This window comes from Equus caballus, chromosome 26 (assembly GCF_041296265.1).
Source record: "Equus caballus isolate H_3958 breed thoroughbred chromosome 26, TB-T2T, whole genome shotgun sequence".
NCBI classification, from domain to species: domain Eukaryota; kingdom Metazoa; phylum Chordata; class Mammalia; order Perissodactyla; family Equidae; genus Equus; species Equus caballus.
In genome coordinates, this window is record NC_091709.1 from 3,701,727 (window position 1) to 3,773,815 (window position 72,089).

A 72,089-nucleotide genomic window follows, 5' to 3' on the forward strand; every position below is an offset into this window, starting at 1 on the left:
AAATGCTCGACTTGCAAGAAACACCTGCCAGACACGCCAAAATCACCTGCCGGGTACGCCAGAACCACGTGGCGGACACTCCGGAATCACCTGTCGGGCATGCCGGAACCAACTCTCAGACGTGCCAGAACCTCGTGAGGACACGCCAGAACCACCTGCCAGACAGACCGGAAACACCTGCTGGACACGCCAGAACCACTCGGCAGACACTCCGGAATCACATGCCAGGCGTCCCGGAACCACATCTCAGAGGTGCCAGAACCAAATGCCGGACACTCCGGTATCACCTGCCGGGCATGCCAGAACAACCTCTCAGAGGTGCCAGAACCACATGCCGGACACTCCGGAATCACCTGTCAGGCCGGCCGCAACCACCTCTCAGACGTGCCAGAACCAGGTGCCTGAGATGCCGGAACCACTCCCCGAACAGACCGAAACCACCTGCCAGACCCGCCTGAACCCCCTGGCGAGCACGCCTGATCCACCTGCTCAACTAGCCGGAACCACCTTCCTGACACGCCAAAATCACCTGCCAGGTCTACCAGAACCACTTGGTGGACACTCCGGAATCATCTGCCGGACATGCCAGAACCAGCTCTCAGACACACCAGAACCACGTGCCAGAGACGCCGGAAGCACCAGCTGAGAATGCCTCAGCCACCTGCTCGACTCGCAAGAAACACCTGTCGGACATGCCAAAATCACCTGCCAGGTATGCCAGAAACACTTGGCGGACGCTCCGGAATCACCTGTCGGGCGTGCCGGAACCACCTCTCAGACTTGCCAGAACCATGTTCTGGAAAAGCCGGTACCACCTGCCGAGTATGCCGGAACCAGCTGATCCACTCCCCAGAACCACCTAGTGGACACGCCAAAATCAACTGCCGGCTACGTCAGAACCACTCGGCAGACACTCCGGAATCACAGGCCAGGCATTCCGGAACCACCTCTCAGAGGTGCCAGAACCAAATGCCGGACACTCCGGTATCACCTGCCGGGCATGCCAGAACCACCTCTCAGAGGTGCCAGAACCACATGCCGGACACTCTGGACTCACCTGCCGGGCATGCCGGAACCACCTCTCAGACTTGCCAGAACCATGTTCTGGACACGCGGGTACCACCTGCCGAGTATGCCGGAACCAGCTGATCCACTCCCCAGAACCACCTAGTGGACACGCCAAAATCAACTGCCGGCTACGCCGGAACCACCGGCTCGACTCGCCGGAACCACAGCAGGACATGCAAAATGACCTGCCAGCTACGCCAGAACCACTTGGCGAACACTCCGGAATCACCTGTCGGGCATGCCGGAACCGCCTCTCAGACTTGCCAGAACCATGTTCCGGACACGCCGGTACCACCTGCCGAGTATGCCGGAACCACCTGATCCACTCCCCAGAACCACCTGCTGGACACGCCAGAATCACCTGCCAGCTACGCCAGAACCACACGGCAGACACTCCGGAATCACCTGCCGGGCTGGCTGGAACCACCTGCCGGTCACGCCAACATCACCTTTCAGCTACGCCAGAACCACTTGGCGGACACTCCGGAAACACCTCTCGGGCCGGCCGGAACCACCTCTCAGACGTGCCAGAACCATGTGCCTGAGATGCCGGAACCACTCCCCGAACAGACCTAAACCACCTGCCAGACCCGCCTGAACCCCCTGGCAAGCAAGCCTGATCCACCTGCTCAACTAGCTGGAACCACCTTCCTGACACGCCAAAATCACCCGCCGGCTACGCCAAAACCATTTGGTGAGCTCTTCGGAATCACCTGCCAGGCTGGCTCCAGAACCACTTGGCAGACACTCCGGAACCACATGCCGGTCAAGCCAGAACCACCTCTCAGACATGCCGGAACCACATGCCAATGACACCGGAAGCACCTGCCGAGCACGCCAGAACCACCTGCTCGACTCGCCAAAACCAACTGCTGGACATGCCAAAATCACCTGCCGGCTATGCCACAACCATTTGTTGAACACTTCGGAATCACCTGCCGGGCTGGCTGGAACCACCTGCCGGTCACGCCAACATCACCTGCCAGCTATGCCAGAACCACTTGGCGGACACTCCGGAAACACCTGTCGGGCCGGCCGGAACCACCTCTCAGACGTGCCAGAACCATGAGCCTGAGATGCCCGAACCACTCCCCGAACAGACCGAAACCACCTGCCAGACCTGCCTGAACCCCCTGGCGAGCACGCCTGATCCACCTGCTCAACTAGCTGGAATCAACTTCCTGACACGCCAAAATCACCTGCCAGTTATACAAGAACCACTTGGTGGACACTCTGGAATCATCTGCCGGACATGCCAGAACCAGCTCTCAGACACACCAGAACCACGAGCCAGAGAAGCCGGAAGCACCAGCTGAGCATGCCTCAGCCACCTGCTCGACTCGCAAGATACACCTGTCGGACAGGCGAAAATCACCTGCCGAGTACGCCAGAAACACTTGGAGGACGCTCCGGAATCACCTGTCGGGCGTGCCGGAACCACCTCTCAGACTTGCCAGAACCATTTCTGGACACGCCGGTACCACCTGCCGAGCATGCCGGAACCAGCTGATCCACTCCCCAGAACCACCTAGTGGACACGCCAAAATCAACTGCCGGCTACGCCAGAACCACTTGGCAGACACTCCGGAATCACAGGCCAGGCATTCCGGAACCACCTCTCAGAGGTGCCAGAACCAAATGCCGGAGACTCCGGTATCACTGCCGGGCATGCCGGAACCACCTCTCAGATGTGCCAGAACCACATGCCGGACACTCCGGAATCACCTGCCGGGCATGCTGGAACCACGCACTGGACATGCCGGAACCACGTGCCGGACATGCCGGAACCACCTGCCGGACATTCCGGAACCACCGGCTCGACTCGCCGGAACCATTGCCGGACATGCAAAATCACCTGCCGGCTACGCCAGAACCACTTGGCGAACACTCCGGTATCACCTGCCGGGCATGCCGGAACCACCTCTCGGAGGTGCCAGAACCACATGCCGGACACTCCGGAATCACCAGCAGGGCATGCTGGAACCACGTGCTGGACATGCCGGAACCACCCGCCGGACATTCTGGAACCACGGGCTCGACTCGCCGGAACCATTGCCGGACATGCAAAATCACCTGCCGGCTACGCCGAACCACTTGTCGAACACTCCGGTATCACGTGCCGGGCATGCCGGAACCACCTCTCAGAGGTGCCAGAACCACATGCCAGACACTCCGGAATCACCTGCCGGGCATGCCGGAACCACCTGCTGGACATGCCGGAACCACCGGCTCGACTCGCCGGAACCCTTGCCGGACATGCAAAATCACCTGCCGGCTACGCCAGAACCACTTGGCGAACACTCCGGAATCACCTGCCGGGCATGGCGGAACCACCTCTCAGACATGCCGGAACCACATGCCAATGACACCGGAAGCACCTGCCGAGCACGCCAGAACCACCTGCTCGACTCGCCAAAACCACCTTCTGGACTGGCCAAAATCACCTGCCGGCTATGCCAGAACCACTCGGCAGACACTCCGGAATCACAGGCCAGGCATTCCGGAACCACCTCTCAGAGCTGCCAGAACCACATGCCGGACACTCCGGAATCACCTGCCGGGCATGCTGGAACCACGTGCTGGACATGCCGGAACCACCTGCCGGACATGCCGGAACCACCTGCCGGACATTCCGGATCCATCGGCTCGACTCGCCGGAACCATTGCCGGACATGCAAAATCACCTGCCGGCTATGCCAGAACCACTTGGCGAACACTCCGGTATCACCTGCCGGGCATGCCGGAACCACCTCTCAGAGGTGCCAGAACCACATGCCGGACACTCCGGAATCACCTGCCGGGCATGCCGGAACCACCTGCCGGACATGCCGGAACCACCGGATCGACTCGCCGGAACCATTGCCGGACATGCAAAATCACCTGCCGGCTACCCCAGAACCACTTGGCGAACACTCCGGTATCACCTGCCGGGCATGCCCGAACCACCTCTCAGAGGTGCCAGAACCACATGCCGGAAACTCCGGAATCACCTGCCGGGCATGCCGGAATCAACTGCCGGGCATGCCGGAACCACCTGATCCACTCCACCAGAGCCACCTGCTGGACATGCCGGAATCACCGGCCGGACATGCCGGCACCACCGGCTCGACTCGACGGAACCATTGCCGGACATGCAAAATCACCTGCCGGCTACACCAGAACCACTTGGCGAACACTCCGGAATCACCTGCCGGGCATGGCGGAACCACCTCTCAGAGGTGCCAGAACCACATGCCGGACACTCCGGAATCACCTGCCGGGCATGCCGGAACCATCGCTCAGAGGTGCCAGAACCACATGCCGGACACTCCGGAATCACATGCCAGGCATTCCGGAACCACCTCTCAGAGGTGCCAGAACCACATGCCGGACACTCCGGAATCACCTGCAGGGCATGCCGGAACCATCTCTCAGACTTGCCAGAACCATGTTCCGGACATGCCGGAACCACCTGCCGAGCTCGCCGGAACCACCTGCCGGACACGCCAAAATCACCTGCCGGCTACGCCAGAACCAATCGGCAGACACTCGGGAATCACATGCCAGGCATTCCGGAACCACCTCTCAGAGGTGCCAGAACCAAAGCCGGACACTCCGGTATCACCTGCCGGGCATGCCGGAACCACCTCTCAGAGGTGCCAGAACCACATGCCGGACACTCCGGAATCACCAGCCGGGCATGCCGGAACCACCTGCTGGACATGCCGGAACCACCGGCTCGACTCGCTGGAACCATTGCCGGACATGCAAAATCACCTGCCGGCTACGCCAGAACCACTTGGCGAACACTCCGGAATCACCTGCCGGGCATGGCGGAACCACCTCTCAGACATGCCGGAACCACACGCCAATGACACCGGAAGCACCTGCCGAGCACGCCAGAACCTCCTGCTCGACTCGCCAAAACCACCCGCTGGACACGCCAAAATCACCTGCCGGCTACGCCAGAACCACTCGGCAGACACTCCGGAATCACCTGCCGGGCTGGCTGGAACCACCTGCCGGTCACGCCAACATCACCTGCCAGCTACGCCAGAACCACTTGGCGGACGCTCCGGAAACACCTGTCGGGCCGGCCGCAACCACCTCTCAGACGTGACAAAACCATGTGCCTGAGATGCCGGAACCACACCCCAAACAGACCGAAACCCCCTGCCAGACCCGCCTGAACCACCTGCCGAGCACACCGGAACCACCTACTCGTCTCGCTTGAACCACCTACCTGACACGCTAAAATCACCTGCCGGGAATGCCACAACCACTTGGTGGACACTCCGGAATCATCTGCCGGACATGCCAGAACCAGCTCTCAGACACACCAGAACCACGTGCCAGACTCGCCGGAAGCACCTGCTGAGCATGCCTGAGGCAAATGCTCGACTTGCAAGAAACACCTGCCAGACACGCCAAAATCACCTGCCGGGTACGCCAGAACCACGTGGCGGACACTCCGGAATCACCTGTCGGGCATGCCGGAACCAACTCTCAGACGTGCCAGAACCTCGTGAGGACACGCCAGAACCACCTGCCAGACAGACCGGAAACACCTGCTGGACACGCCAGAACCACTCGGCAGACACTCCGGAATCACATGCCAGGCGTCCCGGAACCACATCTCAGAGGTGCCAGAACCAAATGCCGGACACTCCGGTATCACCTGCCGGGCATGCCAGAACCACCTCTCAGAGGTGCCAGAACCACATGCCGGACACTCTGGAATCACCTGCCGGGCATGCCGGAACCACCTCTCAGACTTGCCAGAACCATGTTCTGGACACGCGGGTACCACCTGCCGAGTATGCCGGAACCAGCTGATCCACTCCCCAGAACCACCTAGTGGACACGCCAAAATCAACTGCCGGCTACGCCGGAACCACCGGCTCGACTCGCCGGAACCACAGCAGGACATGCAAAATGACCTGCCAGCTACGCCAGAACCACTTGGCGAACACTCCGGAATCACCTGTCGGGCATGCCGGAACCGCCTCTCAGACTTGCCAGAACCATGTTCCGGACACGCCGGTACCACCTGCCGAGTATGCCGGAACCACCTGATCCACTCCCCAGAACCACCTGCTGGACACGCCAGAATCACCTGCCAGCTACGCCAGAACCACACGGCAGACACTCCGGAATCACCTGCCGTGCTGGCTGGAACCACCTGCCGGTCACGCCAACATCACCTTTCAGCTACGCCAGAACCACTTGGCGGACACTCCGGAAACACCTCTCGGGCCGGCCGGAACCACCTCTCAGACGTGCCAGAACCATGTGCCTGAGATGCCGGAACCACTCCCCGAACAGACCTAAACCACCTGCCAGACCCGCCTGAACCCCCTGGCAAGCAAGCCTGATCCACCTGCTCAACTAGCTGGAACCACCTTCCTGACACGCCAAAATCACCCGCCGGCTACGCCAAAACCATTTGGTGAGCTCTTCGGAATCACCTGCCAGGCTGGCTCCAGAACCACTTGGCAGACACTCCGGAACCACATGCCGGTCAAGCCAGAACCACCTCTCAGACATGCCGGAACCACATGCCAATGACACCGGAAGCACCTGCCGAGCACGCCAGAACCACCTGCTCGACTCGCCAAAACCAACTGCTGGACATGCCAAAATCACCTGCCGGCTACGCCACAACCATTTGTTGAACACTTCGGAATCACCTGCCGGGCTGGCTGGAACCACCTGCCGGTCACGCCAACATCACCTGCCAGCTATGCCAGAACCACTTGGCGGACACTCCGGAAACACCTGTCGGGCCGGCCGGAACCACCTCTCAGACGTGCCAGAACCATGAGCCTGAGATGCCCGAACCACTCCCCGAACAGACCGAAACCACCTGCCAGACCTGCCTGAACCCCCTGGCGAGCACGCCTGATCCACCTGCTCAACTAGCTGGAATCAACTTCCTGACACGCCAAAATCACCTGCCAGGTATACAAGAACCACTTGGTGGACACTCTGGAATCATCTGCCGGAGATGCCAGAACCAGCTCTCAGACACACCAGAACCTCGTGCCAGAGAAGCCGGAAGCACCAGCTGAGCATGCCTCAGCCACCTGCTCGACTCGCAAGATACACCTGTCGGACAGGCGAAAATCACCTGCCGAGTACGCCAGAAACACTTGGAGGACGCTCCGGAATCACCTGTCGGGCGTGCCGGAACCACCTCTCAGACTTGCCAGAACCATTTCTGGACACGCCGGTACCACCTGCCGAGCATGCCGGAACCAGCTGATCCACTCCCCAGAACCACCTAGTGGACACGCCAAAATCAACTGCCGGCTACGCCAGAACCACTTGGCAGACACTCCGGAATCACAGGCCAGGCATTCCGGAACCACCTCTCAGAGGTGCCAGAACCAAATGCCGGAGACTCCGGTATCACTGCCGGGCATGCCGGAACCACCTCTCAGATGTGCCAGAACCACATGCCGGACACTCCGGAATCACCTGCCGGGCATGCTGGAACCACGCACTGGACATGCCGGAACCACGTGCCGGACATGCCGGAACCACCTGCCGGACATTCCGGAACCACCGGCTCGACTCGCCGGAACCATTGCCGGACATGCAAAATCACCTGCCGGCTACGCCAGAACCACTTGGCGAACACTCCGGTATCACCTGCCGGGCATGCCGGAACCACCTCTCGGAGGTGCCAGAACCACATGCCGGACACTCCGGAATCACCAGCAGGGCATGCTGGAACCACGTGCTGGACATGCCAGAACCACCCGCCGGACATTCTGGAACCACGGGCTCGACTCGCCGGAACCATTGCCGGACATGCAAAATCACCTGCCGGCTACGCCGAACCACTTGTCGAACACTCCGGTATCACGTGCCGGGCATGCCGGAACCACCTCTCAGAGGTGCCAGAACCACATGCCAGACACTCCGGAATCACCTGCCGGGCATGCCGGAACCACCTGCTGGACATGCCGGAACCACCGGCTCGACTCGCCGGAACCCTTGCCGGACATGCAAAATCACCTGCCGGCTACGCCAGAACCACTTGGCGAACACTCCGGAATCACCTGCCGGGCATGGCGGAACCACCTCTCAGACATGCCGGAACCACATGCCAATGACACCGGAAGCACCTGCCGAGCACGCCAGAACCACCTGCTCGACTCGCCAAAACCACCTTCTGGACTGGCCAAAATCACCTGCCGGCTATGCCAGAACCACTCGGCAGACACTCCGGAATCACAGGCCAGGCATTCCGGAACCACCTCTCAGAGCTGCCAGAACCACATGCCGGACACTCCGGAATCACCTGCCGGGCATGCTGGAACCACGTGCTGGACATGCCGGAACCACCTGCCGGACATGCCGGAACCACCTGCCGGACATTCCGGATCCATCGGCTCGACTCGCCGGAACCATTGCCGGACATGCAAAATCACCTGCCGGCTATGCCAGAACCACTTGGCGAACACTCCGGTATCACCTGCCGGGCATGCCGGAACCACCTCTCAGAGGTGCCAGAACCACATGCCGGACACTCCGGAATCACCTGCCGGGCATGCCGGAACCACCTGCCGGACATGCCGGAACCACCGGATCGACTCGCCGGAACCATTGCCGGACATGCAAAATCACCTGCCGGCTACCCCAGAACCACTTGGCGAACACTCCGGTATCACCTGCCGGGCATGCCCGAACCACCTCTCAGAGGTGCCAGAACCACATGCCGGAAACTCCGGAATCACCTGCCGGGCATGCCGGAATCAACTGCCGGGCATGCCGGAACCACCTGATCCACTCCACCAGAGCCACCTGCTGGACATGCCGGAATCACCGGCCGGACATGCCGGCACCACCGGCTCGACTCGACGGAACCATTGCCGGACATGCAAAATCACCTGCCGGCTACACCAGAACCACTTGGCGAACACTCCGGAATCACCTGCCGGGCATGGCGGAACCACCTCTCAGAGGTGCCAGAACCACATGCCGGACACTCCGGAATCACCTGCCGGGCATGCCGGAACCATCGCTCAGAGGTGCCAGAACCACATGCCGGACACTCCGGAATCACATGCCAGGCATTCCGGAACCACCTCTCAGAGGTGCCAGAACCACATGCCGGACACTCCGGAATCACCTGCAGGGCATGCCGGAACCATCTCTCAGACTTGCCAGAACCATGTTCCGGACATGCCGGAACCACCTGCCGAGCTCGCCGGAACCACCTGCCGGACACGCCAAAATCACCTGCCGGCTACGCCAGAACCAATCGGCAGACACTCGGGAATCACATGCCAGGCATTCCGGAACCACCTCTCAGAGGTGCCAGAACCAAAGCCGGACACTCCGGTATCACCTGCCGGGCATGCCGGAACCACCTCTCAGAGGTGCCAGAACCACATGCCGGACACTCCGGAATCACCAGCCGGGCATGCCGGAACCACCTGCTGGACATGCCGGAACCACCGGCTCGACTCGCTGGAACCATTGCCGGACATGCAAAATCACCTGCCGGCTACGCCAGAACCACTTGGCGAACACTCCGGAATCACCTGCCGGGCATGGCGGAACCACCTCTCAGACATGCCGGAACCACACGCCAATGACACCGGAAGCACCTGCCGAGCACGCCAGAACCTCCTGCTCGACTCGCCAAAACCACCCGCTGGACACGCCCAAATCACCTGCCGGCTACGCCAGAACCACTCGGCAGACACTCCGGAATCACCTGCCGGGCTGGCTGGAACCACCTGCCGGTCACGCCAACATCACCTGCCAGCTACGCCAGAACCACTTGGCGGACGCTCCGGAAACACCTGTCGGGCCGGCCGCAACCACCTCTCAGACGTGACAAAACCATGTGCCTGAGATGCCGGAACCACACCCCAAACAGACCGAAACCCCCTGCCAGACCCGCCTGAACCACCTGCCGAGCACACCGGAACCACCTACTCGTCTCGCTTGAACCACCTACCTGACACGCTAAAATCACCTGCCGGGAATGCCACAACCACTTGGTGGACACTCCGGAATCATCTGCCGGACATGCCAGAACCAGCTCTCAGACACACCAGAACCACGTGCCAGACTCGCCGGAAGCACCTGCTGAGCATGCCTGAGGCAAATGCTCGACTTGCAAGAAACACCTGCCAGACACGCCAAAATCACCTGCCGGGTACGCCAGAACCACGTGGCGGACACTCCGGAATCACCTGTCGGGCATGCCGGAACCAACTCTCAGACGTGCCAGAACCTCGTGAGGACACGCCAGAACCACCTGCCAGACAGACCGGAAACACCTGCTGGACACGCCAGAACCACTCGGCAGACACTCCGGAATCACATGCCAGGCGTCCCGGAACCACATCTCAGAGGTGCCAGAACCAAATGCCGGACACTCCGGTATCACCTGCCGGGCATGCCAGAACCACCTCTCAGAGGTGCCAGAACCACATGCCGGACACTCTGGAATCACCTGCCGGGCATGCCGGAACCACCTCTCAGACTTGCCAGAACCATGTTCTGGACACGCGGGTACCACCTGCCGAGTATGCCGGAACCAGCTGATCCACTCCCCAGAACCACCTAGTGGACACGCCAAAATCAACTGCCGGCTACGCCGGAACCACCGGCTCGACTCGCCGGAACCACAGCAGGACATGCAAAATGACCTGCCAGCTACGCCAGAACCACTTGGCGAACACTCCGGAATCACCTGTCGGGCATGCCGGAACCGCCTCTCAGACTTGCCAGAACCATGTTCCGGACACGCCGGTACCACCTGCCGAGTATGCCGGAACCACCTGATCCACTCCCCAGAACCACCTGCTGGACACGCCAGAATCACCTGCCAGCTACGCCAGAACCACACGGCAGACACTCCGGAATCACCTGCCGTGCTGGCTGGAACCACCTGCCGGTCACGCCAACATCACCTTTCAGCTACGCCAGAACCACTTGGCGGACACTCCGGAAACACCTCTCGGGCCGGCCGGAACCACCTCTCAGACGTGCCAGAACCATGTGCCTGAGATGCCGGAACCACTCCCCGAACAGACCTAAACCACCTGCCAGACCCGCCTGAACCCCCTGGCAAGCAAGCCTGATCCACCTGCTCAACTAGCTGGAACCACCTTCCTGACACGCCAAAATCACCCGCCGGCTACGCCAAAACCATTTGGTGAGCTCTTCGGAATCACCTGCCAGGCTGGCTCCAGAACCACTTGGCAGACACTCCGGAACCACATGCCGGTCAAGCCAGAACCACCTCTCAGACATGCCGGAACCACATGCCAATGACACCGGAAGCACCTGCCGAGCACGCCAGAACCACCTGCTCGACTCGCCAAAACCAACTGCTGGACATGCCAAAATCACCTGCCGGCTATGCCACAACCATTTGTTGAACACTTCGGAATCACCTGCCGGGCTGGCTGGAACCACCTGCCGGTCACGCCAACATCACCTGCCAGCTATGCCAGAACCACTTGGCGGACACTCCGGAAACACCTGTCGGGCCGGCCGGAACCACCTCTCAGACGTGCCAGAACCATGAGCCTGAGATGCCCGAACCACTCCCCGAACAGACCGAAACCACCTGCCAGACCTGCCTGAACCCCCTGGCGAGCACGCCTGATCCACCTGCTCAACTAGCTGGAATCAACTTCCTGACACGCCAAAATCACCTGCCAGGTATACAAGAACCACTTGGTGGACACTCTGGAATCATCTGCCGGAGATGCCAGAACCAGCTCTCAGACACACCAGAACCTCGTGCCAGAGAAGCCGGAAGCACCAGCTGAGCATGCCTCAGCCACCTGCTCGACTCGCAAGATACACCTGTCGGACAGGCGAAAATCACCTGCCGAGTACGCCAGAAACACTTGGAGGACGCTCCGGAATCACCTGTCGGGCGTGCCGGAACCACCTCTCAGACTTGCCAGAACCATTTCTGGACACGCCGGTACCACCTGCCGAGCATGCCGGAACCAGCTGATCCACTCCCCAGAACCACCTAGTGGACACGCCAAAATCAACTGCCGGCTACGCCAGAACCACTTGGCAGACACTCCGGAATCACAGGCCAGGCATTCCGGAACCACCTCTCAGAGGTGCCAGAACCAAATGCCGGAGACTCCGGTATCACTGCCGGGCATGCCGGAACCACCTCTCAGATGTGCCAGAACCACATGCCGGACACTCCGGAATCACCTGCCGGGCATGCTGGAACCACGCACTGGACATGCCGGAACCACGTGCCGGACATGCCGGAACCACCTGCCGGACATTCCGGAACCACCGGCTCGACTCGCCGGAACCATTGCCGGACATGCAAAATCACCTGCCGGCTACGCCAGAACCACTTGGCGAACACTCCGGTATCACCTGCCGGGCATGCCGGAACCACCTCTCGGAGGTGCCAGAACCACATGCCGGACACTCCGGAATCACCAGCAGGGCATGCTGGAACCACGTGCTGGACATGCCAGAACCACCCGCCGGACATTCTGGAACCACGGGCTCGACTCGCCGGAACCATTGCCGGACATGCAAAATCACCTGCCGGCTACGCCGAACCACTTGTCGAACACTCCGGTATCACGTGCCGGGCATGCCGGAACCACCTCTCAGAGGTGCCAGAACCACATGCCAGACACTCCGGAATCACCTGCCGGGCATGCCGGAACCACCTGCTGGACATGCCGGAACCACCGGCTCGACTCGCCGGAACCCTTGCCGGACATGCAAAATCACCTGCCGGCTACGCCAGAACCACTTGGCGAACACTCCGGAATCACCTGCCGGGCATGGCGGAACCACCTCTCAGACATGCCGGAACCACATGCCAATGACACCGGAAGCACCTGCCGAGCACGCCAGAACCACCTGCTCGACTCGCCAAAACCACCTTCTGGACTGGCCAAAATCACCTGCCGGCTATGCCAGAACCACTCGGCAGACACTCCGGAATCACAGGCCAGGCATTCCGGAACCACCTCTCAGAGCTGCCAGAACCACATGCCGGACACTCCGGAATCACCTGCCGGGCATGCTGGAACCACGTGCTGGACATGCCGGAACCACCTGCCGGACATGCCGGAACCACCTGCCGGACATTCCGGATCCATCGGCTCGACTCGCCGGAACCATTGCCGGACATGCAAAATCACCTGCCGGCTATGCCAGAACCACTTGGCGAACACTCCGGTATCACCTGCCGGGCATGCCGGAACCACCTCTCAGAGGTGCCAGAACCACATGCCGGACACTCCGGAATCACCTGCCTGGCATGCCGGAACCACCTGCCGGACATGCCGGAACCACCGGATCGACTCGCCGGAACCATTGCCGGACATGCAAAATCACCTGCCGGCTACCCCAGAACCACTTGGCGAACACTCCGGTATCACCTGCCGGGCATGCCCGAACCACCTCTCAGAGGTGCCAGAACCACATGCCGGAAACTCCGGAATCACCTGCCGGGCATGCCGGAATCAACTGCCGGGCATGCCGGAACCACCTGATCCACTCCACCAGAGCCACCTGCTGGACATGCCGGAATCACCTGCCGGACATGCCGGCACCACCGGCTCGACTCGACGGAACCATTGCCGGACATGCAAAATCACCTGCCGGCTACACCAGAACCACTTGGCGAACACTCCGGAATCACCTGCCGGGCATGGCGGAACCACCTCTCAGAGGTGCCAGAACCACATGCCGGACACTCCGGAATCACCTGCCGGGCATGCCGGAACCATCGCTCAGAGGTGCCAGAACCACATGCCGGACACTCCGGAATCACATGCCAGGCATTCCGGAACCACCTCTCAGAGGTGCCAGAACCACATGCCGGACACTCCGGAATCACCTGCAGGGCATGCCGGAACCATCTCTCAGACTTGCCAGAACCATGTTCCGGACATGCCGGAACCACCTGCCGAGCTCGCCGGAACCACCTGCCGGACACGCCAAAATCACCTGCCGGCTACGCCAGAACCAATCGGCAGACACTCGGGAATCACATGCCAGGCATTCCGGAACCACCTCTCAGAGGTGCCAGAACCAAAGCCGGACACTCCGGTATCACCTGCCGGGCATGCCGGAACCACCTCTCAGAGGTGCCAGAACCACATGCCGGACACTCCGGAATCACCAGCCGGGCATGCCGGAACCACCTGCTGGACATGCCGGAACCACCGGCTCGACTCGCTGGAACCATTGCCGGACATGCAAAATCACCTGCCGGCTACGCCAGAACCACTTGGCGAACACTCCGGAATCACCTGCCGGGCATGGCGGAACCACCTCTCAGACATGCCGGAACCACACGCCAATGACACCGGAAGCACCTGCCGAGCACGCCAGAACCTCCTGCTCGACTCGCCAAAACCACCCGCTGGACACGCCAAAATCACCTGCCGGCTACGCCAGAACCACTCGGCAGACACTCCGGAATCACCTGCCGGGCTGGCTGGAACCACCTGCCGGTCACGCCAACATCACCTGCCAGCTACGCCAGAACCACTTGGCGGACGCTCCGGAAACACCTGTCGGGCCGGCCGCAACCACCTCTCAGACGTGACAAAACCATGTGCCTGAGATGCCGGAACCACACCCCAAACAGACCGAAACCACCTGCCAGACCCGCCTGAACCACCTGCCGAGCACACCGGAACCACCTACTCGTCTCGCTTGAACCACCTACCTGACACGCTAAAATCACCTGCCGGGAATGCCACAACCACTTGGTGGACACTCCGGAATCATCTGCCGGACATGCCAGAACCAGCTCTCAGACACACCAGAACCACGTGCCAGACTCGCCGGAAGCACCTGCTGAGCATGCCTGAGGCAAATGCTCGACTTGCAAGAAACACCTGCCAGACACGCCAAAATCACCTGCCGGGTACGCCAGAACCACGTGGCGGACACTCCGGAATCACCTGTCGGGCATGCCGGAACCAACTCTCAGACGTGCCAGAACCTCGTGAGGACACGCCAGAACCACCTGCCAGACAGACCGGAAACACCTGCTGGACACGCCAGAACCACTCGGCAGACACTCCGGAATCACATGCCAGGCGTCCCGGAACCACATCTCAGAGGTGCCAGAACCAAATGCCGGACACTCCGGTATCACCTGCCGGGCATGCCAGAACAACCTCTCAGAGGTGCCAGAACCACATGCCGGACACTCCGGAATCACCTGTCAGGCCGGCCGCAACCACCTCTCAGACGTGCCAGAACCAGGTGCCTGAGATGCCGGAACCACTCCCCGAACAGACCGAAACCACCTGCCAGACCCGCCTGAACCCCCTGGCGAGCACGCCTGATCCACCTGCTCAACTAGCCGGAACCACCTTCCTGACACGCCAAAATCACCTGCCAGGTCTACCAGAACCACTTGGTGGACACTCCGGAATCATCTGCCGGACATGCCAGAACCAGCTCTCAGACACACCAGAACCACGTGCCAGAGACGCCGGAAGCACCAGCTGAGAATGCCTCAGCCACCTGCTCGACTCGCAAGAAACACCTGTCGGACATGCCAAAATCACCTGCCAGGTATGCCAGAAACACTTGGCGGACGCTCCGGAATCACCTGTCGGGCGTGCCGGAACCACCTCTCAGACTTGCCAGAACCATGTTCTGGAAAAGCCGGTACCACCTGCCGAGTATGCCGGAACCAGCTGATCCACTCCCCAGAACCACCTAGTGGACACGCCAAAATCAACTGCCGGCTACGTCAGAACCACTCGGCAGACACTCCGGAATCACAGGCCAGGCATTCCGGAACCACCTCTCAGAGGTGCCAGAACCAAATGCCGGACACTCCGGTATCACCTGCCGGGCATGCCAGAACCACCTCTCAGAGGTGCCAGAACCACATGCCGGACACTCTGGAATCACCTGCCGGGCATGCCGGAACCACCTCTCAGACTTGCCAGAACCATGTTCTGGACACGCGGGTACCACCTGCCGAGTATGCCGGAACCAGCTGATCCACTCCCCAGAACCACCTAGTGGACACGCCAAAATCAACTGCCGGCTACGCCGGAACCACCGGCTCGACTCGCCGGAACCACAGCAGGACATGCAAAATGACCTGCCAGCTACGCCAGAACCACTTGGCGAACACTCCGGAATCACCTGTCGGGCATGCCGGAACCGCCTCTCAGACTTGCCAGAACCATGTTCCGGACACGCCGGTACCACCTGCCGAGTATGCCGGAACCACCTGATCCACTCCCCAGAACCACCTGCTGGACACGCCAGAATCACCTGCCAGCTACGCCAGAACCACACGGCAGACACTCCGGAATCACCTGCCGGGCTGGCTGGAACCACCTGCCGGTCACGCCAACATCACCTTTCAGCTACGCCAGAACCACTTGGCGGACACTCCGGAAACACCTCTCGGGCCGGCCGGAACCACCTCTCAGACGTGCCAGAACCATGTGCCTGAGATGCCGGAACCACTCCCCGAACAGACCTAAACCACCTGCCAGACCCGCCTGAACCCCCTGGCAAGCAAGCCTGATCCACCTGCTCAACTAGCTGGAACCACCTTCCTGACACGCCAAAATCACCCGCCGGCTACGCCAAAACCATTTGGTGAGCTCTTCGGAATCACCTGCCAGGCTGGCTCCAGAACCACTTGGCAGACACTCCGGAACCACATGCCGGTCAAGCCAGAACCACCTCTCAGACATGCCGGAACCACATGCCAATGACACCGGAAGCACCTGCCGAGCACGCCAGAACCACCTGCTCGACTCGCCAAAACCAACTGCTGGACATGCCAAAATCACCTGCCGGCTATGCCACAACCATTTGTTGAACACTTCGGAATCACCTGCCGGGCTGGCTGGAACCACCTGCCGGTCACGCCAACATCACCTGCCAGCTATGCCAGAACCACTTGGCGGACACTCCGGAAACACCTGTCGGGCCGGCCGGAACCACCTCTCAGACGTGCCAGAACCATGAGCCTGAGATGCCCGAACCACTCCCCGAACAGACCGAAACCACCTGCCAGACCTGCCTGAACCCCCTGGCGAGCACGCCTGATCCACCTGCTCAACTAGCTGGAATCAACTTCCTGACACGCCAAAATCACCTGCCAGTTATACAAGAACCACTTGGTGGACACTCTGGAATCATCTGCCGGACATGCCAGAACCAGCTCTCAGACACACCAGAACCACGAGCCAGAGAAGCCGGAAGCACCAGCTGAGCATGCCTCAGCCACCTGCTCGACTCGCAAGATACACCTGTCGGACAGGCGAAAATCACCTGCCGAGTACGCCAGAAACACTTGGAGGACGCTCCGGAATCACCTGTCGGGCGTGCCGGAACCACCTCTCAGACTTGCCAGAACCATTTCTGGACACGCCGGTACCACCTGCCGAGCATGCCGGAACCAGCTGATCCACTCCCCAGAACCACCTAGTGGACACGCCAAAATCAACTGCCGGCTACGCCAGAACCACTTGGCAGACACTCCGGAATCACAGGCCAGGCATTCCGGAACCACCTCTCAGAGGTGCCAGAACCAAATGCCGGAGACTCCGGTATCACTGCCGGGCATGCCGGAACCACCTCTCAGATGTGCCAGAACCACATGCCGGACACTCCGGAATCACCTGCCGGGCATGCTGGAACCACGCACTGGACATGCCGGAACCACGTGCCGGACATGCCGGAACCACCTGCCGGACATTCCGGAACCACCGGCTCGACTCGCCGGAACCATTGCCGGACATGCAAAATCACCTGCCGGCTACGCCAGAACCACTTGGCGAACACTCCGGTATCACCTGCCGGGCATGCCGGAACCACCTCTCGGAGGTGCCAGAACCACATGCCGGACACTCCGGAATCACCAGCAGGGCATGCTGGAACCACGTGCTGGACATGCCGGAACCACCCGCCGGACATTCTGGAACCACGGGCTCGACTCGCCGGAACCATTGCCGGACATGCAAAATCACCTGCCGGCTACGCCGAACCACTTGTCGAACACTCCGGTATCACGTGCCGGGCATGACGGAACCACCTCTCAGAGGTGCCAGAACCACATGCCAGACACTCCGGAATCACCTGCCGGGCATGCCGGAACCACCTGCTGGACATGCCGGAACCACCGGCTCGACTCGCCGGAACCCTTGCCGGACATGCAAAATCACCTGCCGGCTACGCCAGAACCACTTGGCGAACACTCCGGAATCACCTGCCGGGCATGGCGGAACCACCTCTCAGACATGCCGGAACCACATGCCAATGACACCGGAAGCACCTGCCGAGCACGCCAGAACCACCTGCTCGACTCGCCAAAACCACCTTCTGGACTGGCCAAAATCACCTGCCGGCTATGCCAGAACCACTCGGCAGACACTCCGGAATCACAGGCCAGGCATTCCGGAACCACCTCTCAGAGCTGCCAGAACCACATGCCGGACACTCCGGAATCACCTGCCGGGCATGCTGGAACCACGTGCTGGACATGCCGGAACCACCTGCCGGACATGCCGGAACCACCTGCCGGACATTCCGGATCCATCGGCTCGACTCGCCGGAACCATTGCCGGACATGCAAAATCACCTGCCGGCTATGCCAGAACCACTTGGCGAACACTCCGGTATCACCTGCCGGGCATGCCGGAACCACCTCTCAGAGGTGCCAGAACCACATGCCGGACACTCCGGAATCACCTGCCGGGCATGCCGGAACCACCTGCCGGACATGCCGGAACCACCGGATCGACTCGCCGGAACCATTGCCGGACATGCAAAATCACCTGCCGGCTACCCCAGAACCACTTGGCGAACACTCCGGTATCACCTGCCGGGCATGCCCGAACCACCTCTCAGAGGTGCCAGAACCACATGCCGGAAACTCCGGAATCACCTGCCGGGCATGCCGGAATCAACTGCCGGGCATGCCGGAACCACCTGATCCACTCCACCAGAGCCACCTGCTGGACATGCCGGAATCACCGGCCGGACATGCCGGCACCACCGGCTCGACTCGACGGAACCATTGCCGGACATGCAAAATCACCTGCCGGCTACACCAGAACCACTTGGCGAACACTCCGGAATCACCTGCCGGGCATGGCGGAACCACCTCTCAGAGGTGCCAGAACCACATGCCGGACACTCCGGAATCACCTGCCGGGCATGCCGGAACCATCGCTCAGAGGTGCCAGAACCACATGCCGGACACTCCGGAATCACATGCCAGGCATTCCGGAACCACCTCTCAGAGGTGCCAGAACCACATGCCGGACACTCCGGAATCACCTGCAGGGCATGCCGGAACCATCTCTCAGACTTGCCAGAACCATGTTCCGGACATGCCGGAACCACCTGCCGAGCTCGCCGGAACCACCTGCCGGACACGCCAAAATCACCTGCCGGCTACGCCAGAACCAATCGGCAGACACTCGGGAATCACATGCCAGGCATTCCGGAACCACCTCTCAGAGGTGCCAGAACCAAAGCCGGACACTCCGGTATCACCTGCCGGGCATGCCGGAACCACCTCTCAGAGGTGCCAGAACCACATGCCGGACACTCCGGAATCACCAGCCGGGCATGCCGGAACCACCTGCTGGACATGCCGGAACCACCGGCTCGACTCGCTGGAACCATTGCCGGACATGCAAAATCACCTGCCGGCTACGCCAGAACCACTTGGCGAACACTCCGGAATCACCTGCCGGGCATGGCGGAACCACCTCTCAGACATGCCGGAACCACACGCCAATGACACCAGAAGCACCTGCCGAGCACGCCAGAACCTCCTGCTCGACTCGCCAAAACCACCCGCTGGACACGCCAAAATCACCTGCCGGCTACGCCAGAACCACTCGGCAGACACTCCGGAATCACCTGCCGGGCTGGCTGGAACCACCTGCCGGTCACGCCAACATCACCTGCCAGCTACGCCAGAACCACTTGGCGGACGCTCCGGAAACACCTGTCGGGCCGGCCGCAACCACCTCTCAGACGTGACAAAACCATGTGCCTGAGATGCCGGAACCACACCCCAAACAGACCGAAACCCCCTGCCAGACCCGCCTGAACCACCTGCCGAGCACACCGGAACCACCTACTCGTCTCGCTTGAACCACCTACCTGACACGCTAAAATCACCTGCCGGGAATGCCACAACCACTTGGTGGACACTCCGGAATCATCTGCCGGACATGCCAGAACCAGCTCTCAGACACACCAGAACCACGTGCCAGACTCGCCGGAAGCACCTGCTGAGCATGCCTGAGGCAAATGCTCGACTTGCAAGAAACACCTGCCAGACACGCCAAAATCACCTGCCGGGTACGCCAGAACCACGTGGCGGACACTCCGGAATCACCTGTCGGGCATGCCGGAACCAACTCTCAGACGTGCCAGAACCTCGTGAGGACACGCCAGAACCACCTGCCAGACAGACCGGAAACACCTGCTGGACACGCCAGAACCACTCGGCAGACACTCCGGAATCACATGCCAGGCGTCCCGGAACCACATCTCAGAGGTGCCAGAACCAAATGCCGGACACTCCGGTATCACCTGCCGGGCATGCCAGAACCACCTCTCAGAGGTGCCAGAACCACATGCCGGACACTCTGGAATCACCTGCCGGGCATGCCGGAACCACCTCTCAGACTTGCCAGAACCATGTTCTGGACACGCGGGTACCACCTGCCGAGTATGCCGGAACCAGCTGATCCACTCCCCAGAACCACCTAGTGGACACGCCAAAATCAACTGCCGGCTACGCCGGAACCACCGGCTCGACTCGCCGGAACCACAGCAGGACATGCAAAATGACCTGCCAGCTACGCCAGAACCACTTGGCGAACACTCCGGAATCACCTGTCGGGCATGCCGGAACCGCCTCTCAGACTTGCCAGAACCATGTTCCGGACACGCCGGTACCACCTGCCGAGTATGCCGGAACCACCTGATCCACTCCCCAGAACCACCTGCTGGACACGCCAGAATCACCTGCCAGCTACGCCAGAACCACACGGCAGACACTCCGGAATCACCTGCCGTGCTGGCTGGAACCACCTGCCGGTCACGCCAACATCACCTTTCAGCTACGCCAGAACCACTTGGCGGACACTCCGGAAACACCTCTCGGGCCGGCCGGAACCACCTCTCAGACGTGCCAGAACCATGTGCCTGAGATGCCGGAACCACTCCCCGAACAGACCTAAACCACCTGCCAGACCCGCCTGAACCCCCTGGCAAGCAAGCCTGATCCACCTGCTCAACTAGCTGGAACCACCTTCCTGACACGCCAAAATCACCCGCCGGCTACGCCAAAACCATTTGGTGAGCTCTTCGGAATCACCTGCCAGGCTGGCTCCAGAACCACTTGGCAGACACTCCGGAACCACATGCCGGTCAAGCCAGAACCACCTCTCAGACATGCCGGAACCACATGCCAATGACACCGGAAGCACCTGCCGAGCACGCCAGAACCACCTGCTCGACTCGCCAAAACCAACTGCTGGACATGCCAAAATCACCTGCCGGCTATGCCACAACCATTTGTTGAACACTTCGGAATCACCTGCCGGGCTGGCTGGAACCACCTGCCGGTCACGCCAACATCACCTGCCAGCTATGCCAGAACCACTTGGCGGACACTCCGGAAACACCTGTCGGGCCGGCCGGAACCACCTCTCAGACGTGCCAGAACCATGAGCCTGAGATGCCCGAACCACTCCCCGAACAGACCGAAACCACCTGCCAGACCTGCCTGAACCCCCTGGCGAGCACGCCTGATCCACCTGCTCAACTAGCTGGAATCAACTTCCTGACACGCCAAAATCACCTGCCAGGTATACAAGAACCACTTGGTGGACACTCTGGAATCATCTGCCGGAGATGCCAGAACCAGCTCTCAGACACACCAGAACCTCGTGCCAGAGAAGCCGGAAGCACCAGCTGAGCATGCCTCAGCCACCTGCTCGACTCGCAAGATACACCTGTCGGACAGGCGAAAATCACCTGCCGAGTACGCCAGAAACACTTGGAGGACGCTCCGGAATCACCTGTCGGGCGTGCCGGAACCACCTCTCAGACTTGCCAGAACCATTTCTGGACACGCCGGTACCACCTGCCGAGCATGCCGGAACCAGCTGATCCACTCCCCAGAACCACCTAGTGGACACGCCAAAATCAACTGCCGGCTACGCCAGAACCACTTGGCAGACACTCCGGAATCACAGGCCAGGCATTCCGGAACCACCTCTCAGAGGTGCCAGAACCAAATGCCGGAGACTCCGGTATCACTGCCGGGCATGCCGGAACCACCTCTCAGATGTGCCAGAACCACATGCCGGACACTCCGGAATCACCTGCCGGGCATGCTGGAACCACGCACTGGACATGCCGGAACCACGTGCCGGACATGCCGGAACCACCTGCCGGACATTCCGGAACCACCGGCTCGACTCGCCGGAACCATTGCCGGACATGCAAAATCACCTGCCGGCTACGCCAGAACCACTTGGCGAACACTCCGGTATCACCTGCCGGGCATGCCGGAACCACCTCTCGGAGGTGCCAGAACCACATGCCGGACACTCCGGAATCACCAGCAGGGCATGCTGGAACCACGTGCTGGACATGCCAGAACCACCCGCCGGACATTCTGGAACCACGGGCTCGACTCGCCGGAACCATTGCCGGACATGCAAAATCACCTGCCGGCTACGCCGAACCACTTGTCGAACACTCCGGTATCACGTGCCGGGCATGCCGGAACCACCTCTCAGAGGTGCCAGAACCACATGCCAGACACTCCGGAATCACCTGCCGGGCATGCCGGAACCACCTGCTGGACATGCCGGAACCACCGGCTCGACTCGCCGGAACCCTTGCCGGACATGCAAAATCACCTGCCGGCTACGCCAGAACCACTTGGCGAACACTCCGGAATCACCTGCCGGGCATGGCGGAACCACCTCTCAGACATGCCGGAACCACATGCCAATGACACCGGAAGCACCTGCCGAGCACGCCAGAACCACCTGCTCGACTCGCCAAAACCACCTTCTGGACTGGCCAAAATCACCTGCCGGCTATGCCAGAACCACTCGGCAGACACTCCGGAATCACAGGCCAGGCATTCCGGAACCACCTCTCAGAGCTGCCAGAACCACATGCCGGACACTCCGGAATCACCTGCCGGGCATGCTGGAACCACGTGCTGGACATGCCGGAACCACCTGCCGGACATGCCGGAACCACCTGCCGGACATTCCGGATCCATCGGCTCGACTCGCCGGAACCATTGCCGGACATGCAAAATCACCTGCCGGCTATGCCAGAACCACTTGGCGAACACTCCGGTATCACCTGCCGGGCATGCCGGAACCACCTCTCAGAGGTGCCAGAACCACATGCCGGACACTCCGGAATCACCTGCCGGGCATGCCGGAACCACCTGCCGGACATGCCGGAACCACCGGATCGACTCGCCGGAACCATTGCCGGACATGCAAAATCACCTGCCGGCTACCCCAGAACCACTTGGCGAACACTCCGGTATCACCTGCCGGGCATGCCCGAACCACCTCTCAGAGGTGCCAGAACCACATGCCGGAAACTCCGGAATCACCTGCCGGGCATGCCGGAATCAACTGCCGGGCATGCCGGAACCACCTGATCCACTCCACCAGAGCCACCTGCTGGACATGCCGGAATCACCTGCCGGACATGCCGGCACCACCGGCTCGACTCGACGGAACCATTGCCGGACATGCAAAATCACCTGCCGGCTACACCAGAACCACTTGGCGAACACTCCGGAATCACCTGCCGGGCAAGGCGGAACCACCTCTCAGAGGTGCCAGAACCACATGCCGGACACTCCGGAATCACCTGCCGGGCATGCCGGAACCATCGCTCAGAGGTGCCAGAACCACATGCCGGACACTCCGGAATCACATGCCAGGCATTCCGGAACCACCTCTCAGAGGTGCCAGAACCACATGCCGGACACTCCGGAATCACCTGCAGGGCATGCCGGAACCATCTCTCAGACTTGCCAGAACCATGTTCCGGACATGCCGGAACCACCTGCCGAGCTCGCCGGAACCACCTGCCGGACACGCCAAAATCACCTGCCGGCTACGCCAGAACCAATCGGCAGACACTCGGGAATCACATGCCAGGCATTCCGGAACCACCTCTCAGAGGTGCCAGAACCAAAGCCGGACACTCCGGTATCACCTGCCGGGCATGCCGGAACCACCTCTCAGAGGTGCCAGAACCACATGCCGGACACTCCGGAATCACCAGCCGGGCATGCCGGAACCACCTGCTGGACATGCCGGAACCACCGGCTCGACTCGCTGGAACCATTGCCGGACATGCAAAATCACCTGCCGGCTACGCCAGAACCACTTGGGGAACACTCCGGAATCACCTGCCGGGCATGGCGGAACCACCTCTCAGACATGCCGGAACCACACGCCAATGACACCGGAAGCACCTGCCGAGCACGCCAGAACCTCCTGCTCGACTCGCCAAAACCACCCGCTGGACACGCCAAAATCACCTGCCGGCTACGCCAGAACCACTCGGCAGACACTCCGGAATCACCTGCCGGGCTGGCTGGAACCACCTGCCGGTCACGCCAACATCACCTGCCAGCTACGCCAGAACCACTTGGCGGACGCTCCGGAAACACCTGTCGGGCCGGCCGCAACCACCTCTCAGACGTGACAAAACCATGTGCCTGAGATGCCGGAACCACACCCCAAACAGACCGAAACCCCCTGCCAGACCCGCCTGAACCACCTGCCGAGCACACCGGAACCACCTACTCGTCTCGCTTGAACCACCTACCTGACACGCTAAAATCACCTGCCGGGAATGCCACAACCACTTGGTGGACACTCCGGAATCATCTGCCGGACATGCCAGAACCAGCTCTCAGACACACCAGAACCACGTGCCAGACTCGCCGGAAGCACCTGCTGAGCATGCCTGAGGCAAATGCTCGACTTGCAAGAAACACCTGCCAGACACGCCAAAATCACCTGCCGGGTACGCCAGAACCACGTGGCGGACACTCCGGAATCACCTGTCGGGCATGCCGGAACCAACTCTCAGACGTGCCAGAACCTCGTGAGGACACGCCAGAACCACCTGCCAGACAGACCGGAAACACCTGCTGGACACGCCAGAACCACTCGGCAGACACTCCGTAATCACATGCCAGGCGTCCCGGAACCACATCTCAGAGGTGCCAGAACCAAATGCCGGACACTCCGGTATCACCTGCCGGGCATGCCAGAACAACCTCTCAGAGGTGCCAGAACCACATGCCGGACACTCCGGAATCACCTGTCAGGCCGGCCGCAACCACCTCTCAGACGTGCCAGAACCAGGTGCCTGAGATGCCGGAACCACTCCCCGAACAGACCGAAACCACCTGCCAGACCCGCCTGAACCCCCTGGCGAGCACGCCTGATCCACCTGCTCAACTAGCCGGAACCACCTTCCTGACACGCCAAAATCACCTGCCAGGTCTACCAGAACCAATTGGCGGACACTCCGGAAACACCTGTCGGGCCGGTCGGAACCAACTCTCAGACGTGCCAAAACCTCGTGCCGGACACGCCAGAACCACCTGCCGGACAGACCGGAAACACCTGCCGGACACGCCGGAACCACCGGCTTGACTCGCCGGAACCACCGCCGGACATGCAAAATGACCTGCCGGCTACGCCAGAACCACTTGGCGAACACTCCGGAATCACCTGTCGGGCATGCCGGAACCGCCTCTCAGACTTGCCAGAACCATGTTCCGGACATGCCGGTACCACCTGCCGAGTATGCCGGGACCACCTGATCCACTCCCCAGAACCACCTGCTGGACACGCCAGAATCACCTTCCGGCTACGCCACAACCATTTGGTGAACACTTCGGAATCACCTGCCGGGCTGGCTGGAACCACCTGCCGGTCACGCCAACATCACCTGCCAGCTATGCCAGAACCACTTGGCGGACACCATGGAAACACCTGTCGGGCCGTCGGAACCACCTATCAGACGTGCCAGAACCATGTGCCTGAGATGCCGGATCCACACCCCGAACTGACCGAAACCACCTGCCAGACACGCCTGAATCACCCGCCAAGCATGCCGGAACCAACTACTCGACTCGCTGGAACCACCGACCTGACACGGTAAAATCACCTGCCGGGTATGCCACAACCACTTGGTGGACACTCCGGAATCATCTGCCGGACATGCCAGAACCAGCTCTCAGACACACCAGAGCCACGTGCCAGACACGCCGGAAGCACCTGCTGAGCATGCCTGAGCCAACTGCTCGACTTGCAAGAAACACCTGCCAGACACGCCAAAATCACCTGCCGGGTACGCCAGAACCACGTGGCGGACACTCCGGAATCACCTGTCGGGCATGCCGGAACCAACTCTCAGACGTGCCAGAACCCCGTGCCGGTCACGCCAGAAGCACCTGCCGGACACGCCGGAACCAACGGCTCGACTCGCCGGAACCACCGCCGGACATGCAAAATGACCTGCCAGCTACGCCAGAACCACTTGGCGAACACTCCGGAATCACCTGTCGGGAATGCCGGAACCGCCTCTCAGACTTGCCAGAACCATGTTCCGGACACGCCGGTAACACCTGCCGAGTATGCCGGAACCACCTGATCCACTCCCCAGAACCACCTGCTGGACACGCCAGAATCACCTGCCGACTACGCCAGAACCACTCGGCAGACACTCCGGAACCACCTGCCGGGAATGCCGGAACCACATCTCAGAGGTGCCAGGACCACATGCCGGACACTCCGGAATCACCTGCGGGGCATGCCAGAACTACCTCTCAGAGGTGCCAGAACCACATGCCGGACACTCCCGAATCACCTGCCGGGCATGCCGGAACCATTTCTCAGACGTGCCAGAACCATGTTCCGGACACGCTGCTACCACCTGCCGAGCTCGCCGGAACCACCTGCTGGACACGCCAAAATCACCTGCCAGCTACGCCAGAACCACACGGCAAACACTCCGGAAGCACCTGCCGGGCTGGCTGGATCCACCTGCCGGTCACGCCAACATCACCTTTCAGCTACGCCAGAACCACTTGGCGGACACTCCGGAAACACCTCTCCGGCCGGCCGGAACCACCTCTCAGACGTGCCAGAACCATGAGCCTGAGATGCCGGAACCACTCCCCGAACAGACCGAAACCACCTGCCAGACCCGCCTGAACCCACTGGCGAGCACGCCTGATCCACCTGCTCAACTAGACGGAACCACCTTCCTGACACGCCAAAATAACCTACCGGCTACGCCACAACCATTTGGTGAACTCTTCGGAATCACCTGCCGGGCTGGCTCCAGAACCACTCGGCAGACTCTACGGAACCACCTGCCGGGCATGCCGGAACCACCTCTCAGACATGCCGGAACCGCATGCCAATGACACCGGAAGCACCTGCCAAGCACGCCAGAACCACCTGCTCGACTCGCCAAAACCACCTGCTGGACACGCCAAAATCACCTGCCGGCTACGCCACAACCATTTGTTGAACACTTCGGAATCACCTGCCGGGCTGGCTGGAACCACCTGCCGGTCACGCCAATATCACCTGCCAGCTATGCCAGAAGCACTTGGTGGACACCATGGAAACACCTGTCGGGCCGGCCAGAACCACCTGTCAGACGTTCCAGAACCATGAGCCTGAGATGCCGGAACCACTCGCCGACCAGACCGAAACCACCTGCCAGACCCGCGTGAAGCCCCTGGCGAGCACGCCTGATCCACCTGCTCAACTAGCTGGAACCAACTTCCTGACGCGCCAAAATCACCTGCCAGGTATACAAGAACCACCTCTCGGAGGTGCCAGAACCACATGCCGGACACTCCGGAATCACCAGCAGGGCATGCTGGAACCACGTGCTGGACATGCCGGAACCACCCGCCGGACATTCTGGAACCACGGGCTCGACTCGCCGGAACCATTGCCGGACATGCAAAATCACCTGCCGGCTACGCCGAACCACTTGTCGAACACTCCGGTATCACGTGCCGGGCATGCCGGAACCACCTCTCAGAGGTGCCAGAACCACATGCTAGACACTCCGGAATCACCTGCCGGGCATGCCGGAACCACCTGCTGGACATGCCGGAACCACCGGCTCGACTCGCCGGAACCCTTGCCGGACATGCAAAATCACCTGCCGGCTACGCCAGAACCACTTGGCGAACACTCTGGAATCACCTGCCGGGCATGGCGGAACCACCTCTCAGACATGCCGGAACCACATGCCAATGACACCGGAAGCACCTGCCGAGCACGCCAGAACCACCTGCTCGACTCGCCAAAACCACCTTCTGGACTCACCAAAATCACCTGCCGGCTATGCCAGAACCACTCGGCAGACACTCCGGAATCACAGGCCAGGCATTCCGGAACCACCTCTCAGAGCTGCCAGAACCACATGCCGGACACTCCGGAATCACCTGCCGGGCATGCTGGAACCACGTGCTGGACATGCCGGAACCACCTGCCGGACATGCCGGAACCACCTGCCGGACATTCCGGATCCATCGGCTCGACTCGCCGGAACCATTGCCGGACATGCAAAATCACCTGCCGGCTATGCCAGAACCACTTGGCGAACACTCCGGTATCACCTGCCGGGCATGCCGGAACCACCTCTCAGAGGTGCCAGAACCACATGCCGGACACTCCGGAATCACCTGCCGGGCATGCCGGAACCACCTGCCGGACATGCCGGAACCACCGGATCGACTCGCCGGAACCATTGCCGGACATGCAAAATCACCTGCCGGCTACCCCAGAACCACTTGGCGAACACTCCGGTATCACCTGCCGGGCATGCCCGAACCACCTCTCAGAGGTGCCAGAACCACATGCCGGAAACTCCGGAATCACCTGCCGGGCATGCCGGAATCAACTGCCGGGCATGCCGGAACCACCTGATCCACTCCACCAGAGCCACCTGCTGGACATGCCGGAATCACCTGCAGGACATGCCGGCACCACCGGTTCGACTCGACGGAACCATTGCCGGACATGCAAAATCACCTGCCGGCTACACCAGAACCACTTGGCGAACACTCCGGAATCACCTGCCGGGCATGGCGGAACCACCTCTCAGAGGTGCCAGAACCACATGCCGGACACTCCGGAATCACCTGCCGGGCATGCCGGAACCATCGCTCAGAGGTGCCAGAACCACATGCCGGACACTCCGGAATCACATGCCAGGCATTCCGGAACCACCTCTCAGAGGTGCCAGAACCACATGCCGGACACTCCGGAATCACCTGCAGGGCATGCCGGAACCATCTCTCAGACTTGCCAGAACCATGTTCCGGACATGCCGGAACCACCTGCCGAGCTCGCCGGAACCACCTGCTGGACACGCCAAAATCACCTGCCGGCTACGCCAGAACCAATCGGCAGACACTCGGGAATCACATGCCAGGCATTCCGGAACCACCTCTCAGAGGTGCCAGAACCAAAGCCGGACACTCCGGTATCACCTGCCGGGCATGCCGGAACCACCTCTCAGAGGTGCCAGAACCACATGCCGGACACTCCGGAATCACCAGCCGGGCATGCCGGAACCACCTGCTGGACATGCCGGAACCACCGGCTCGACTCGCTGGAACCATTGCCGGACATGCAAAATCACCTGCCGGCTACGCCAGAACCACTTGGCAGACACTCCGGAATCACCTGCCGGGCTGGCTGGAACCACCTGCCGGTCACGCCAACATCACCTGCCAGCTACGCCAGAACCACTTGGCGGACGCTCCGGAAACACCTGTCGGGCCGGCCGCAACCACCTCTCAGACGTGACAAAACCATGTGCCTGAGATGCCGGAACCACACCCCGAACAGACCGAAACCACCTGCCAGACCCGCCTGAACCACCTGCCGAGCACACCGGAACCACCTACTCGTCTTGCTTGAACCACCTACCTGACACGCTAAAATCACCTGCCGGGAATGCCACAACCACTTGGTGGACACTCCGGAATCATCTGCCGGACATGCCAGAACCAGCTCTCAGACACACCAGAACCACGTGCCAGACTCGCCGGAAGCACCTGCTGAGCATGCCTGAGCCAAATGCTCGACTTGCAAGAAACACCTGCCAGACATGCCAAAATCACCTGCCGGGTACGCCAGAACCACGTGGCGGACACTCCGGAATCACCTGTCGGGCATGCCGGAACCAACTCTCAGACGTGCCAGAACCTCGTGAGGACACGCCAGAACCACCTGCCAGACAGACCGGAAACACCTGCTGGACACGCCAGAACCACTCAGCAGACACTCCGGAATCACATGCCAGGCGTCCCGGAACCACATCTCAGAGGTGCCAGAACCAAATGCCGGACACTCCGGTATCACCTGCCGGGCATGCCAGAACAACCTCTCAGAGGTGCCAGAACCACATGCCGGACACTCCGGAATCACCTGTCAGGCCGGCCGCAACCACCTCTCAGACGTGCCAGAACCAGGTGCCTGAGATGCCGGAACCACTCCCCGAACAGACCGAAACCACCTGCCAGACCCGCCTGAACCCCCTGGCGAGCACGCCTGATCCACCTGCTCAACTAGCCGGAACCACCTTCCTGACACGCCAAAATCACCTGCCAGGTCTACCAGAACCACTTGGTGGACACTCCGGAATCATCTGCCGGACATGCCAGAACCAGCTCTCAGACACACCAGAACCACGTGCCAGAGACGCCGGAAGCACCAGCTGAGAATGCCTCAGCCACCTGCTCGACTCGCAAGAAACACCTGTCGGACATGCCAAAATCACCTGCCAGGTATGCCAGAAACACTTGGCGGACGCTCCGGAATCACCTGTCGGGCGTGCCGGAACCACCTCTCAGACTTGCCAGAACCATGTTCTGGAAAAGCCGGTACCACCTGCCGAGTATGCCGGAACCAGCTGATCCACTCCCCAGAACCACCTAGTGGACACGCCAAAATCAACTGCCGGCTACGCCAGAACCACTCGGCAGACACTCCGGAATCACAGGCCAGGCATTCCGGAACCACCTCTCAGAGGTGCCAGAACCAAATGCCGGACACTCCGGTATCACCTGCCGGGCATGCCAGAACCACCTCTCAGAGGTGCCAGAACCACATGCCGGACACTCTGGAATCACCTGCCGGGCATGCGGGAACCACCTCTCAGACTTGCCAGAACCATGTTCTGGACACGCGGGTACCACCTGCCGAGTATGCCGGAACCAGCTGATCCACTCCCCAGAACCACCTAGTGGACACGCCAAAATCAACTGCCGGCTACGCCGGAACCACCGGCTCGACTCGCCGGAACCACAGCAGGACATGCAAAATGACCTGCCAGCTACGCCAGAACCACTTGGCGAACACTCCGGAATCACCTGTCGGGCATGCCGGAACCGCCTCTCAGACTTGCCAGAACCATGTTCCGGACACGCCGGTACCACCTGCCGAGTATGCCGGAACCACCTGATCCACTCCCCAGAACCACCTGCTGGACACGCCAGAATCACCTGCCAGCTACGCCAGAACCACACGGCAGACACTCCGGAATCACCTGCCGGGCTGGCTGGAACCACCTGCCGGTCACTCCAACATCACCTTTCAGCTACGCCAGAACCACTTGGCGGACACTCCGGAAACACCTCTCGGGCCGGCCGGAACCACCTCTCAGACGTGCCAGAACCATGTGCCTGAGATGCCGGAACCACTCCCCGAACAGACCTAAACCACCTGCCAGACCCGCCTGAACCCCCTGGCAAGCAAGCCTGATCCACCTGCTCAACTAGCTGGAACCACCTTCCTGACACGCCAAAATCACCCGCCGGCTACGCCAAAACCATTTGGTGAGCTCTTCGGAATCACCTGCCAGGCTGGCTCCAGAACCACTTGGCAGACACTCCGGAACCACATACCGGTCAAGCCAGAACCACCTCTCAGACATGCCGGAACCACATGCCAATGACACCGGAAGCACCTGCCGAGCACGCCAGAACCACCTGCTCGACTCGCCAAAACCAACTGCTGGACATGCCAAAATCACCTGCCGGCTACGCCACAACCATTTGTTGAACACTTCGGAATCACCTGCCGGGCTGGCTGGAACCACCTGCCGGTCACGCCAACATCACCTGCCAGCTATGCCAGAACCACTTGGCGGACACTCCGGAAACACCTGTCGGGCCGGCCGGAACCACCTCTCAGACGTGCCAGAACCATGAGCCTGAGATGCCCGAACCACTCCCCGAACAGACCGAAACCACCTGCCAGACCTGCCTGAACCCCCTGGCGAGCACGCCTGATCCACCTGCTCAACTAGCTGGAATCAACTTCCTGACACGCCAAAATCACCTGCCAGTTATACAAGAACCACTTGGTGGACACTCTGGAATCATCTGCCGGACATGCCAGAACCAGCTATCAGACACACCAGAACCACGAGCCAGAGAAGCCGGAAGCACCAGCTGAGCATGCCTCAGCCACCTGCTCGACTCGCAAGATACACCTGTCGGACAGGCGAAAATCACCTGCCGAGTACGCCAGAAACACTTGGAGGACGCTCCGGAATCACCTGTCGGGCGTGCCGGAACCACCTCTCAGACTTGCCAGAACCATTTCTGGACACGCCGGTACCACCTGCCGAGCATGCCGGAACCAGCTGATCCACTCCCCAGAACCACCTAGTGGACACGCCAAAATCAACTGCCGGCTACGCCAGAACCACTTGGCAGACACTCCGGAATCACAGGCCAGGCATTCCGGAACCACCTCTCAGAGGTGCCAGAACCAAATGCCGGAGACTCCGGTATCACTGCCGGGCATGCCGGAACCACCTCTCAGATGTGCCAGAACCACATGCCGGACACTCCGGAATCACCTGCCGGGCATGCTGGAACCACGCACTGGACATGCCGGAACCACGTGCCGGACATGCCGGAACCACCTGCCGGACATTCCGGAACCACCGGCTCGACTCGCCGGAACCATTGCCGGACATGTAAAATCACCTGCCGGCTATGCCAGAACCACTTGGCGAACACTCCAGTATCACCTGCCGGGCATGCCGGAACCACCTCTCGGAGGTGCCAGAACCACATGCCGGACACTCCGGAATCACCAGCAGGGCATGCTGGAACCACGTGCTGGACATGCCGGAACCACCCGCCGGACATTCTGGAACCACGGGCTCGACTCGCCGGAACCATTGCCGGACATGCAAAATCACCTGCCGGCTACGCCGAACCACTTGTCGAACACTCCGGTATCACGTGCCGGGCATGCCGGAACCACCTCTCAGAGGTGCCAGAACCACATGCCAGACACTCCGGAATCACCTGCCGGGCATGCCGGAACCACCTGCTGGACATGCCGGAACCACCGGCTCGACTCGCCGGAACCCTTGCCGGACATGCAAAATCACCTGCCGGCTACGCCAGAACCACTTGGCGAACACTCCGGAATCACCTGCCGGGCATGGCGGAATCACCTCTCAGACATGCCGGAACCACATGCCAATGACACCGGAAGCACCTGCCGAGCACGCCAGAAGCACCTGCTCGACTCGCCAAAACCACCTTCTGGACTGGCCAAAATCACCTGCCGGCTATGCCAGAACCACTCGGCAGACACTCCGGAATCACAGGCCAGGCATTCCGGAACCACCTCTCAGAGCTGCCAGAACCACATGCCGGACACTCCGGAATCACCTGCCGGGCATGCTGGAACCACGTGCTGGACATGCCGGAACCACCTGCCGGACATGCCGGAACCACCTGCCGGACATTCCGGATCCATCGGCTCGACTCGCCGGAACCATTGCCGGACATGCAAAACCACCTGCCGGCTATGCCAGAACCACTTGGCGAACACTCCGGTATCACCTGCCCTGCATGCCGGAACCACCTCTCAGAGGTGCCAGAACCACATGCCGGACACTCCGGAATCACCTGCCGGGCATGCCGGAACCACCTGCTGGACATGCCGGAACCACCGGATCGACTCGCCGGAACCATTGCCGGACATGCAAAATCACCTGCCGTCTACCCCAGAACCACTTGGCGAACACTCCGGTATCACCTGCCGGGCATGCCCGAACCACCTCTCAGAGGTGCCAGAACCACATGCCGGAAACTCCGGAATCACCTGCCGGGCATGCCGGAATCAACTGCCGGGCATGCCGGAACCACCTGATCCACTCCACCAGAGCCACCTGCTGGACATGCCGGAATCACCTGCCGGACATGCCGGCACCACCGGCTCGACTCGCCGGAACCATTGCCGGACATGCAAAATCACCTGCCGGCTACACCAGAACCACTTGGCGAACACTCCGGAATCACCTGCCGGGCATGGCGGAACCACCTCTCAGAGGTGCCAGAACCACATGCCGGACACTCCGGAATCACCTGCCGGGCATGCCGGAACCATCGCTCAGAGGTGCCAGAACCACATGCCGGACACTCCGGAATCACATGCCAGGCATTCCGGAACCACCTCTCAGAGGTGCCAGAACCACATGCCGGACACTCCGGAATCACCTGCAGGGCATGCCGGAACCACCTCTCAGACTTGCCAGAACCATTTCTGGACACGCCGGTACCACCTGCCGAGCATGCCGGAACCAGCTGATCCACTCCCCAGAACCACCTAGTGGACACGCCAAAATCAACTGCCGGCTACGCCAGAACTACTTGGCAGACACTCCGGAATCACAGGCCAGGCATTCCGGAACCACCTCTCAGAGGTGCCAGAACCAAATGCCGGAGACTCCGGTATCACTGCCGGGCATGCCGGAACCACCTCTCAGATGTGCCAGAACCACATGCCGGACACTCCGGAATCACCTGCCGGGCATGCTGGAACCACGCACTGGACATGCCGGAACCACGTGCCGGACATGCCGGAACCACCTGCCGGACATTCCGGAACCACCGGCTCGACTCGCCGGAACCATTGCCGGACATGCAAAATCACCTGCCGGCTACGCCAGAACCACTTGGCGAACACTCCGGTATCACCTGCCGGGCATGCCGGAACCACCTCTCGGAGGTGCCAGAACCACATGCCGGACACTCCGGAATCACCAGCAGGGCATGCTGGAACCACGTGCTGGACATGCCAGAACCACCCGCCGGACATTCTGGAACCACGGGCTCGACTCGCCGGAACCATTGCCGGACATGCAAAATCACCTGCCGGCTACGCCGAACCACTTGTCGAACACTCCGGTATCACGTGCCGGGCATGCCGGAACCACCTCTCAGAGGTGCCAGAACCACATGCCAGACACTCCGGAATCACCTGCCGGGCATGCCGGAACCACCTGCTGGACATGCCGGAACCACCGGCTCGACTCGCCGGAACCCTTGCCGGACATGCAAAATCACCTGCCGGCTACGCCAGAACCACTTGGCGAACACTCCGGAATCACCTGCCGGGCATGGCGGAACCACCTCTCAGACATGCCGGAACCACATGCCAATGACACCGGAAGCACCTGCCGAGCACGCCAGAACCACCTGCTCGACTCGCCAAAACCACCTTCTGGACTGGCCAAAATCACCTGCCGGCTATGCCAGAACCACTCGGCAGACACTCCGGAATCACAGGCCAGGCATTCCGGAACCACCTCTCAGAGCTGCCAGAACCACATGCCGGACACTCCGGAATCACCTGCCGGGCATGCTGGAACCACGTGCTGGACATGCCGGAACCACCTGCCGGACATGCCGGAACCACCTGCCGGACATTCCGGATCCATCGGCTCGACTCGCCGGAACCATTGCCGGACATGCAAAATCACCTGCCGGCTATGCCAGAACCACTTGGCGAACACTCCGGTATCACCTGCCGGGCATGCCGGAACCACCTCTCAGAGGTGCCAGAACCACATGCCGGACACTCCGGAATCACCTGCCGGGCATGCCGGAACCACCTGCCGGACATGCCGGAACCACCGGATCGACTCGCCGGAACCATTGCCGGACATGCAAAATCACCTGCCGGCTACCCCAGAACCACTTGGCGAACACTCCGGTATCACCTGCCGGGCATGCCCGAACCACCTCTCAGAGGTGCCAGAACCACATGCCGGAAACTCCGGAATCACCTGCCAGGCATGCCGGAATCAACTGCCGGGCATGCCGGAACCACCTGATCCACTCCACCAGAGCCACCTGCTGGACATGCCGGAATCACCTGCCGGACATGCGGGCACCACCGGCTCGACTCGACGGAACCATTGCCGGACATGCAAAATCACCTGCCGGCTACACCAGAACCACTTGGCGAACACTCCGGAATCACCTGCCGGGCATGGCGGAACCACCTCTCAGAGGTGCCAGAACCACATGCCGGACACTCCGGAATCACCTGCCGGGCATGCCGGAACCATCGCTCAGAGGTGCCAGAACCACATGCCGGACACTCCGGAATCACATGCCAGGCATTCCGGAACCACCTCTCAGAGGTGCCAGAACCACATGCCGGACACTCCGGAATCACCTGCAGGGCATGCCGGAACCATCTCTCAGACTTGCCAGAACCATGTTCCGGACATGCCGGAACCACCTGCCGAGCTCGCCGGAACCACCTGCTGGACACGCCAAAATCACCTGCCGGCTACGCCAGAACCAATCGGCAGACACTCGGGAATCACATGCCAGGCATTCCGGAACCACCTCTCAGAGGTGCCAGAACCAAAGCCGGACACTCCGGTATCACCTGCCGGGCATGCCGGAACCACCTCTCAGAGGTGCCAGAACCACATGCCGGACACTCCGGAATCACCAGCCGGGCATGCCGGAACCACCTGCTGGACATGCCGGAACCACCGGCTCGACTCGCTGGAACCATTGCCGGACATGCAAAATCACCTGCCGGCTACGCCAGAACCACTTGGCGAACACTCCGGAATCACCTGCCGGGCATGGCGGAACCACCTCTCAGACATGCCGGAACCACATGCCAATGACACCGGAAGCACCTGCCGAGCACGCCAGAACCTCCTGCTCGACTCGCCAAAACCACCCGCTGGACACGCCAAAATCACCTGCCGGCTACGCCAGAACCACTCGGCAGACACTCCGGAATCACCTGCCGGGCTGGCTGGAACCACCTGCCGGTCACGCCAACATCACCTGCCAGCTACGCCAGAACCACTTGGCGGACGCTCCGGAAACACCTGTCGGGCCGGCCGCAACCACCTCTCAGACGTGACAAAACCATGTGCCTGAGATGCCGGAACCACACCCCGAACAGACCGAAACCCCCTGCCAGACCCGCCTGAACCACCTGCCGAGCACACCGGAACCACCTACTCGTCTCGCTTGAACCACCTACCTGACACGCTAAAATCACCTGCCGGGAATGCCACAACCACTTGGTGGACACTCCGGAATCATCTGCCGGACATGCCAGAACCAGCTCTCAGACACACCAGAACCACGTGCCAGACTCGCCGGAAGCACCTGCTGAGCATGCCTGAGGCAAATGCTCGACTTGCAAGAAACACCTGCCAGACACGCCAAAATCACCTGCCGGGTACGCCAGAACCACGTGGCGGACACTCCGGAATCACCTGTCGGGCATGCCGGAACCAACTCTCAGACGTGCCAGAACCTCGTGTGGACACGCCAGAACCACCTGCCAGACAGACCGGAAACACCTGCTGGACACGCCAGAACCACTCGGCAGACACTCCGTAATCACATGCCAGGCGTCCCGGAACCACATCTCAGAGGTGCCAGAACCAAATGCCGGACACTCCGGTATCACCTGCCGGGCATGCCAGAACAACCTCTCAGAGGTGCCAGAACCACATGCCGGACACTCCGGAATCACCTGTCGGGCCGGCCGCAACCACCTCTCAGACGTGCCAGAACCAGGTGCCTGAGATGCCGGAACCACTGCCCGAACAGACCGAAACCACCTGCCAGACCCGCCTGAGCCCCCTGGCGAGCACGCCTGATCCACCTGCTCAACTAGCCGGAACCACCTTCCTGACACGCCAAAATCACCTGCCAGGTCTACCAGAACCAATTGGCGGACACTCCGGAAACACCTGTCGGGCCGGTCGGAACCAACTCTCAGACGTGCCAAAACCTCGTGCCGGACACGCCAGAACCACCTGCCGGACAGACCGGAAACACCTGCCGGACACGCCGGAACCACCGGCTTGACTCGCCGGAACCACCGCCGGACATGCAAAATGACCTGCCGGCTACGCCAGAACCACTTGGCGAACACTCCGGAATCACCTGTCGGGCATGCCGGAACCGCCTCTCAGACTTGCCAGAACCATGTTCCGGACACGCCGGTACCACCTGCCGAGTATGCCGGGACCACCTGATCCACTCCCCAGAACCACCTGCTGGACACGCCAGAATCACCTTCCGGCTACGCCACAACCATTTGGTGAACACTTCGGAATCACCTGCCGGGCTGGCTGGAACCACCTGCCGGTCACGCCAACATCACCTGCCAGCTATGCCAGAACCACTTGGCGGACACCATGGAAACACCTGTCGGGCCGTCGGAACCACCTATCAGACGTGCCAGAACCATGTGCCTGAGATGCCGGATCCACACCCCGAACTGACCGAAACCACCTGCCAGACACGCCTGAATCACCCGCCAAGCATGCCGGAACCAACTACTCGACTCGCTGGAACCACCGACCTGACACGGTAAAATCACCTGCCGGGTATGCCACAACCACTTGGTGGACACTCCGGAATCATCTGCCGGACATGCCAGAACCAGCTCTCAGACACACCAGAGCCACGTGCCAGACACGCCGGAAGCACCTGCTGAGCATGCCTGAGCCAACTGCTCGACTTGCAAGAAACACCTGCCAGACACGCCAAAATCACCTGCCGGGTACGCCAGAACCACGTGGCGGACACTCCGGAATCACCTGTCGGGCATGCCGGAACCAACTCTCAGACGTGCCAGAACCCCGTGCCGGTCACGCCAGAAGCACCTGCCGGACACGCCGGAACCAACGGCTCGACTCGCCGGAACCACCGCCGGACATGCAAAATGACCTGCCAGCTACGCCAGAACCACTTGGCGAACACTCCGGAATCACCTGTCGGGCATGCCGGAACCGCCTCTCAGACTTGCCAGAACCATGTTCCGGACACGCCGGTACCACCTGCCGAGTATGCCGGAACCACCTGATCCACTCCCCAGAACCACCTGCTGGACACGCCAGAATCACCTGCCGACTACGCCAGAACCACTCGGCAGACACTCCGGAACCACCTGCCGGGAATGCCGGAACCACATCTCAGAGGTGCCAGGACCACATGCCGGACACTCCGGAATCACCTGCGGGGCATGCCAGAACTACCTCTCAGAGGTGCCAGAACCACATGCCGGACACTCCCGAATCACCTGCCGGGCATGCCGGAACCATTTCTCAGACGTGCCAGAACCATGTTCCGGACACGCTGCTACCACCTGCCGAGCTCGCCGGAACCACCTGCTGGACACGCCAAAATCACCTGCCAGCTACGCCAGAACCACACGGCAAACACTCCGGAAGCACCTGCCGGGCTGGCTGGATCCACCTGCCGGTCACGCCAACATCACCTTTCAGCTACGCCAGAACCACTTGGCGGACACTCCGGAAACACCTCTCCGGCCGGCCGGAACCACCTCTCAGACGTGCCAGAACCATGAGCCTGAGATGCCGGAACCACTCCCCGAACAGACCGAAACCACCTGCCAGACCCGCCTGAACCCACTGGCGAGCACGCCTGATCCACCTGCTCAACTAGACGGAACCACCTTCCTGACACGCCAAAATAACCTACCGGCTACGCCACAACCATTTGGTGAACTCTTCGGAATCACCTGCCGGGCTGGCTCCAGAACCACTCGGCAGACTCTACGGAACCACCTGCCGGGCATGCCGGAACCACCTCTCAGACATGCCGGAACCGCATGCCAATGACACCGGAAGCACCTGCCAAGCACGCCAGAACCACCTGCTCGACTCGCCAAAACCACCTGCTGGACACGCCAAAATCACCTGCCGGCTACGCCACAACCATTTGTTGAACACTTCGGAATCACCTGCCGGGCTGGCTGGAACCACCTGCCGGTCACGCCAATATCACCTGCCAGCTATGCCAGAAGCACTTGGTGGACACCATGGAAACACCTGTCGGGCCGGCCGGAACCACCTGTCAGACGTTCCAGAACCATGAGCCTGAGATGCCGGAACCACTCGCCGACCAGACCGAAACCACCTGCCAGACCCGCGTGAAGCCCCTGGCGAGCACGCCTGATCCACCTGCTCAACTAGCTGGAACCAACTTCCTGACGCGCCAAAATCACCTGCCAGGTATACAAGAACCACCTCTCGGAGGTGCCAGAACCACATGCCGGACACTCCGGAATCACCAGCAGGGCATGCTGGAACCACGTGCTGGACATGCCGGAACCACCCGCCGGACATTCTGGAACCACGGGCTCGACTCGCCGGAACCATTGCCGGACATGCAAAATCACCTGCCGGCTACGCCGAACCACTTGTCGAACACTCCGGTATCACGTGCCGGGCATGCCGGAACCACCTCTCAGAGGTGCCAGAACCACATGCTAGACACTCCGGAATCACCTGCCGGGCATGCCGGAACCACCTGCTGGACATGCCGGAACCACCGGCTCGACTCGCCGGAACCCTTGCCGGACATGCAAAATCACCTGCCGGCTACGCCAGAACCACTTGGCGAACACTCTGGAATCACCTGCCGGGCATGGCGGAACCACCTCTCAGACATGCCGGAACCACATGCCAATGACACCGGAAGCACCTGCCGAGCACGCCAGAACCACCTGCTCGACTCGCCAAAACCACCTTCTGGACTCACCAAAATCACCTGCCGGCTATGCCAGAACCACTCGGCAGACACTCCGGAATCACAGGCCAGGCATTCCGGAACCACCTCTCAGAGCTGCCAGAACCACATGCCGGACACTCCGGAATCACCTGCCGGGCATGCTGGAACCACGTGCTGGACATGCCGGAACCACCTGCCGGACATGCCGGAACCACCTGCCGGACATTCCGGATCCATCGGCTCGACTCGCCGGAACCATTGCCGGACATGCAAAATCACCTGCCGGCTATGCCAGAACCACTTGGCGAACACTCCGGTATCACCTGCCGGGCATGCCGGAACCACCTCTCAGAGGTGCCAGAACCACATGCCGGACACTCCGGAATCACCTGCCGGGCATGCCGGAACCACCTGCCGGACATGCCGGAACCACCGGATCGACTCGCCGGAACCATTGCCGGACATGCAAAATCACCTGCCGGCTACCCCAGAACCACTTGGCGAACACTCCGGTATCACCTGCCGGGCATGCCCGAACCACCTCTCAGAGGTGCCAGAACCACATGCCGGAAACTCCGGAATCACCTGCCGGGCATGCCGGAATCAACTGCCGGGCATGCCGGAACCACCTGATCCACTCCACCAGAGCCACCTGCTGGACATGCCGGAATCACCTGCAGGACATGCCGGCACCACCGGTTCGACTCGACGGAACCATTGCCGGACATGCAAAATCACCTGCCGGCTACACCAGAACCACTTGGCGAACACTCCGGAATCACCTGCCGGGCATGGCGGAACCACCTCTCAGAGGTGCCAGAACCACATGCCGGACACTCCGGAATCACCTGCCGGGCATGCCGGAACCATCGCTCAGAGGTGCCAGAACCACATGCCGGACACTCCGGAATCACATGCCAGGCATTCCGGAACCACCTCTCAGAGGTGCCAGAACCACATGCCGGACACTCCGGAATCACCTGCAGGGCATGCCGGAACCATCTCTCAGACTTGCCAGAACCATGTTCCGGACATGCCGGAACCACCTGCCGAGCTCGCCGGAACCACCTGCTGGACACGCCAAAATCACCTGCCGGCTACGCCAGAACCAATCGGCAGACACTCGGGAATCACATGCCAGGCATTCCGGAACCACCTCTCAGAGGTGCCAGAACCAAAGCCGGACACTCCGGTATCACCTGCCGGGCATGCCGGAACCACCTCTCAGAGGTGCCAGAACCACATGCCGGACACTCCGGAATCACCAGCCGGGCATGCCGGAACCACCTGCTGGACATGCCGGAACCACCGGCTCGACTCGCTGGAACCATTGCCGGACATGCAAAATCACCTGCCGGCTACGCCAGAACCACTTGGCAGACACTCCGGAATCACCTGCCGGGCTGGCTGGAACCACCTGCCGGTCACGCCAACATCACCTGCCAGCTACGCCAGAACCACTTGGCGGACGCTCCGGAAACACCTGTCGGGCCGGCCGCAACCACCTCTCAGACGTGACAAAACCATGTGCCTGAGATGCCGGAACCACACCCCGAACAGACCGAAACCACCTGCCAGACCCGCCTGAACCACCTGCCGAGCACACCGGAACCACCTACTCGTCTTGCTTGAACCACCTACCTGACACGCTAAAATCACCTGCCGGGAATGCCACAACCACTTGGTGGACACTCCGGAATCATCTGCCGGACATGCCAGAACCAGCTCTCAGACACACCAGAACCACGTGCCAGACTCGCCGGAAGCACCTGCTGAGCATGCCTGAGCCAAATGCTCGACTTGCAAGAAACACCTGCCAGACATGCCAAAATCACCTGCCGGGTACGCCAGAACCACGTGGCGGACACTCCGGAATCACCTGTCGGGCATGCCGGAACCAACTCTCAGACGTGCCAGAACCTCGTGAGGACACGCCAGAACCACCTGCCAGACAGACCGGAAACACCTGCTGGACACGCCAGAACCACTCAGCAGACACTCCGGAATCACATGCCAGGCGTCCCGGAACCACATCTCAGAGGTGCCAGAACCAAATGCCGGACACTCCGGTATCACCTGCCGGGCATGCCAGAACAACCTCTCAGAGGTGCCAGAACCACATGCCGGACACTCCGGAATCACCTGTCGGGCCGGCCGCAACCACCTCTCAGACGTGCCAGAACCAGGTGCCTGAGATGCCGGAACCACACCCCGAACAGACCGAAACCACCTGCCAGACCCGCCTGAACCCCCTGGCGAGCACGCCTGATCCACCTGCTCAACTAGCCGGAACCACCTTCCTGACACGCCAAAATCACCTGCCAGGTCTACCAGAACCACTTGGTGGACACTCCGGAATCATCTGCCGGACATGCCAGAACCAGCTCTCAGACACACCAGAACCACGTGCCAGAGACGCCGGAAGCACCAGCTGAGAATGCCTCAGCCACCTGCTCGACTCGCAAGAAACACCTGTCGGACATGCCAAAATCACCTGCCAGGTATGCCAGAAACACTTGGCGGACGCTCCGGAATCACCTGTCGGGCGTGCCGGAACCACCTCTCAGACTTGCCAGAACCATGTTCTGGAAAAGCCGGTACCACCTGCCGAGTATGCCGGAACCAGCTGATCCACTCCCCAGAACCACCTAGTGGACACGCCAAAATCAACTGCCGGCTACGCCAGAACCACTCGGCAGACACTCCGGAATCACAGGCCAGGCATTCCGGAACCACCTCTCAGAGGTGCCAGAACCAAATGCCGGACACTCCGGTATCACCTGCCGGGCATGCCAGAACCACCTCTCAGAGGTGCCAGAACCACATGCCGGACACTCTGGAATCACCTGCCGGGCATGCGGGAACCACCTCTCAGACTTGCCAGAACCATGTTCTGGACACGCGGGTACCACCTGCCGAGTATGCCGGAACCAGCTGATCCACTCCCCAGAACCACCTAGTGGACACGCCAAAATCAACTGCCGGCTACGCCGGAACCACCGGCTCGACTCGCCGGAACCACAGCAGGACATGCAAAATGACCTGCCAGCTACGCCAGAACCACTTGGCGAACACTCCGGAATCACCTGTCGGGCATGCCGGAACCGCCTCTCAGACTTGCCAGAACCATGTTCCGGACACGCCGGTACCACCTGCCGAGTATGCCGGAACCACCTGATCCACTCCCCAGAACCACCTGCTGGACACGCCAGAATCACCTGCCAGCTACGCCAGAACCACACGGCAGACACTCCGGAATCACCTGCCGGGCTGGCTGGAACCACCTGCCGGTCACTCCAACATCACCTTTCAGCTACGCCAGAACCACTTGGCGGACACTCCGGAAACACCTCTCGGGCCGGCCGGAACCACCTCTCAGACGTGCCAGAACCATGTGCCTGAGATGCCGGAACCACTCCCCGAACAGACCTAAACCACCTGCCAGACCCGCCTGAACCCCCTGGCAAGCAAGCCTGATCCACCTGCTCAACTAGCTGGAACCACCTTCCTGACACGCCAAAATCACCCGCCGGCTACGCCAAAACCATTTGGTGAGCTCTTCGGAATCACCTGCCAGGCTGGCTCCAGAACCACTTGGCAGACACTCCGGAACCACATACCGGTCAAGCCAGAACCACCTCTCAGACATGCCGGAACCACATGCCAATGACACCGGAAGCACCTGCCGAGCACGCCAGAACCACCTGCTCGACTCGCCAAAACCAACTGCTGGACATGCCAAAATCACCTGCCGGCTACGCCACAACCATTTGTTGAACACTTCGGAATCACCTGCCGGGCTGGCTGGAACCACCTGCCGGTCACGCCAACATCACCTGCCAGCTATGCCAGAACCACTTGGCGGACACTCCGGAAACACCTGTCGGGCCGGCCGGAACCACCTCTCAGACGTGCCAGAACCATGAGCCTGAGATGCCCGAACCACTCCCCGAACAGACCGAAACCACCTGCCAGACCTGCCTGAACCCCCTGGCGAGCACGCCTGATCCACCTGCTCAACTAGCTGGAATCAACTTCCTGACACGCCAAAATCACCTGCCAGTTATACAAGAACCACTTGGTGGACACTCTGGAATCATCTGCCGGACATGCCAGAACCAGCTATCAGACACACCAGAACCACGAGCCAGAGAAGCCGGAAGCACCAGCTGAGCATGCCTCAGCCACCTGCTCGACTCGCAAGATACACCTGTCGGACAGGCGAAAATCACCTGCCGAGTACGCCAGAAACACTTGGAGGACGCTCCGGAATCACCTGTCGGGCGTGCCGGAACCACCTCTCAGACTTGCCAGAACCATTTCTGGACACGCCGGTACCACCTGCCGAGCATGCCGGAACCAGCTGATCCACTCCCCAGAACCACCTAGTGGACACGCCAAAATCAACTGCCGGCTACGCCAGAACCACTTGGCAGACACTCCGGAATCACAGGCCAGGCATTCCGGAACCACCTCTCAGATGTGCCAGAACCACATGCCGGACACTCCGGAATCACCTGCCGGGCATGCTGGAACCACGCACTGGACATGCCGGAACCACGTGCCGGACATGCCGGAACCACCTGCCGGACATTCCGGAACCACCGGCTCGACTCGCCGGAACCATTGCCGGACATGCAAAATCACCTGCCGGCTATGCCAGAACCACTTGGCGAACACTCCGGTATCACCTGCCGGGCATGCCGGAACCACCTCTCGGAGGTGCCAGAACCACATGCCGGACACTCCGGAATCACCAGCAGGGCATGCTGGAACCACGTGCTGGACATGCCGGAACCACCCGCCGGACATTCTGGAACCACGGGCTCGACTCGCCGGAACCATTGCCGGACATGCAAAATCACCTGCCGGCTACGCCGAACCACTTGTCGAACACTCCGGTATCACGTGCCGGGCATGCCGGAACCACCTCTCAGAGGTGCCAGAACCACATGCCAGACACTCCGGAATCACCTGCCGGGCATGCCGGAACCACCTGCTGGACATGCCGGAACCACCGGCTCGACTCGCCGGAACCCTTGCCGGACATGCAAAATCACCTGCCGGCTACGCCAGAACCACTTGGCGAACACTCCGGAATCACCTGCCGGGCATGGCGGAATCACCTCTCAGACATGCCGGAACCACATGCCAATGACACCGGAAGCACCTGCCGAGCACGCCAGAAGCACCTGCTCGACTCGCCAAAACCACCTTCTGGACTGGCCAAAATCACCTGCCGGCTATGCCAGAACCACTCGGCAGACACTCTGGAATCACAGGCCAGGCATTCCGGAACCACCTCTCAGAGCTGCCAGAACCACATGCCGGACACTCCGGAATCACCTGCCGGGCATGCTGGAACCACGTGCTGGACATGCCGGAACCACCTGCCGGACATGCCGGAACCACCTGCCGGACATTCCGGATCCATCGGCTCGACTCGCCGGAACCATTGCCGGACATGCAAAACCACCTGCCGGCTATGCCAGAACCACTTGGCGAACACTCCGGTATCACCTGCCGGGCATGCCGGAACCACCTCTCAGAGGTGCCAGAACCACATGCCGGACACTCCGGAATCACCTGCCGGGCATGCCGGAACCACCTGCCGGACATGCCGGAACCACCGGATCGACTCGCCGGAACCATTGCCGGACATGCAAAATCACCTGCCGTCTACCCCAGAACCACTTGGCGAACACTCCGGTATCACCTGCTGGGCATGCCCGAACCACCTCTCAGAGGTGCCAGAACCACATGCCGGAAACTCCGGAATCACCTGCCGGGCATGCCGGAATCAACTGCCGGGCATGCCGGAACCACCTGATCCACTCCACCAGAGCCACCTGCTGGACATGCCGGAATCACCTGCCGGACATGCCGGCACCACCGGCTCGACTCGCCGGAACCATTGCCGGACATGCAAAATCACCTGCCGGCTACACCAGAACCACTTGGCGAACACTCCGGAATCACCTGCCGGGCATGGCGGAACCACCTCTCAGAGGTGCCAGAACCACATGCCGGACACTCCGGAATCACCTGCCGGGCATGCCGGAACCATCGCTCAGAGGTGCCAGAACCACATGCCGGACACTCCGGAATCACATGCCAGGCATTCCGGAACCACCTCTCAGAGGTGCCAGAACCACATGCCGGACACTCCGGAATCACCTGCAGGGCATGCCGGAACCACCTCTCAGACTTGCCAGAACCATTTCTGGACACGCCGGTACCACCTGCCGAGCATGCCGGAACCAGCTGATCCACTCCCCAGAACCACCTAGTGGACACGCCAAAATCAACTGCCGGCTACGCCAGAACCACTTGGCAGACACTCCGGAATCACAGGCCAGGCATTCCGGAACCACCTCTCAGAGGTGCCAGAACCAAATGCCGGAGACTCCGGTATCACTGCCGGGCATGCCGGAACCACCTCTCAGATGTGCCAGAACCACATGCCGGACACTCCGGAATCACCTGCCGGGCATGCTGGAACCACGCACTGGACATGCCGGAACCACGTGCCGGACATGCCGGAACCACCTGCCGGACATTCCGGAACCACCGGCTCGACTCGCCGGAACCATTGCCGGACATGCAAAATCACCTGCCGGCTACGCCAGAACCACTTGGCGAACACTCCGGTATCACCTGCCGGGCATGCCGGAACCACCTCTCGGAGGTGCCAGAACCACATGCCGGACACTCCGGAATCACCAGCAGGGCATGCTGGAACCACGTGCTGGACATGCCAGAACCACCCGCCGGACATTCTGGAACCACGGGCTCGACTCGCCGGAACCATTGCCGGACATGCAAAATCACCTGCCGGCTACGCCGAACCACTTGTCGAACACTCCGGTATCACGTGCCGGGCATGCCGGAACCACCTCTCAGAGGTGCCAGAACCACATGCCAGACACTCCGGAATCACCTGCCGGGCATGCCGGAACCACCTGCTGGACATGCCGGAACCACCGGCTCGACTCGCCGGAACCCTTGCCGGACATGCAAAATCACCTGCCGGCTACGCCAGAACCACTTGGCGAACACTCCGGAATCACCTGCCGGGCATGGCGGAACCACCTCTCAGACATGCCGGAACCACATGCCAATGACACCGGAAGCACCTGCCGAGCACGCCAGAACCACCTGCTCGACTCGCCAAAACCACCTTCTGGACTGGCCAAAATCACCTGCCGGCTATGCCAGAACCACTCGGCAGACACTCCGGAATCACAGGCCAGGCATTCCGGAACCACCTCTCAGAGCTGCCAGAACCAAATGCCGGACACTCCGGAATCACCTGCCGGGCATGCTGGAACCACGTGCTGGACATGCCGGAACCACCTGCCGGACATGCCGGAACCACCTGCCGGACATTCCGGATCCATCGGCTCGACTCGCCGGAACCATTGCCGGACATGCAAAATCACCTGCCGGCTATGCCAGAACCACTTGGCGAACACTCCGGTATCACCTGCCGGGCATGCCGGAACCACCTCTCAGAGGTGCCAGAACCACATGCCGGACACTCCGGAATCACCTGCCGGGCATGCCGGAACCACCTGCCGGACATGCCGGAACCACCGGATCGACTCGCCGGAACCATTGCCGGACATGCAAAATCACCTGCCGGCTACCCCAGAACCACTTGGCGAACACTCCGGTATCACCTGCCGGGCATGCCCGAACCACCTCTCAGAGGTGCCAGAACCACATGCCGGAAACTCCGGAATCACCTGCCAGGCATGCCGGAATCAACTGCCGGGCATGCCGGAACCACCTGATCCACTCCACCAGAGCCACCTGCTGGACATGCCGGAATCACCTGCCGGACATGCGGGCACCACCGGCTCGACTCGACGGAACCATTGCCGGACATGCAAAATCACCTGCCGGCTACACCAGAACCACTTGGCGAACACTCCGGAATCACCTGCCGGGCATGGCGGAACCACCTCTCAGAGGTGCCAGAACCACATGCCGGACACTCCGGAATCACCTGCCGGGCATGCCGGAACCATCTCTCAGAGGTGCCAGAACCACATGCCGGACACTCCGGAATCACATGCCAGGCATTCCGGAACCACCTCTCAGAGGTGCCAGAACCACATGCCGGACACTCCGGAATCACCTGCCGGGCATGCCGGAACCATCTCTCAGACTTGCCAGAACCATGTTCCGGACATGCCGGAACCACCTGCCGAGCTCGCCGGAACCACCTGCTGGACACGCCAAAATCACCTGCCGGCTACGCCAGAACCAATCGGCAGACACTCGGGAATCACATGCCAGGCATTCCGGAACCACCTCTCAGAGGTGCCAGAACCAAAGCCGGACACTCCGGTATCACCTGCCGGGCATGCCGGAACCACCTCTCAGAGGTGCCAGAACCACATGCCGGACACTCCGGAATCACCTGCCGGGCATGCCGGAACCACCTGCTGGACATGCCGGAACCACCGGCTCGACTTGCTGGAACCATTGCCGGACATGCAAAATCACCTGCCGGCTACGCCAGAACCACTTGGCGAACACTCCGGAATCACCTGCCGGGCATGGCGGAACCACCTCTCAGACATGCCGGAACCACATGCCAATGACACCGGAAGCACCTGCCGAGCACGCCAGAACCTCCTGCTCGACTCGCCAAAACCACCCGCTGGACACGCCAAAATCACCTGCCGGCTACGCCAGAACCACTCGGCAGAAACTCCGGAATCACCTGCCGGGCTGGCTGGAACCACCTGCCGGTCACGCCAACATCACCTGCCAGCTACGCCGGAACCACTTGGCGGACGCTCCGGAAACACCTGTCGGGCCGGCCGCAACAACCTCTCAGACGTGACAAAACCATGTGCCTGAGATGCCGGAACCACACCCCAAACAGACCGAAACCCCCTGCCAGACCCGCCTGAACCACCTGCCGAGCACACCGGAACCACCTACTCGTCTCGCTTGAACCACCTACCTGACACGCTAAAATCACCTGCCGGGAATGCCACAACCACTTGGTGGACACTCCGGAATCATCTGCCGGACATGCCAGAACCAGCTCTCAGACACACCAGAACCACGTGCCAGACTCGCCGGAAGCACCTGCTGAGCATGCCTGAGGCAAATGCTCGACTTGCAAGAAACACCTGCCAGACACGCCAAAATCACCTGCCGGGTACGCCAGAACCACGTGGCGGACACTCCGGAATCACCTGTCGGGCATGCCGGAACCAACTCTCAGACGTGCCAGAACCTCGTGAGGACACGCCAGAACCACCTGCCAGACAGACCGGAAACACCTGCTGGACACGCCAGAACCACTCAGCAGACACTCCGGAATCACATGCCAGGCGTCCCGGAACCACATCTCAGAGGTGCCAGAACCAAATGCCGGACACTCCGGTATCACCTGCCGGGCATGCCAGAACAACCTCTCAGAGGTGCCAGAACCACATGCCGGACACTCCGGAATCACCTGTCGGGCCGGCCGCAACCACCTCTCAGACGTGCCAGAACCAGGTGCCTGAGATGCCGGAACCACACCCCGAACAGACCGAAACCACCTGCCAGACCCGCCTGAACCCCCTGGCGAGCACGCCTGATCCACCTGCTCAACTAGCCGGAACCACCTTCCTGACACGCCAAAATCACCTGCCAGGTCTACCAGAACCACTTGGTGGACACTCCGGAATCATCTGCCGGACATGCCAGAACCAGCTCTCAGACACACCAGAACCACGTGCCAGAGACGCCGGAAGCACCAGCTGAGAATGCCTCAGCCACCTGCTCGACTCGCAAGAAACACCTGTCGGACATGCCAAAATCACCTGCCAGGTATGCCAGAAACACTTGGCGGACGCTCCGGAATCACCTGTCGGGCGTGCCGGAACCACCTCTCAGACTTGCCAGAACCATGTTCTGGAAAAGCCGGTACCACCTGCCGAGTATGCCGGAACCAGCTGATCCACTCCCCAGAACCACCTAGTGGACACGCCAAAATCAACTGCCGGCTACGCCAGAACCACTCGGCAGACACTCCGGAATCACAGGCCAGGCATTCCGGAACCACCTCTCAGAGGTGCCAGAACCAAATGCCGGACACTCCGGTATCACCTGCCGGGCATGCCAGAACCACCTCTCAGAGGTGCCAGAACCACATGCCGGACACTCTGGAATCACCTGCCGGGCATGCCGGAACCACCTCTCAGACTTGCCAGAACCATGTTCTGGACACGCGGGTACCACCTGCCGAGTATGCCGGAACCAGCTGATCCACTCCCCAGAACCACCTAGTGGACACGCCAAAATCAACTGCCGGCTACGCCGGAACCACCGGCTCGACTCGCCGGAACCACAGCAGGACATGCAAAATGACCTGCCAGCTACGCCAGAACCACTTGGCGAACACTCCGGAATCACCTGTCGGGCATGCCGGAACCGCCTCTCAGACTTGCCAGAACCATGTTCCGGACACGCCGGTACCACCTGCCGAGTATGCCGGAACCACCTGATCCACTCCCCAGAACCACCTGCTGGACACGCCAGAATCACCTGCCAGCTACGCCAGAACCACACGGCAGACACTCCGGAATCACCTGCCGGGCTGGCTGGAACCACCTGCCGGTCACTCCAACATCACCTTTCAGCTACGCCAGAACCACTTGGCGGACACTCCGGAAACACCTCTCGGGCCGGCCGGAACCACCTCTCAGACGTGCCAGAACCATGTGCCTGAGATGCCGGAACCACTCCCCGAACAGACCTAAACCACCTGCCAGACCCGCCTGAACCCCCTGGCAAGCAAGCCTGATCCACCTGCTCAACTAGCTGGAACCACCTTCCTGACACGCCAAAATCACCCGCCGGCTACGCCAAAACCATTTGGTGAGCTCTTCGGAATCACCTGCCAGGCTGGCTCCAGAACCACTTGGCAGACACTCCGGAACCACATACCGGTCAAGCCAGAACCACCTCTCAGACATGCCGGAACCACATGCCAATGACACCGGAAGCACCTGCCGAGCACGCCAGAACCACCTGCTCGACTCTCCAAAACCAACTGCTGGACATGCCAAAATCACCTGCCGGCTACGCCACAACCATTTGTTGAACACTTCGGAATCACCTGCCGGGCTGGCTGGAACCACCTGCCGGTCACGCCAACATCACCTGCCAGCTATGCCAGAACCACTTGGCGGACACTCCGGAAACACCTGTCGGGCCGGCCGGAACCACCTCTCAGACGTGCCAGAACCATGAGCCTGAGATGCCCGAACCACTCCCCGAACAGACCGAAACCACCTGCCAGACCTGCCTGAACCCCCTGGCGAGCACGCCTGATCCACCTGCTCAACTAGCTGGAATCAACTTCCTGACACGCCAAAATCACCTGCCAGTTATACAAGAACCACTTGGTGGACACTCTGGAATCATCTGCCGGACATGCCAGAACCAGCTATCAGACACACCAGAACCACGAGCCAGAGAAGCCGGAAGCACCAGCTGAGCATGCCTCAGCCACCTGCTCGACTCGCAAGATACACCTGTCGGACAGGCGAAAATCACCTGCCGAGTACGCCAGAAACACTTGGAGGACGCTCCGGAATCACCTGTCGGGCGTGCCGGAACCACCTCTCAGACTTGCCAGAACCATTTCTGGACACGCCGGTACCACCTGCCGAGCATGCCGGAACCAGCTGATCCACTCCCCAGAACCACCTAGTGGACACGCCAAAATCAACTGCCGGCTACGCCAGAACCACTTGGCAGACACTCCGGAATCACAGGCCAGGCATTCCGGAACCACCTCTCAGAGGTGCCAGAACCAAATGCCGGAGACTCCGGTATCACTGCCGGGCATGCCGGAACCACCTCTCAGATGTGCCAGAACCACATGCCGGACACTCCGGAATCACCTGCCGGGCATGCTGGAACCACGCACTGGACATGCCGGAACCACGTGCCGGACATGCCGGAACCACCTGCCGGACATTCCAGAACCACCGGCTCGACTCGCCGGAACCATTGCCGGACATGCAAAATCACCTGCCGGCTATGCCAGAACCACTTGGCGAACACTCCGGTATCACCTGCCGGGCATGCCGGAACCACCTCTCGGAGGTGCCAGAACCACATGCCGGACACTCCGGAATCACCAGCAGGGCATGCTGGAACCACGTGCTGGACATGCCGGAACCACCCGCCGGACATTCTGGAACCACGGGCTCGACTCGCCGGAACCATTGCCGGACATGCAAAATCACCTGCCGGCTACGCCGAACCACTTGTCGAACACTCCGGTATCACGTGCCGGGCATGCCGGAACCACCTCTCAGAGGTGCCAGAACCACATGCCAGACACTCCGGAATCACCTGCCGGGCATGCCGGAACCACCTGCTGGACATGCCGGAACCACCGGCTCGACTCGCCGGAACCCTTGCCGGACATGCAAAATCACCTGCCGGCTACGCCAGAACCACTTGGCGAACACTCCGGAATCACCTGCCGGGCATGGCGGAATCACCTCTCAGACATGCCGGAACCACATGCCAATGACACCGGAAGCACCTGCCGAGCACGCCAGAAGCACCTGCTCGACTCGCCAAAACCACCTTCTGGACTGGCCAAAATCACCTGCCGGCTATGCCAGAACCACTCGGCAGACACTCTGGAATCACAGGCCAGGCATTCCGGAACCACCTCTCAGAGCTGCCAGAACCACATGCCGGACACTCCGGAATCACCTGCCGGGCATGCTGGAACCACGTGCTGGACATGCCGGAACCACCTGCCGGACATGCCGGAACCACCTGCCGGACATTCCGGATCCATCGGCTCGACTCGCCGGAACCATTGCCGGACATGCAAAACCACCTGCCGGCTATGCCAGAACCACTTGGCGAACACTCCGGTATCACCTGCCGGGCATGCCGGAACCACCTCTCAGAGGTGCCAGAACCACATGCCGGACACTCCGGAATCACCTGCCGGGCATGCCGGAACCACCTGCCGGACATGCCGGAACCACCGGATCGACTCGCCGGAACCATTGCCGGACATGCAAAATCACCTGCCGTCTACCCCAGAACCACTTGGCGAACACTCCGGTATCACCTGCCGGGCATGCCCGAACCACCTCTCAGAGGTGCCAGAACCACATGCCGGAAACTCCGGAATCACCTGCCGGGCATGCCGGAATCAACTGCCGGGCATGCCGGAACCACCTGATCCACTCCACCAGAGCCACCTGCTGGACATGCCGGAATCACCTGCCGGACATGCCGGCACCACCGGCTCGACTCGCCGGAACCATTGCCGGACATGCAAAATCACCTGCCGGCTACACCAGAACCACTTGGCGAACACTCCGGAATCACCTGCCGGGCATGGCGGAACCACCTCTCAGAGGTGCCAGAACCACATGCCGGACACTCCGGAATCACCTGCCGGGCATGCCGGAACCATCGCTCAGAGGTGCCAGAACCACATGCCGGACACTCCGGAATCACATGCCAGGCATTCCGGAACCACCTCTCAGAGGTGCCAGAACCACATGCCGGACACTCCGGAATCACCTGCAGGGCATGCCGGAACCACCTCTCAGACTTGCCAGAACCATTTCTGGACACGCCGGTACCACCTGCCGAGCATGCCGGAACCAGCTGATCCACTCCCCAGAACCACCTAGTGGACACGCCAAAATCAACTGCCGGCTACGCCAGAACCACTTGGCAGACACTCCGGAATCACAGGCCAGGCATTCCGGAACCACCTCTCAGAGGTGCCAGAACCAAATGCCGGAGACTCCGGTATCACTGCCGGGCATGCCGGAACCACCTCTCAGATGTGCCAGAACCACATGCCGGACACTCCGGAATCACCTGCCGGGCATGCTGGAACCACGCACTGGACATGCCGGAACCACGTGCCGGACATGCCGGAACCACCTGCCGGACATTCCGGAACCACCGGCTCGACTCGCCGGAACCATTGCCGGACATGCAAAATCACCTGCCGGCTACGCCAGAACCACTTGGCGAACACTCCGGTATCACCTGCCGGGCATGCCGGAACCACCTCTCGGAGGTGCCAGAACCACATGCCGGACACTCCGGAATCACCAGCAGGGCATGCTGGAACCACGTGCTGGACATGCCAGAACCACCCGCCGGACATTCTGGAACCACGGGCTCGACTCGCCGGAACCATTGCCGGACATGCAAAATCACCTGCCGGCTACGCCGAACCACTTGTCGAACACTCCGGTATCACGTGCCGGGCATGCCGGAACCACCTCTCAGAGGTGCCAGAACCACATGCCAGACACTCCGGAATCACCTGCCGGGCATGCCGGAACCACCTGCTGGACATGCCGGAACCACCGGCTCGACTCGCCGGAACCCTTGCCGGACATGCAAAATCACCTGCCGGCTACGCCAGAACCACTTGGCGAACACTCCGGAATCACCTGCCGGGCATGGCGGAACCACCTCTCAGACATGCCGGAACCACATGCCAATGACACCGGAAGCACCTGCCGAGCACGCCAGAACCACCTGCTCGACTCGCCAAAACCACCTTCTGGACTGGCCAAAATCACCTGCCGGCTATGCCAGAACCACTCGGCAGACACTCCGGAATCACAGGCCAGGCATTCCGGAACCACCTCTCAGAGCTGCCAGAACCACATGCCGGACACTCCGGAATCACCTGCCGGGCATGCTGGAACCACGTGCTGGACATGCCGGAACCACCTGCCGGACATGCCGGAACCACCTGCCGGACATTCCGGATCCATCGGCTCGACTCGCCGGAACCATTGCCGGACATGCAAAATCACCTGCCGGCTATGCCAGAACCACTTGGCGAACACTCCGGTATCACCTGCCGGGCATGCCGGAACCACCTCTCAGAGGTGCCAGAACCACATGCCGGACACTCCGGAATCACCTGCCGGGCATGCCGGAACCACCTGCCGGACATGCCGGAACCACCGGATCGACTCGCCGGAACCATTGCCGGACATGCAAAATCACCTGCCGGCTACCCCAGAACCACTTGGCGAACACTCCGGTATCACCTGCCGGGCATGCCCGAACCACCTCTCAGAGGTGCCAGAACCACATGCCGGAAACTCCGGAATCACCTGCCAGGCATGCCGGAATCAACTGCCGGGCATGCCGGAACCACCTGATCCACTCCACCAGAGCCACCTGCTGGACATGCCGGAATCACCTGCCGGACATGCGGGCACCACCGGCTCGACTCGACGGAACCATTGCCGGACATGCAAAATCACCTGCCGGCTACACCAGAACCACTTGGCGAACACTCCGGAATCACCTGCCGGGCATGGCGGAACCACCTCTCAGAGGTGCCAGAACCACATGCCGGACACTCCGGAATCACCTGCCGGGCATGCCGGAACCATCGCTCAGAGGTGCCAGAACCACATGCCGGACACTCCGGAATCACATGCCAGGCATTCCGGAACCACCTCTCAGAGGTGCCAGAACCACATGCCGGACACTCCGGAATCACCTGCAGGGCATGCCGGAACCATCTCTCAGACTTGCCAGAACCATGTTCCGGACATGCCGGAACCACCTGCCGAGCTCGCCGGAACCACCTGCTGGACACGCCAAAATCACCTGCCGGCTACGCCAGAACCAATCGGCAGACACTCGGGAATCACATGCCAGGCATTCCGGAACCACCTCTCAGAGGTGCCAGAACCAAAGCCGGACACTCCGGTATCACCTGCCGGGCATGCCGGAACCACCTCTCAGAGGTGCCAGAACCACATGCCGGACACTCCGGAATCACCAGCCGGGCATGCCGGAACCACCTGCTGGACATGCCGGAACCACCGGCTCGACTCGCTGGAACCATTGCCGGACATGCAAAATCACCTGCCGGCTACGCCAGAACCACTTGGCGAACACTCCGGAATCACCTGCCGGGCATGGCGGAACCACCTCTCAGACATGCCGGAACCACATGCCAATGACACCGGAAGCACCTGCCGAGCACGCCAGAACCTCCTGCTCGACTCGCCAAAACCACCCGCTGGACACGCCAAAATCACCTGCCGGCTACGCCAGAACCACTCGGCAGAAACTCCGGAATCACCTGCCGGGCTGGCTGGAACCACCTGCCGGTCACGCCAACATCACCTGCCAGCTACGCCGGAACCACTTGGCGGACGCTCCGGAAACACCTGTCGGGCCGGCCGCAACAACCTCTCAGACGTGACAAAACCATGTGCCTGAGATGCCGGAACCACACCCCGAGCAGACCGAAACCCCCTGCCAGACCCGCCTGAACCACCTGCCGAGCACACCGGAACCACCTACTCGTCTCGCTTGAACCACCTACCTGACACGCTAAAATCACCTGCCGGGAATGCCACAACCACTTGGTGGACACTCCGGAATCATCTGCCGGACATGCCAGAACCAGCTCTCAGACACACCAGAACCACGTGCCAGACTCGCCGGAAGCACCTGCTGAGCATGCCTGAGGCAAATGCTCGACTTGCAAGAAACACCTGCCAGACACGCCAAAATCACCTGCCGGGTACGCCAGAACCACGTGGCGGACACTCCGGAATCACCTGTCGGGCATGCCGGAACCAACTCTCAGACGTGCCAGAACCTCGTGAGGACACGCCAGAACCACCTGCCAGACAGACCGGAAACACCTGCTGGACACGCCAGAACCACTCGGCAGACACTCCAGAATCACATGCCAGGCGTCCCGGAACCACATCTCAGAGGTGCCAGAACCAAATGCCGGACACTCCGGTATCACCTGCCGGGCATGCCAGAACAACCTCTCAGAGGTGCCAGAACCACATGCCGGACACTCCGGAATCACCTGTCAGGCCGGCCGCAACCACCTCTCAGACGTGCCAGAACCAGGTGCCTGAGATGCCGGAACCACTCCCCGAACAGACCGAAACCACCTGCCAGACCCGCCTGAACCCCCTGGCGAGCACGCCTGATCCACCTGCTCAACTAGCCGGAACCACCTACCTGACACGCCAAAATCACCTGCCAGGTCTACCAGAACCACTTGGTGGACACTCCGGAATCATCTGCCGGACATGCCAGAACCAGCTCTCAGACACACCAGAACCACGTGCCAGAGACGCCGGAAGCACCAGCTGAGAATGCCTCAGCCACCTGCTCGACTCGCAAGAAACACCTGTCGGACATGCCAAAATCACCTGCCAGGTATGCCAGAAACACTTGGCGGACGCTCCGGAATCACCTGTCGGGCGTGCCGGAACCACCTCTCAGACTTGCCAGAACCATGTTCTGGAAAAGCCGGTACCACCTGCCGAGTATGCCGGAACCAGCTGATCCACTCCCCAGAACCACCTAGTGGACACGCCAAAATCAACTGCCGGCTACGCCAGAACCACTCGGCAGACACTCCGGAATCACAGGCCAGGCATTCCGGAACCACCTCTCAGAGGTGCCAGAACCAAATGCCGGACACTCCGGTATCACCTGCCGGGCATGCCAGAACCACCTCTCAGAGGTGCCAGAACCACATGCCGGACACTCTGGAATCACCTGCCGGGCATGCGGGAACCACCTCTCAGACTTGCCAGAACCATGTTCTGGACACGCGGGTACCACCTGCCGAGTATGCCGGAACCAGCTGATCCACTCCCCAGAACCACCTAGTGGACACGCCAAAATCAACTGCCGGCTACGCCGGAACCACCGGCTCGACTCGCCGGAACCACAGCAGGACATGCAAAATGACCTGCCAGCTACGCCAGAACCACTTGGCGAACACTCCGGAATCACCTGTCGGGCATGCCGGAACCGCCTCTCAGACTTGCCAGAACCATGTTCCGGACACGCCGGTACCACCTGCCGAGTATGCCGGAACCACCTGATCCACTCCCCAGAACCACCTGCTGGACACGCCAGAATCACCTGCCAGCTACGCCAGAACCACACGGCAGACACTCCGGAATCACCTGCCGGGCTGGCTGGAACCACCTGCCGGTCACGCCAACATCACCTTTCAGCTACGCCAGAACCACTTGGCGGACACTCCGGAAACACCTCTCGGGCCGGCCGGAACCACCTCTCAGACGTGCCAGAACCATGTGCCTGAGATGCCGGAACCACTCCCCGAACAGACCTAAACCACCTGCCAGACCCGCCTGAACCCCCTGGCAAGCAAGCCTGATCCACCTGCTCAACTAGCTTTAACCACCTTCCTGACACGCCAAAATCACCCGCCGGCTACGCCAAAACCATTTGGTGAGCTCTTCGGAATCACCTGCCAGGCTGGCTCCAGAACCACTTGGCAGACACTCCGGAACCACATACCGGTCAAGCCAGAACCACCTCTCAGACATGCCGGAACCACATGCCAATGACACCGGAAGCACCTGCCGAGCACGCCAGAACCACCTGCTCGACTCGCCAAAACCAACTGCTGGACATGCCAAAATCACCTGACGGCTACGCCACAACCATTTGTTGAACACTTCGGAATCACCTGCCGGGCTGGCTGGAACCACCTGCCGGTCACGCCAACATCACCTGCCAGCTATGCCAGAACCACTTGGCGGACACTCCGGAAACACCTGTCGGGCCGGCCGGAACCACCTCTCAGATGTGCCAGAACCACATGCCAGACACTCCGGAATCACCTGCCGGGCATGCCGGAACCACCTGCTGGACATGCCGGAACCACCGGCTCGACTCGCCGGAACCCTTGCCGGACATGCAAAATCACCTGCCGGCTACGCCAGAACCACTTGGCGAACACTCCGGAATCACCTGCCGGGCATGGCGGAACCACCTCTCAGACATGCCGGAACCACATGCCAATGACACCGGAAGCACCTGCCGAGCACGCCAGAACCACCTGCTCGACTCGCCAAAACCACCTTCTGGACTCACCAAAATCACCTGCCGGCTATGCCAGAACCACTCGGCAGACACTCCGGAATCACAGGCCAGGCATTCCGGAACCACCTCTCAGAGCTGCCAGAACCACATGCCGGACACTCCGGAATCACCTGCCGGGCATGCTGGAACCACGTGCTGGACATGCCGGAACCACCTGCCGGACATGCCGGAACCACCTGCCGGACATTCCGGATCCATCGGCTCGACTCGCCGGAACCATTGCCGGACATGCAAAATCACCTGCCGGCTATGCCAGAACCACTTGGCGAACACTCCGGTATCACCTGCCGGGCATGCCGGAACCACCTCTCAGAGGTGCCAGAACCACATGCCGGACACTCCGGAATCACCTGCCGGGCATGCCGGAACCACCTGCCGGACATGCCGGAACCACCGGATCGACTCGCCGGAACCATTGCCGGACATGCAAAATCACCTGCCGGCTACCCCAGAACCACTTGGCGAACACTCCGGTATCACCTGCCGGGCATGCCCGAACCACCTCTCAGAGGTGCCAGAACCACATGCCGGAAACTCCGGAATCACCTGCCAGGCATGCCGGAATCAACTGCCGGGCATGCCGGAACCACCTGATCCACTCCACCAGAGCCACCTGCTGGACATGCCGGAATCACCTGCCGGACATGCGGGCACCACCGGCTCGACTCGACGGAACCATTGCCGGACATGCAAAATCACCTGCCGGCTACACCAGAACCACTTGGCGAACACTCCGGAATCACCTGCCGGGCATGGCGGAACCACCTCTCAGAGGTGCCAGAACCACATGCCGGACACTCCGGAATCACCTGCCGGGCATGCCGGAACCATCGCTCAGAGGTGCCAGAACCACATGCCGGACACTCCGGAATCACATGCCAGGCATTCCGGAACCACCTCTCAGAGGTGCCAGAACCACATGCCGGACACTCCGGAATCACCTGCAGGGCATGCCGGAACCATCTCTCAGACTTGCCAGAACCATGTTCCGGACATGCCGGAACCACCTGCCGAGCTCGCCGGAACCACCTGCTGGACACGCCAAAATCACCTGCCGGCTACGCCAGAACCAATCGGCAGACAGTCGGGAATCACATGCCAGGCATTCCGGAACCACCTCTCAGAGGTGCCAGAACCAAAGCCGGACACTCCGGTATCACCTGCCGGGCATGCCGGAACCACCTCTCAGAGGTGCCAGAACCACATGCCGGACACTCCGGAATCACCAGCCGGGCATGCCGGAACCACCTGCTGGACATGCCGGAACCACCGGCTCGACTCGCTGGAACCATTGCCGGACATGCAAAATCACCTGCCGGCTACGCCAGAACCACTTGGCGAACACTCCGGAATCACCTGCCGGGCATGGCGGAACCACCTCTCAGACATGCCGGAACCACATGCCAATGACACCGGAAGCACCTGCCGAGCACGCCAGAACCTCCTGCTCGACTCGCCAAAACCACCCGCTGGACACGCCAAAATCACCTGCCGGCTACGCCAGAACCACTCGGCAGACACTCCGGAATCACCTGCCGGGCTGGCTGGAACCACCTGCCGGTCACGCCAACATCACCTGCCAGCTACGCCAGAACCACTTGGCGGACGCTCCGGAAACACCTGTCGGGCCGGCCGCAACCACCTCTCAGACGTGACAAAACCATGTGCCTGAGATGCCGGAACCACACCCCGAACAGACCGAAACCCCCTGCCAGACCCGCCTGAACCACCTGCCGAGCACACCGGAACCACCTACTCGTCTCGCTTGAACCACCTACCTGACACGCTAAAATCACCTGCCGGGAATGCCACAACCACTTGGTGGACACTCCGGAATCATCTGCCGGACATGCCAGAACCAGCTCTCAGACACACCAGAACCACGTGCCAGACTCGCCGGAAGCACCTGCTGAGCATGCCTGAGGCAAATGCTCGACTTGCAAGAAACACCTGCCAGACACGCCAAAATCACCTGCCGGGTACGCCAGAACCACGTGGCGGACACTCCGGAATCACCTGTCGGGCATGCCGGAACCAACTCTCAGACGTGCCAGAACCTCGTGAGGACACGCCAGAACCACCTGCCAGACAGACCGGAAACACCTGCTGGACACGCCAGAACCACTCGGCAGACACTCCGTAATCACATGCCAGGCGTCCCGGAACCACATCTCAGAGGTGCCAGAACCAAATGCCGGACACTCCGGTATCACCTGCCGGGCATGCCAGAACAACCTCTCAGAGGTGCCAGAACCACATGCCGGACACTCCGGAATCACCTGTCGGGCCGGCCGCAACCACCTCTCAGACGTGCCAGAACCAGGTGCCTGAGATGCCGGAACCACTCCCCGAACAGACCGAAACCACCTGCCAGACCCGCCTGAGCCCCCTGGCGAGCACGCCTGATCCACCTGCTCAACTAGCCGGAACCACCTTCCTGACACGCCAAAATCACCTGCCAGGTCTACCAGAACCAATTGGCGGACACTCCGGAAACACCTGTCGGGCCGGTCGGAACCAACTCTCAGACGTGCCAAAACCTCGTGCCGGACACGCCAGAACCACCTGCCGGACAGACCGGAAACACCTGCCGGACACGCCGGAACCACCGGCTTGACTCGCCGGAACCACCGCCGGACATGCAAAATGACCTGCCGGCTACGCCAGAACCACTTGGCGAACACTCCGGAATCACCTGTCGGGCATGCCGGAACCGCCTCTCAGACTTGCCAGAACCATGTTCCGGACACGCCGGTACCACCTGCCGAGTATGCCGGGACCACCTGATCCACTCCCCAGAACCACCTGCTGGACACGCCAGAATCACCTTCCGGCTACGCCACAACCATTTGGTGAACACTTCGGAATCACCTGCCGGGCTGGCTGGAACCACCTGCCGGTCACGCCAACATCACCTGCCAGCTATGCCAGAACCACTTGGCGGACACCATGGAAACACCTGTCGGGCCGTCGGAACCACCTATCAGACGTGCCAGAACCATGTGCCTGAGATGCCGGATCCACACCCCGAACTGACCGAAACCACCTGCCAGACACGCCTGAATCACCCGCCAAGCATGCCGGAACCAACTACTCGACTCGCTGGAACCACCGACCTGACACGGTAAAATCACCTGCCGGGTATGCCACAACCACTTGGTGGACACTCCGGAATCATCTGCCGGACATGCCAGAACCAGCTCTCAGACACACCAGAGCCACGTGCCAGACACGCCGGAAGCACCTGCTGAGCATGCCTGAGCCAACTGCTCGACTTGCAAGAAACACCTGCCAGACACGCCAAAATCACCTGCCGGGTACGCCAGAACCACGTGGCGGACACTCCGGAATCACCTGTCGGGCATGCCGGAACCAACTCTCAGACGTGCCAGAACCCCGTGCCGGTCACGCCAGAAGCACCTGCCGGACACGCCGGAACCAACGGCTCGACTCGCCGGAACCACCGCCGGACATGCAAAATGACCTGCCAGCTACGCCAGAACCACTTGGCGAACACTCCGGAATCACCTGTCGGGAATGCCGGAACCGCCTCTCAGACTTGCCAGAACCATGTTCCGGACACGCCGGTAACACCTGCCGAGTATGCCGGAACCACCTGATCCACTCCCCAGAACCACCTGCTGGACACGCCAGAATCACCTGCCGACTACTCCAGAACCACTCGGCAGACACTCCGGAACCACCTGCCGGGAATGCCGGAACCACATCTCAGAGGTGCCAGGACCACATGCCGGACACTCCGGAATCACCTGCGGGGCATGCCAGAACTACCTCTCAGAGGTGCCAGAACCACATGCCGGACACTCCCGAATCACCTGCCGGGCATGCCGGAACCATTTCTCAGACGTGCCAGAACCATGTTCCGGACACGCTGCTACCACCTGCCGAGCTCGCCGGAACCACCTGCTGGACACGCCAAAATCACCTGCCAGCTACGCCAGAACCACACGGCAAACACTCCGGAAGCACCTGCCGGGCTGGCTGGATCCACCTGCCGGTCACGCCAACATCACCTTTCAGCTACGCCAGAACCACTTGGCGGACACTCCGGAAACACCTCTCCGGCCGGCCGGAACCACCTCTCAGACGTGCCAGAACCATGAGCCTGAGATGCCGGAACCACTCCCCGAACAGACCGAAACCACCTGCCAGACCCGCCTGAACCCACTGGCGAGCACGCCTGATCCACCTGCTCAACTAGACGGAACCACCTTCCTGACACGCCAAAATAACCTACCGGCTACGCCACAACCATTTGGTGAACTCTTCGGAATCACCTGCCGGGCTGGCTCCAGAACCACTCGGCAGACTCTACGGAACCACCTGCCGGGCATGCCGGAACCACCTCTCAGACATGCCGGAACCGCATGCCAATGACACCGGAAGCACCTGCCAAGCACGCCAGAACCACCTGCTCGACTCGCCAAAACCACCTGCTGGACACGCCAAAATCACCTGCCGGCTACGCCACAACCATTTGTTGAACACTTCGGAATCACCTGCCGGGCTGGCTGGAACCACCTGCCGGTCACGCCAATATCACCTGCCAGCTATGCCAGAAGCACTTGGTGGACACCATGGAAACACCTGTCGGGCCGGCCGGAACCACCTGTCAGACGTTCCAGAACCATGAGCCTGAGATGCCGGAACCACTCGCCGACCAGACCGAAACCACCTGCCAGACCCGCGTGAAGCCCCTGGCGAGCACGCCTGATCCACCTGCTCAACTAGCTGGAACCAACTTCCTGACGCGCCAAAATCACCTGCCAGGTATACAAGAACCACCTCTCGGAGGTGCCAGAACCACATGCCGGACACTCCGGAATCACCAGCAGGGCATGCTGGAACCACGTGCTGGACATGCCGGAACCACCCGCCGGACATTCTGGAACCACGGGCTCGACTCGCCGGAACCATTGCCGGACATGCAAAATCACCTGCCGGCTACGCCGAACCACTTGTCGAACACTCCGGTATCACGTGCCGGGCATGCCGGAACCACCTCTCAGAGGTGCCAGAACCACATGCTAGACACTCCGGAATCACCTGCCGGGCATGCCGGAACCACCTGCTGGACATGCCGGAACCACCGGCTCGACTCGCCGGAACCCTTGCCGGACATGCAAAATCACCTGCCGGCTACGCCAGAACCACTTGGCGAACACTCTGGAATCACCTGCCGGGCATGGCGGAACCACCTCTCAGACATGCCGGAACCACATGCCAATGACACCGGAAGCACCTGCCGAGCACGCCAGAACCACCTGCTCGACTCGCCAAAACCACCTTCTGGACTCACCAAAATCACCTGCCGGCTATGCCAGAACCACTCGGCAGACACTCCGGAATCACAGGCCAGGCATTCCGGAACCACCTCTCAGAGCTGCCAGAACCACATGCCGGACACTCCGGAATCACCTGCCGGGCATGCTGGAACCACGTGCTGGACATGCCGGAACCACCTGCCGGACATGCCGGAACCACCTGCCGGACATTCCGGATCCATCGGCTCGACTCGCCGGAACCATTGCCGGACATGCAAAATCACCTGCCGGCTATGCCAGAACCACTTGGCGAACACTCCGGTATCACCTGCCGGGCATGCCGGAACCACCTCTCAGAGGTGCCAGAACCACATGCCGGACACTCCGGAATCACCTGCCGGGCATGCCGGAACCACCTGCCGGACATGCCGGAACCACCGGATCGACTCGCCGGAACCATTGCCGGACATGCAAAATCACCTGCCGGCTACCCCAGAACCACTTGGCGAACACTCCGGTATCACCTGCCGGGCATGCCCGAACCACCTCTCAGAGGTGCCAGAACCACATGCCGGAAACTCCGGAATCACCTGCCGGGCATGCCGGAATCAACTGCCGGGCATGCCGGAACCACCTGATCCACTCCACCAGAGCCACCTGCTGGACATGCCGGAATCACCTGCAGGACATGCCGGCACCACCGGCTCGACTCGACGGAACCATTGCCGGACATGCAAAATCACCTGCCAGCTACACCAGAACCACTTGGCGAACACTCCGGAATCACCTGCCGGGCATGGCGGAACCACCTCTCAGAGGTGCCAGAACCACATGCCGGACACTCCGGAATCACCTGCCGGGCATGCCGGAACCATCGCTCAGAGGTGCCAGAACCACATGCCGGACACTCCGGAATCACATGCCAGGCATTCCGGAACCACCTCTCAGAGGTGCCAGAACCACATGCCGGACACTCCGGAATCACCTGCAGGGCATGCCGGAACCATCTCTCAGACTTGCCAGAACCATGTTCCGGACATGCCGGAACCACCTGCCGAGCTCGCCGGAACCACCTGCTGGACACGCCAAAATCACCTGCCGGCTACGCCAGAACCAATCGGCAGACACTCGGGAATCACATGCCAGGCATTCCGGAACCACCTCTCAGAGGTGCCAGAACCAAAGCCGGACACTCCGGTATCACCTGCCGGGCATGCCGGAACCACCTCTCAGAGGTGCCAGAACCACATGCCGGACACTCCGGAATCACCAGCCGGGCATGCCGGAACCACCTGCTGGACATGCCGGAACCACCGGCTCGACTCGCTGGAACCATTGCCGGACATGCAAAATCACCTGCCGGCTACGCCAGAACCACTTGGCAGACACTCCGGAATCACCTGCCGGGCTGGCTGGAACCACCTGCCGGTCACGCCAACATCACCTGCCAGCTACGCCAGAACCACTTGGCGGACGCTCCGGAAACACCTGTCGGGCCGGCCGCAACCACCTCTCAGACGTGACAAAACCATGTGCCTGAGATGCCGGAACCACACCCCGAACAGACCGAAACCACCTGCCAGACCCGCCTGAACCACCTGCCGAGCACACCGGAACCACCTACTCGTCTTGCTTGAACCACCTACCTGACACGCTAAAATCACCTGCCGGGAATGCCACAACCACTTGGTGGACACTCCGGAATCATCTGCCGGACATGCCAGAACCAGCTCTCAGACACACCAGAACCACGTGCCAGACTCGCCGGAAGCACCTGCTGAGCATGCCTGAGCCAAATGCTCGACTTGCAAGAAACACCTGCCAGACATGCCAAAATCACCTGCCGGGTACGCCAGAACCACGTGGCGGACACTCCGGAATCACCTGTCGGGCATGCCGGAACCAACTCTCAGACGTGCCAGAACCTCGTGAGGACACGCCAGAACCACCTGCCAGACAGACCGGAAACACCTGCTGGACACGCCAGAACCACTCAGCAGACACTCCGGAATCACATGCCAGGCGTCCCGGAACCACATCTCAGAGGTGCCAGAACCAAATGCCGGACACTCCGGTATCACCTGCCGGGCATGCCAGAACAACCTCTCAGAGGTGCCAGAACCACATGCCGGACACTCCGGAATCACCTGTCGGGCCGGCCGCAACCACCTCTCAGACGTGCCAGAACCAGGTGCCTGAGATGCCGGAACCACACCCCGAACAGACCGAAACCACCTGCCAGACCCGCCTGAACCCCCTGGCGAGCACGCCTGATCCACCTGCTCAACTAGCCGGAACCACCTTCCTGACACGCCAAAATCACCTGCCAGGTCTACCAGAACCACTTGGTGGACACTCCGGAATCATCTGCCGGACATGCCAGAACCAGCTCTCAGACACACCAGAACCACGTGCCAGAGACGCCGGAAGCACCAGCTGAGAATGCCTCAGCCACCTGCTCGACTCGCAAGAAACACCTGTCGGACATGCCAAAATCACCTGCCAGGTATGCCAGAAACACTTGGCGGACGCTCCGGAATCACCTGTCGGGCGTGCCGGAACCACCTCTCAGACTTGCCAGAACCATGTTCTGGAAAAGCCGGTACCACCTGCCGAGTATGCCGGAACCAGCTGATCCACTCCCCAGAACCACCTAGTGGACACGCCAAAATCAACTGCCGGCTACGCCAGAACCACTCGGCAGACACTCCGGAATCACAGGCCAGGCATTCCGGAACCACCTCTCAGAGGTGCCAGAACCAAATGCCGGACACTCCGGTATCACCTGCCGGGCATGCCAGAACCACCTCTCAGAGGTGCCAGAACCACATGCCGGACACTCTGGAATCACCTGCCGGGCATGCGGGAACCACCTCTCAGACTTGCCAGAACCATGTTCTGGACACGCGGGTACCACCTGCCGAGTATGCCGGAACCAGCTGATCCACTCCCCAGAACCACCTAGTGGACACGCCAAAATCAACTGCCGGCTACGCCGGAACCACCGGCTCGACTCGCCGGAACCACAGCAGGACATGCAAAATGACCTGCCAGCTACGCCAGAACCACTTGGCGAACACTCCGGAATCACCTGTCGGGCATGCCGGAACCGCCTCTCAGACTTGCCAGAACCATGTTCCGGACACGCCGGTACCACCTGCCGAGTATGCCGGAACCACCTGATCCACTCCCCAGAACCACCTGCTGGACACGCCAGAATCACCTGCCAGCTACGCCAGAACCACACGGCAGACACTCCGGAATCACCTGCCGGGCTGGCTGGAACCACCTGCCGGTCACTCCAACATCACCTTTCAGCTACGCCAGAACCACTTGGCGGACACTCCGGAAACACCTCTCGGGCCGGCCGGAACCACCTCTCAGACGTGCCAGAACCATGTGCCTGAGATGCCGGAACCACTCCCCGAACAGACCTAAACCACCTGCCAGACCCGCCTGAACCCCCTGGCAAGCAAGCCTGATCCACCTGCTCAACTAGCTGGAACCACCTTCCTGACACGCCAAAATCACCCGCCGGCTACGCCAAAACCATTTGGTGAGCTCTTCGGAATCACCTGCCAGGCTGGCTCCAGAACCACTTGGCAGACACTCCGGAACCACATACCGGTCAAGCCAGAACCACCTCTCAGACATGCCGGAACCACATGCCAATGACACCGGAAGCACCTGCCGAGCACGCCAGAACCACCTGCTCGACTCGCCAAAACCAACTGCTGGACATGCCAAAATCACCTGCCGGCTACGCCACAACCATTTGTTGAACACTTCGGAATCACCTGCCGGGCTGGCTGGAACCACCTGCCGGTCACGCCAACATCACCTGCCAGCTATGCCAGAACCACTTGGCGGACACTCCGGAAACACCTGTCGGGCCGGCCGGAACCACCTCTCAGACGTGCCAGAACCATGAGCCTGAGATGCCCGAACCACTCCCCGAACAGACCGAAACCACCTGCCAGACCTGCCTGAACCCCCTGGCGAGCACGCCTGATCCACCTGCTCAACTAGCTGGAATCAACTTCCTGACACGCCAAAATCACCTGCCAGTTATACAAGAACCACTTGGTGGACACTCTGGAATCATCTGCCGGACATGCCAGAACCAGCTATCAGACACACCAGAACAACGAGCCAGAGAAGCCGGAAGCACCAGCTGAGCATGCCTCAGCCACCTGCTCGACTCGCAAGATACACCTGTCGGACAGGCGAAAATCACCTGCCGAGTACGCCAGAAACACTTGGAGGACGCTCCGGAATCACCTGTCGGGCGTGCCGGAACCACCTCTCAGACTTGCCAGAACCATTTCTGGACACGCCGGTACCACCTGCCGAGCATGCCGGAACCAGCTGATCCACTCCCCAGAACCACCTAGTGGACACGCCAAAATCAACTGCCGGCTACGCCAGAACCACTTGGCAGACACTCCGGAATCACAGGCCAGGCATTCCGGAACCACCTCTCAGAGGTGCCAGAACCAAATGCCGGAGACTCCGGTATCACTGCCGGGCATGCCGGAACCACCTCTCAGATGTGCCAGAACCACATGCCGGACACTCCGGAATCACCTGCCGGGCATGCTGGAACCACGCACTGGACATGCCGGAACCACGTGCCGGACATGCCGGAACCACCTGCCGGACATTCCAGAACCACCGGCTCGACTCGCCGGAACCATTGCCGGACATGCAAAATCACCTGCCGGCTATGCCAGAACCACTTGGCGAACACTCCGGTATCACCTGCCGGGCATGCCGGAACCACCTCTCGGAGGTGCCAGAACCACATGCCGGACACTCCGGAATCACCAGCAGGGCATGCTGGAACCACGTGCTGGACATGCCGGAACCACCCGCCGGACATTCTGGAACCACGGGCTCGACTCGCCGGAACCATTGCCGGACATGCAAAATCACCTGCCGGCTACGCCGAACCACTTGTCGAACACTCCGGTATCACGTGCCGGGCATGCCGGAACCACCTCTCAGAGGTGCCAGAACCACATGCCAGACACTCCGGAATCACCTGCCGGGCATGCCGGAACCACCTGCTGGACATGCCGGAACCACCGGCTCGACTCGCCGGAACCCTTGCCGGACATGCAAAATCACCTGCCGGCTACGCCAGAACCACTTGGCGAACACTCCGGAATCACCTGCCGGGCATGGCGGAATCACCTCTCAGACATGCCGGAACCACATGCCAATGACACCGGAAGCACCTGCCGAGCACGCCAGAAGCACCTGCTCGACTCGCCAAAACCACCTTCTGGACTGGCCAAAATCACCTGCCGGCTATGCCAGAACCACTCGGCAGACACTCTGGAATCACAGGCCAGGCATTCCGGAACCACCTCTCAGAGCTGCCAGAACCACATGCCGGACACTCCGGAATCACCTGCCGGGCATGCTGGAACCACGTGCTGGACATGCCGGAACCACCTGCCGGACATGCCGGAACCACCTGCCGGACATTCCGGATCCATCGGCTCGACTCGCCGGAACCATTGCCGGACATGCAAAACCACCTGCCGGCTATGCCAGAACCACTTGGCGAACACTCCGGTATCACCTGCCGGGCATGCCGGAACCACCTCTCAGAGGTGCCAGAACCACATGCCGGACACTCCGGAATCACCTGCCGGGCATGCCGGAACCACCTGCCGGACATGCCGGAACCACCGGATCGACTCGCCGGAACCATTGCCGGACATGCAAAATCACCTGCCGTCTACCCCAGAACCACTTGGCGAACACTCCGGTATCACCTGCCGGGCATGCCCGAACCACCTCTCAGAGGTGCCAGAACCACATGCCGGAAACTCCGGAATCACCTGCCGGGCATGCCGGAATCAACTGCCGGGCATGCCGGAACCACCTGATCCACTCCACCAGAGCCACCTGCTGGACATGCCGGAATCACCTGCCGGACATGCCGGCACCACCGGCTCGACTCGCCGGAACCATTGCCGGACATGCAAAATCACCTGCCGGCTACACCAGAACCACTTGGCGAACACTCCGGAATCACCTGCCGGGCATGGCGGAACCACCTCTCAGAGGTGCCAGAACCACATGCCGGACACTCCGGAATCACCTGCCGGGCATGCCGGAACCATCGCTCAGAGGTGCCAGAACCACATGCCGGACACTCCGGAATCACATGCCAGGCATTCCGGAACCACCTCTCAGAGGTGCCAGAACCACATGCCGGACACTCCGGAATCACCTGCAGGGCATGCCGGAACCACCTCTCAGACTTGCCAGAACCATTTCTGGACACGCCGGTACCACCTGCCGAGCATGCCGGAACCAGCTGATCCACTCCCCAGAACCACCTAGTGGACACGCCAAAATCAACTGCCGGCTACGCCAGAACCACTTGGCAGACACTCCGGAATCACAGGCCAGGCATTCCGGAACCACCTCTCAGAGGTGCCAGAACCAAATGCCGGAGACTCCGGTATCACTGCCGGGCATGCCGGAACCACCTCTCAGATGTGCCAGAACCACATGCCGGACACTCCGGAATCACCTGCCGGGCATGCTGGAACCACGCACTGGACATGCCGGAACCACGTGCCGGACATGCCGGAACCACCTGCCGGACATTCCGGAACCACCGGCTCGACTCGCCGGAACCATTGCCGGACATGCAAAATCACCTGCCGGCTACGCCAGAACCACTTGGCGAACACTCCGGTATCACCTGCCGGGCATGCCGGAACCACCTCTCGGAGGTGCCAGAACCACATGCCGGACACTCCGGAATCACCAGCAGGGCATGCTGGAACCACGTGCTGGACATGCCAGAACCACCCGCCGGACATTCTGGA